At 34.8% G+C, this 68,787-nt stretch overlaps 3 protein-coding genes and 1 pseudogene across 4 annotated transcripts; 1 reads left to right on the top strand and 3 right to left on the bottom strand.

Annotated features, from left to right (window-relative positions):
* Positions 1–16,400: 16,400 nt before the first annotated feature.
* LOC131628414 (serine decarboxylase 1-like) lies at positions 16,401–20,791 on the bottom strand. Its single transcript, XM_058899249.1, has 5 exons — positions 20,575–20,791; positions 20,252–20,483; positions 19,948–20,141; positions 17,404–17,540; positions 16,401–17,070 (listed from the first exon to the last, which is right to left on the bottom strand). Exons 1-5 carry the CDS (start codon positions 20,789–20,791, stop codon positions 16,489–16,491), a joined length of 1,362 nt encoding a protein of 453 aa, XP_058755232.1. The 3' UTR covers positions 16,401–16,488.
* Positions 20,792–36,789: 15,998 nt separating this feature from the next.
* LOC131628400 (serine decarboxylase 1-like) lies at positions 36,790–39,212 on the bottom strand. Its single transcript, XM_058899227.1, has 5 exons — positions 38,901–39,212; positions 38,594–38,825; positions 38,290–38,483; positions 37,568–37,704; positions 36,790–37,468 (listed from the first exon to the last, which is right to left on the bottom strand). Exons 1-5 carry the CDS (start codon positions 39,136–39,138, stop codon positions 36,887–36,889), a joined length of 1,383 nt encoding a protein of 460 aa, XP_058755210.1. The 5' UTR covers positions 39,139–39,212; the 3' UTR covers positions 36,790–36,886.
* A 6,125-nt stretch (positions 39,213–45,337) lies between these two features.
* Positions 45,338–47,033, top strand: LOC131628413 (110 kDa U5 small nuclear ribonucleoprotein component CLO-like; annotated as a pseudogene).
* A 15,558-nt stretch (positions 47,034–62,591) lies between these two features.
* Positions 62,592–67,263, bottom strand: LOC131628399 (vacuolar-processing enzyme alpha-isozyme-like). 2 transcript variants are annotated; one of them, XM_058899226.1, is made up of 2 exons: positions 66,934–67,263; positions 62,592–62,753 (listed from the first exon to the last, which is right to left on the bottom strand). In XM_058899226.1, the coding sequence occupies exons 1-2, from the start codon at positions 67,048–67,050 to the stop codon at positions 62,631–62,633; spliced, it is 240 nt and encodes a 79-aa protein (XP_058755209.1). In that variant the 5' UTR covers positions 67,051–67,263; the 3' UTR covers positions 62,592–62,630. The 2 variants fall into 2 exon arrangements, 1 of the variants encoding a protein (XP_058755209.1); XR_009291781.1 differs by lacking the exon at positions 62,592–62,753 and adding an exon at positions 66,683–66,811.
* Between the last annotated feature and the right edge of the window lie 1,524 nt (positions 67,264–68,787).

The raw sequence follows: 68,787 nt of genomic DNA, 5'->3' as shown, positions 1-68,787 counted from the left end.
AATTAGAATAGTTTAAAGTTGCTACATGTTTCTAGAGTGTTCTAATAAATCTTAGATTAACTAATAGCCTAGAAAGTTCTATGTCAATGTAATGTAGAAAAGACAACAAAAGGCTAGATAGTTCTATTATAGAAACAAGCACCTATAAATAGGTAAGCATATGTGTAATTGTATTCAAGCCTTTAAGCCTTTAAGGTCCAATATCAATAACATTGGAGGCTTTATTCTACTATTACTCTCCTCCTACAACAAATTGATTACTTATGTGTTGTCATGCTCCGATACTAGCTCACATACTACTTGCTGCTATCTTTCAACTATCAACCAAAGCTCTTTACACTATCCAACTACATTCTAAACTATCACTACTACCTCAAAAATAAACAGTGGTATCAGAGCTACATTCAGTCATTCACAGGGCGTAGCAAACTATTTCTTCTTGTCACCAACAATTTTATTAAAACTAGAAAATGAGGTCTATGACTCAAACACAAAGGAGTACAGGTAGCAACACGACCCGACTCTGTTTGAGTTAAAACCATAAACGAAAAATGAGAGAGAGGAGTTTAGGTAGCTTAACAGTCTGGCCCTCTTAATTTCAAGTCCAACTAATGTCGTAAACCTATGACAAATAAGGCTTAAGTTTTGATTAAGCACAAGTCCAAGCGATAAAAAAAATTAAGACCTGTGACCTCTGAGGCTCAACTTGAGTATAAGTCTAGGGAGACAAATACATTTACTAGAGCAAGAAAGAGTCCCTCTCAAAATTCTTCTACAAGAATGACAACGAGACTCATAAACAACAAAGAAGCAAGAGAGATCTTTGTCAGAATTATTCAATATGAACGACAAGGAGATTCACATGCAACTAGACAATAAAAGTGGTCATTATTGGAAGTATTTAACAAGACAAACAAGGAATATCACAAGCGTAACTAAGGAGCGTGAACGATTCTTTTCAAAAGCCTTCAATAATGATGAGAAAGAGTTTAATAACAATCATTGTGACCAGTAGTGTGACAAAATTGAATTACGGTGAATGTAATGCTTTTCAAAATAGAATATATTACATAAGAGTATCAATGGAGGAGGAGATAGTTTCACAAATTTACATTTGAACAATTATGGACTACACTTGGAGTTACGGAAATATGAATCAAGGAGGAGTGTTGAAATTTATGCACATTTCTAGAATATTCTAGCATAAATATATGACAATGTTTAGAGAAAACTAGAATAGTCTAAAGTTGCTACATGTTTCTAGAGTGCCCCAATAAATCATAAATTAACTAATAGCCTAAAAAGCTCTATGTCAATGTAATGTAAAAAAGACAACAAAAGCCTAGATAGTTCTATTCTACATCCTCAAGCACCTATAAATAGGTAAGCATATGTGTAATTACATTCAAGCCTTTAAGGTCCAATATCAATAACACTGGAGGCTTCATTCTACTATTACTCCTCTCTACAACAAATTGATTACTTATGTGTTTCCATGCTCCGATACTAGCTCACACACTACTTGCTACTATCTTTCAACTATCAACCAAAGCTCTTTACACTATCCAACTACATTCTAAACTATCACTACTACCTAAAAAACCAAAAAAATTCTCCCTTTTTGTTTCAATTGTGATTTAATTCAACAAGAACGTAATCAAATTATGTGATGTTAACGCTTGGATCATGTAGGATTATATCTAATCGGGTTGTTGCTAAAAAAATCCAAGGAAAAGAAAAGAAATTATGAAAAAGAGTTGGAAAAAAGAGTCGAGTTGCTTCAGATTAAAGCTGATAATGTAATTGCAGAGCGTGTGAAGGCGATGGTAAAAATCTAGTATTAAATTAATTTTTTAAAGATCTATATATTAGATTGCTTGTGATTTAATCTAGGTAAAAATCTAGGTAAGATGGAAGGAAAATCTTTACTATGTTGTGAACATATATTCTTCTTGCGATCTTTCTAAGAAGAAACTCATGTGGGCCGTTTTGCTTGATATGAAGATGAAGTTTCGGGATGGAGAGTGGATTATGGGAGGAGATTTTAACACCATTAAAAACGTGAGGGAGAGGAAAGGAAGGTGGAGCACGGTTTATAAAAAAGAAGTCGAGCTTTTTGAGGAGTTCATTTTGATGAGTGATTTGGTGGATGTTCCGTGTAAAGGGAAAAAGTTTTCTTGGTTTAGCGGTGATGGCAAATTGAAGAGTAGGATTGACCGATTTCTTTTATCAAACACGGTGGTGAATAGATGGGATGTAATTGGTCAAATGATTGGTGATAGGGATATTTCGGATCATTGCCCGATTTGGATTATGTCGGATAATCAGAATTGGGGACCGAAACTGTTCAAATTCAACAACGAATGGTTTTCTTCGGAAGCTTTTATTCCTTTTGTGGAAAAAGAGTGGAAAAGTTTGAAAGTCCAAGGAAGAGGAGATTTTATCTTAAAAGAGAAGCTAAGACTTTTTAAAGATAAACTCAAGAGATGGAACAAGGAGGTGTTTGGGAGGGTCGACTTGGAAGTAGAGGGAGGTGTTCATGATATCAATGTCGCCGATGAAAGGTTAGATTTCACTTCTATTTCTTCTTCTTTTGATGACGATCTCGTCCTTAGAAAAGAAGCAACTTGTAGATTTTGGAGGAATCTAAGGACTAAAGAGAATATGCTTTTACAAAGATCTAGATTGTCGTGGCTTAGGGAGGGAGATTCGAATAGTGGTTTATTTCATAAAGTGATGAAACAAAGAAGAAGAAGCAATCATATTGGTCCTATTCTTTCCACAAGAGGTTTTGTGGAATCGGTGGAAGATGTTAGGGAGGAAGTTTTTTCTCATTTTGAGGGAAAGTTTACCGAATCGGAAGAAATTAGACCTTTGTTGGATGGCGTTACTTTTAAGGCCATAAGTGGGGTGGAGGCGGAGGAGTTGGAGAAACCTTTCCTTGAGATAGATATTAAGAAGGCGATGTGGTAGTGTGGAGGGGAGAAGAGTCCGGGCCTCGATGGTTACTCTTTTCTCTTTATTAAGAAGTGTTGGTATATCATTAAAGAAGACGTTATCAACTTTTTCAATTTTTTCTTTCATGGAAGTTTTATTTCAAAGGGGATTACTTCTTCTTTCTTAACTTTAATTCCAAAGTCTAAGAATCCGATTGGGTTGGATGATTATAGACCGATTTGCTTGGTTGGTTGTTTATATAAGGCGGTATCTAAACTTTTGGCGGGTAGATTAAAAGTTGTGCTTAATTCTATTATTTCTCCTTGTCAAAATGCCTTTGTTCCGGGTAGGCAATTATTAGACGGTGTAGTGGTGGAAAATGAGGTGGTGGATTTAGCTAGGAGGGAGGTGCGTAATTATGTTCTCTTTAAAGTTGATTTTGAAAAAGCTTATGACAATGTGGCGTGGAGTTTTTTAAGATACATGTTTGATAGAATGGGCTTCGGGGAAAAGTGGAAGAGATGGATGGAACTATTGGTTTTTTCTAGCAATATGTCGGTCCTAGTAAATGGAAGTCCAACCAAGGAATTCAAGGTTATCAAAGGTCTTAGGCAAGGTGATCCCCTCTCACCTTTCTTATTTGTCTTAGTGGTGGAAGGCTTAAGGGTCTTGTAAAAAATTCTATTCAATTGGGAGAATTCCGAAGCTTTTTTTTCAATGATTCTTGTAAGGTGGACATTCTCCAATTTGCGGACAACACTCTATTAGTGGGGGAAGGTAGTTGGAAACACGTGTGGGCGGTGCGCACGGTTCTCCGGGCTTTTGAAATTGTGTCGGGTCTTGAGATCAATTACCACAAAAGTAAGTTGATCGGAATTAACGCTAATCCATATTTCTTAGAGGCGGCATCTCACTTTCTTTCGTGTAGGTTGGAAGAGAACAACTTCTACTTCTTGGGCATTCCAATCGGGTTCAATCCAAGAAAATAAGCTACTTGGAATCCTCTATATCAAAAAATGAAGAATCTCTTGGAAGGGTGGACGAACCGTTTCTTGAATTTGGGAGGTAGAATCACTCTTCTCAAATTTGTTCTTAGTTCGTTGTGCATCTTCACTATGTCTGTTTACAAGATGCCGAAGAAAGTTGTTCAGAAATTTATTAGTTTGCAAAGTAAATTTTTATGGGGCGGGGTGGAAGATAGAAGATGCGTTCCTTGAATAAAGTGGAGTGATGTTACTTTACCTTTGAATAAAGGAGGATTAGGCATAAAAAATTTGGCTATGTTTAATTTGACTCTTCTCAATAAATGGAGGTGGCGGATTCTTCAAGGTCAAAATTCGTTGTGGTATGATGTGTTAAAATCGCGCTATGGTGACTTATCTTTAAAGGTTTTCGGCATGGATGGTAAGGTTAAAGTTCCTTCTTCTTGTTCAGTTTGGTGGAAGGACATTCTTAAGGTCAATTTCCCCTATACTCCTACTCTTTCTTTTAGTGATCCTATTGTTGGAAGTAGTAGATTTATTATTCGCAATGGTCATAATACTCCATTTTGGCATGCAATTTGGTTGGAGGATAAACCTTTATATGTGGATTTTCCGGAATTGTTTCATGTATCTTGTTTAGAGAATGTGTCGGTGGCGGACATGGGGGGATGGGTGGAGGAGGCGTGGAGGTGGGGTGACTTCGGGTTACCCGGTTTTGTGGAGGAGGACCCGGTTTTATCGGTTCAACTAAAGGAGCGTTTGGAGGACTTTAACGGGTAGGCGGTAGGAAAGGACACCGTGGTTTGGCATGGAAATTTGGAGAGAGAATTCTCGGTAGCTTCTTGTTTTGCTCTCTACGAGAAGGATAGCATTCCGTATGGCCCTCCCATTAAATACACGGAGGCGTTCGGTTTTTTGTGGAAAACGGAATGCCTTTCAAAATAAAGGCTTTTGGATGGAGACTCTTTCATAATAGGCTTCCTACGAAAGACCTATTGGTGACTCGAGGTATGTCTTTTCCGTTGGAAGATTTAAAGTGTATTTTTTGTGGTCATTGTGCGGAATCAAGGGATCACTTTTTTTTTACTTGTTTGGTGGTGAGAAATATTTGGAGAGAAATAGCGTTTTGGGTGGGTAAAGGTTTTTTTTTTTGAAGAATGGTGTTTATCAAATTATATGGATTGGCACTCTTTCTTCCATAGTCAAAAGGTTTTGGATAGAAAATTGGATATAGTTTGGTTAGCTTCTACTTGGTGCCTTTGGTTGGTTAGGAACAGAGCTTGCTTTCGGAAGGAGCCGTGGAATGTGAATAATATTGTTTGGAATATAAAGACTTTGGCTTGGAGATGGTCTTTTTGTGGTAAAATTACCCATCCAAATTACTCTTTTTACGAGTTTAGTACGGATCCGGTGTATTATCTCTCGTAATGTAATTGGTCGGTAATTTTCTTTTTGTGGGGGGCTCCCATTCTCTCTTGTAAATGAGTTGGAGAACTCTTAGTTCTCCCTTTAATGATATCTTGCTTTCTAAAAAAAAAGATTGCTTGTGATTTATGGCTATAGTAATAGTTTGATTTTACAAAATGTTACCAAAGAAAAAATGGGTTTTTTTATAAACAATGAGATTTATATAGATTAATACAGAGTACAAAGTATACTCATAACAATTATAGTGTTAGAACCAAACAAACACAACCACCATCCCTATACAATAACGAATATAAAATCTAAAGGTTTGTGGTTCCATTAATAGAAGTTACAATACACTCTATGTTTTTGTGCCTAGTGCTAACCACCACCAAGTGTACATCTTCACATTATGAACAATTTCATGGATATCACCTACAACATCCTTGAAGATAATATCGTTTTGTTGTTTCCAAATGCACCAGCATGTGGCCATCCATAAACCAACAACTCTCTTTAATGAACAACACTTCCTCAAAGTTTCCATCACCTGCAAAAAATGAGTGCAGCAGTCTATACCTGTTACAGCTTCCATGCTTATCCAAGCCATGATTTTTTCCCATAACACTCTTAGAATTTGAAAGTTCGGAAACAAATGCTTCGAATCTTCACTTTGTCCACAACCAAATACACATAGACTCATATTATTATTCTCTATAATGTGTCATTTAATCAACTGATCTTTCGTTGTCAATCTATCCTTCAACTAATTGATAAATATTTTTAGGGCTAATATTAATATCTGATGTGATGCAGAATGAAGTTATGCAATTAGATGCTGAGCTCAAGAGGATCAAAGACCTGATAGAATCTACTTTACAGCATCAACAAAAGCAAAGAGGTATTTCTTTCCTAAATTTACAAAATTAATTTCAGATTATTATCTTTCTGATTATAAATCATGTGCATAAATATTGTGATGGATATATTATAAACACTCTTGTGCTTGCAGCTGTGATTGAATTGATGAAGCAAGAAGCAAATATGCTTAAGAGGCAAATTCATGACATGAATACAGCAATGCCTGATTTATCTTTTGGTGAACCAGTCTCTCAATCCCAGCCTCAGGTTCCTCATCGGCCAGAACTCTACATACCGCCGCAGCCACCTCTAGTTCCTCCTCCACCATTAATCTTCGGCGAGCCTTTGCTTCCTCCTCCACCATTTTCCTTAGGCGAGCCTTTACTTCCTACTCCATCATCTACCTTTGGCGAGCCTTTAGTTCCTCCTCCGCCATCTCCCTTTGGCGAGCCTTTTATTGGCACCCGGCTTTTCAAACTACAATCCCTGGAACTAGTATATTTCGGGGTGGGGGTTATTATCACCAACTACATCTTTTTGTGTATTGGCATATACATGTATGGGTGAAGCTTGTGAATGACATCTTTTCTGATGCACTTTGTTGGTGGGAAGCATGAATAAGCTAAACATTAGAACTCCTAAGAGATTCTGATATTAAATCTTAAGTTCAAACTTTAAATTATTAATTGTATGAATTTTTTTATTTTATTTTAATATTTTTGATTGATTAGAGACTAATCTCAGAGTTGAATTCCAACACACTTAATGCATTTTTAGGTTACAATTTGTAGTAGTTGCTACACTTTTTAGGTTCTAGACCTATTTTACATGCCAAGTTCATGCTATCGGTTTAGTAGTTTTTATGACTTTGCCTACATTGAGAATTTCTTCTTTGAAAAGGATATTATTCCTCTTGATCCAAATGTCCTCAACAAGTGGCCAACCAGAACACATCAACTTGTGTTTTGGAACTCTTCCTTGTAATAGACTTGAGAATCACATGAAGTGTGCAACACCCTCCCTCGAATGGGTTGCTTCCACATCAATCCAAGCTAGAACCATCTCCCAAATGGAGAATGGATACGTATAGAACAAATGGAAAAAATTCTCCTCCACATGAAAACAAAACACATAGCCTTTATCTTGATCACAGTTTATTACTCCTTGTTTCGCTAGACGGTCCCTGGTTGGCATCTTATTCAAGAAACATCTCCATTCAAAGATGTTGATTTTTTATGAAAATTAGGTCTGCCATAGTCTCTATATGGCCTTCTTTAGTTCTTCATTCTCACTGACTGTGACACCTAGGATCAACATCTTCTTGTATCCAACACTGATAGAGTATATATCTTCCACATTGTTGATCCTTATGAATATCTCTTTGATATTCATTCACGGTTCATATTCATTCAAGATTGACTGCAATTCCTCAATTTGAAAATGTGCCTCTGCATGACTCCCTACCATATGAGATTTGCAAATTCCAACACTATTGCTTGTCCCTGTATGATCCCATTTCATTTACACACCCAATTGGTTTAAAAGTCAGATGAAACAATAATGGATAGGTTTCCATTAATGGTCCAGTGCCAAACAAGACGAGGCGTTAGACCTACTTGGGCAGGACTTCTATCGAGCTCCCAAACAAGACTTATGGTCAAGTCTATCAAGCTGGATATATTTTGCGCCTCTGAGGTGTGATTCTGGAGTCTTTTCCCGACCGAGGAGACATTAAGTCCCTCAGGCGATGAGCCATAAAGCTCAATCGTATTTCCCTATTGCTTCAAGGGGCGACAAGAAACTTCACCATGAAGTCCATCCCCTGAGTGGCGCCAAGGATCTTCACCATGAAGCCCATCATAAGGATTGTTGCACTGAGGTGCAACAAGGATTTTCACAATGAAGTCCATCATATAAAGTAGTCAGAAGAAAGCATCCATGTGGGAAATTCTTTGCTCAAGAATTGTTTATAGGTACATAGACATGATATTTATTAGAGAACTACAAATCATTTAACTGTGATAATATCTAAGGTGGAGATCATTACAGGTTCTGGGTAATAGTAGGCATTCTAGCTCTTGTAACTTGTATGCTCCACGAGGAAGTTTCTGAAATATGTGGTACAGTCACTCCCAACAGGGTTGTATTTTCCCCAGCTAGCTAAGTAGAACCACCTCTTTCAGACCAGGTCTCCCTATTGCATTTCTCTTGGCTTGACTCTGGAGTTGTACATTCTGATGACTCTGTCTTTGGTATCAAACTTTTGGACATGGGCGGCCTCCCTTAATTCGTCATCCAGGTCTGCTACACACTTCAATCCTTTCTCATTCGCCTCTTCACTAAATAGGGATATTCTCCATGAAGGCGTGTCAATCTCAACAGGCAGCATGGCGTTCACTTCGTAGACCATGGAAACCGTGGTTTCCTTGGAGGTGGAATGCGGAGTGGTGCGGTATGACCATAATATCTCGGGGAGTAGTTCCGCCCATAAGCCCTTGGCATCATGAAGCTTCTTTTTTAGTCCCTTCAAAATTACTTTGCTGGCTAACTCGGTTTAACCGTTGACTCGAGGGTGTTTAACATACTCGAATTTTGTTTGTACTCCTAAGTTTCATACGGTGAACTGACTTTTAAAGAAAATGTCGCGGTAAGCAAGAGTCGCCACCGATTTTTATTTTATCCAAATTAAATAAAGGCTAAAAGAACAGAAAAAAACCTTTAAAGAAATTTGAGTTCGGGGGGTAATTTATACAAAGGGAAGGTGTAAGGCACCCTTTGCATCCATGGTTTTCCATGGGCTCTTAATTGCTTAGCTCACTTTGAAAGGTTTGAAAAATGTTTAGAAATGAAATAAGTCTTTAGCTTGTAAGTAAGCGTAGCCTTTTTGAAGGTTTTTGAGAAGAGAGTAGAAAAAGATTTAAACCAGAGCTAGCAATTAGGAGGTAATTACCTTAACATTATTAAAGAGTTCTTTTAGCCTTTTAGGGCTATCCATACCATAAGAGGGTAGGAAGTCCTTTTATTTGGAGGTTGAAGGGTCGTCGTAGTTATCGTTTTCCATAAGAATGTCCCTGCCATGAAGAGGGCAAGTAGTCTAAGGGAAGGATAAGAATAGTCATTATTAGGCAACCAAGAGGACACCTCAGCAATCAAAATGGACTATCACATCATATTTGGAGGCAACCTCGAGGGACGAGATCATATAATCGAAGGCAGCATCGTAGGGACGTATGATCTTTAGTGATGAGAATAAACTGAGGGCAACATTTGCTGAGGCGTCCTCGTATCCGAGGGATTTGACTATTCTGCACTGAAAAGGCAACAAGGCAACAAGGCAACAGGCAACAGAAGGGGTTACCATAAAAGGTGTGTGGGTGCACAATCACGTGATTCAATTCAGATAATTATCTTGTAATTAATTATTCTATATTCAATTCGAGGTTTTCACGCCCTAAATTACTAACCACGCAGTTATAATATAATGCATAACAGTTTAAGTGCCTTCAAGGCCAAGCAATACAAACCAGGAGCAGTTACAAAATATATAGCCATGGGGAATGGGAAGAAGGGGAAGAAGCAATAAAATAACCCAATAAAGCAATAGGTTTAACACAAGTAATAATATCAGAGAAATTAAATAAGAACGAGTTTAGGGTTACCGAAGGTTTGAGCTTTGATCGGTTGGTTAACCCTGAAAATCAATGAAGGAAAAATAAAAGGGGTGAGTGTAGGAGTAATTCATTGACGGTTGAAGCAAACCCTAATTTAAGTCATAAGGCAAAAATAATAGTAAAATGATATTTAAATAAGAAAAGAATTAGAACTTAGCTTTTTGATCTTGTACGGCGCGTGGCTGAAGGATCTTGATTAACCCTGAAAAATTAGGCACAAAGAAGAGGAATTTTTAGTGTATGAGTGATCTAACGACAAACCTCGCAAACCCTGATTTAGGGCACAAGTTAACCATGGTTAATAAAATAAAAAAATTACATTAATTAATTATTGGTTTTCAACCTAATTAATTAAATCGGCAAAAATATGTTTTCGATTAAACCATCTAACCCTAATTATTAATTTAATCAATAAAAATATTAACCTAACTAAATATTTAAACAACTAAATTAATTTAATCATTTAATCAAATGAAAAATATTATTAATAACTAAATCAAATTAATTATTTAAAATAAATATTATCAAAATAAATGATTTTATGAAAAAAAAAATTTAAAAGAAGTTTTATTTAAAAGAATATTTAAAAGAAATTTTATTAAATAAAACAAATAAATAATATATAAAAAAATAGTTGTTGAATAAATAAAAATAAAAAAAATTGGAAAACTTAGCTTATGATCCTGTGTGGCATGGCAGTGAAGGTCTATGGTGTGCCTTCATCATGGCGTGCGTTGGATCTGAGGCTGAGATGATCCTGAGGCTTTGATGTGAGGGTCTAGAGCGAAGCTCCGTAATCCTTATGCACTGAATCAAGAACCTTGTGTTTCACAAAAAAAATAATGTAGGGATGCAGGCTCGAACCCGCGACCCCTGACTCAAACGTGCACCTTCACCAACTCAACCACACATTCCATTTGTAAAGTATACGCGTTGATTGAAACATATATGAATTAAGCTCCATGGACCGTGAAAACGCGCGCGTAATTCAAACGTCCCAATGAGGAATGGCCACGTCTTCATCGTCTCCACTATACCTGCAATTTAGGCCTCACTTTTGCTACCAATTAGCTACGAAAACATTCGCAGCTATTATACCTGTAACCTGGAAAATCCTTATACATGCATAAAAATTAAGAACGAAACCATGGTTAGGTTCGTCTGGATCATACGACCTCCATGGTAGCCCCAATTTGGTCTAATTCGGCCTGCATAAAAAGTTCCTAATTCGAAACCCTAACACTCAACAATGGTGGTTCACAATATACGACCGTAAGCATCAAATTAATCACTCAGAAACACTCAATGCAACATGCCTAACAAGATTATGTATTCAAATTATATTTATGCTTCATGAATCATTGATATCGAAGGATGGAAAAGGAAGGGCAAACTGTGACTTGTTGTGGCGGATTGGCAATGTGTCTGGGCTTGATGATGATCTGGAACCCTTTAGAGGAGTCTCAGGAATGTTTTGGGATCTTCAAAAGCCTTGAAAACCTTTTGCAAGCAAGAACCCGAATTCCTTTTGTTCTTGAGCTTTTCGAAACTTAGGGGTCACTCTTGGCTTCCAGCTCCTCTGTTCAGGGTTTGGTTATGTTATATATTTATAGGAGAAGAGTTTAGGTCAACAAAATTGGAATGAATCTTGATGAATCAGAGCTTAGTATTCTTGGAAAATTTGATTTGTGAAAGCTTCTAAAATTGGCCAATCTTGATCCAATCTCCTCTCATTCTTTCCAAAACCAATTGTCACGAAATTTGCACCTAATATTGGATATTTGGATGATTATATCTGATTAGAATCAAAATAAAATCAATCTTTTTCTATTTTCTTTCAAAATATTTGATTAATATTGATTTTTTAATGAATAAAAATTAATATAAAATCAATTAATCATCAAAAGTTCGTGACATAGAGATTGGAGCTTCTAAATGACTTGTATAGCAAGATTGGATCATAAAATATTGGGCCTCTTTGCAAAGAAATCCATTTTGAAGCCTTTTCCTTCACATTTTCCCCTTGAAATTGCCCAACTTTGACGAGGCATATCTCCCTCAATTTTTAAGATATGGAGGAATTCTATGACTTTTTGGAATCCTCAAGATGTCCTCTACCAGCCACTTTGGAATATTTTTTCCATTTGAGTATTTTATCTTGACGATATTGGCTTTGACAAAAAACTACTTTTGGTTTACTTTCAAAAAGGACCTATAATCTTTTGATCCACATATCTCAAATGAAGCATTTTTAGACTTGGCTTGTGAGAGACAAAATTGTAGAGAATTCAATTTCCTTCAAAATGAGCTTCAGATGGGAAATTTCTGATGTTCCATGTGGAAGTTATGGCTGGTCAAAGTTCAATTGACTTTCTTCTATGAAAACCCTAATTTAGAAACTTTTGGTTTTGTTGATTTCTGATCTTTTTTTGATGAATCATGATCAATCCTTGACCAAATGATGAATGATACTTCAAAATAAGGTTGTTGACAAAAAATCAGGAGTTTTAACTGTACTTTGACTATAGTTGACTTTTAGGTCAAACTAGTCGACTGTTGACTTTCTAAGCAATTGCATGGGCAATCATTGGAATTGAAGCTTGCATTTTGCCATAGAGATAGTTTGAAACATCATAGGCCATATGAAATCCATGGGAGATCTTGATTCATTCATTTTCTTCAGAGAATTCAAAACCCTAGTTCATTGAGCCATTGTTTAGGAGGATGTGTCTTTGAGCCCGAACCTTAGTATGAGTTTGAAAGGTGAAATGAGATGGGCAAATTTTGGGGTATGACACTAAGTCTTGGAAAAAGTCGGTGACCATAGTACTTGAGAACTGGGACCCTCTTTCAGAGACAATGGCTCTATGAAGTCTGCATCTGCACATTATTTTCTACCAATAGAAATGGCTTACTCTCTTCGGCGTGATTTTGGCAACAACCTTTTATCCATATGATGAAGTAATTGACTCCTTCTATGAAGAATTTTAGTTGGTCTGGCGCCAAGGGAAATGGGCCTAGAATGTCCATTCCCCATTGATAGAAACGCCGAGGAGAAGGCTTTGACTAGAGATATTCTATCGGGGTGTGGTAAAGGTCAGCATGTATCGCACCTCTTGACAAAGGTGATGTTATCATTCATTAAGGTATGCCAATGTGGCTGTTGTAGGCGCCCTTGTGTACCCCCGCAAGAACCAAGGTGGTTTCATGCTCACACCGACTTTGTAACATGAGGGATGCCCTCCCTATTTTGTATAGTTGTCCAAATAGTAGGGTATAGTTGGCATCATGTTTCCAGATCCTTCTTGATTATCCCTCGTCAAGTGGAAGTTCGTCAATTTGTATATAATGCAATATGGGACACATCAAACTAGATTCTAAGATAACTTCCAGGAATACACCCTCAATGACGGGGGAGGCGAGTGTCTCTTGAAGATTTTCTCATTGGAGACATTCTCTATTTCAAAATAGGAGAAGCGAGAGGATAAGTTTGTAACTTTTGCAGATATCTTATCAGTTGAGGCACATTTTCTTGGTAGTGCCCAAATACTTGGTTGACGACCAGCTGGGAATCAGTTTTGGCCTTAAATCTAGAGGCTCTCATGTGTAAGACAAGGATCATTTTGACGATGAGAGCCTTGTACTCCACCTAGTTGTTGATGGCGGTGATCTCGAATTTTAAGGCATGTTCGATGAGTATGTCTTTGATGTGGAACCTTATTTTGCAGGTAATAGATTTTTGTTTTGATGATGACAACTATGAAGAACATAATAGATATTCAGCATGATAAAGATGCAACATGATTATTACTGTAAAAGATCAAAAAAGAACGATAACATCAATATGATGACAACTATGAAGAAGAAAACATATATTCAATATGATAAAAATGCAACAACTAAGAAAGTTAACCAATGCACTTAAGCGTTTAAGATGCAAGTCATGAGTTTGATAAATGATTGACAATGTTTCAAACATAGATAAAGCTTAAAACATCAACAAAGTTCCAAACAAGGGAAAACAAATAGATTACATCAAAAGCCTCAAAAGAAATCTCAAAGCAAGTGTCAACACAAGAGAATCTATCAGACAAGGCAAAATAAATCTCAAAGCAAGTGTCAATACAAGAGAATATATCACACAAGGCTTAGTGGAGTTAATCTCCCAATTTAGTAAGTGAACGAAACTTTTGTAAAAGAAAAATTTCTTTCTTTATAGAAGTAGATGACTATAAGCGTGCATGCACACACTTAAAACATTTTTATAAAATGTTTTGAAAAGAGTAAACCTTAAGAAGTATATATAGAAATTGCATAGAAAGAGATAGGAGCATTCAAAAAGCCAGAAAATATTTTTTTAATGAATCTAATTGATCATGTCAATCGATTAGATTGGCACGCTTTTAAGAAATAAGGCAATTTGAATGCACCCAATCGATTAGCAACAACTATATATCACTTCTTACCTATTTTGGAACTCAAAACCGTTACATTTAAATGAGTTAAACGATTGGTCTAATCGATTAGTAACAGTCATTTTTTATTGGGTTAATACCTATTTTCCCCCTGCCATATAGGGTCTGTTTGAAAAATCCCCCTGCCAAAAAAAGTTGCAATAATTGCTTAACAAATTTTAAAAGTTTCATTTTGTACCTTTAGCAGACCACATCATCAAAAATGCTGATGCGGAAGATTTTTTTTAACTTTTTAATTATTTGTTATTCCATCTCATATAATCACCCAATATAATGACCTTAATACCCTTACTTTCAATATCCATTAAAATCCATAATTTTTTGTGCCCTAACACTTCAACATCATCCCATTCATCAACCGCAAATCTGCAAGTTGTTCCAATATCGGCATCAGATCCGTATTCATCACCATCGTAGCTTCAATTCACAGATCCAACTACTTCCTATTTCTTATGATTTCGCACACGAATTTAACAACAACATTTCAGCAGCACGGTAAATCGAATCTCAGCAGGTTTTTCGAAGCAATACAACTCGCATCACAACAACACGAATCGTAACAACATCAACAATTCATCGGCATCATCGCAACTCATTAATCGTCTTGGATCTGCAACAACACATCCAATCAGTAGTTTCCAGTAGAAGGGAGCACAATAAGCTTTATTATCTCCTCTCTGGTTTTCTTATTTCACCTTCGGAGTCGAAACTATCGGACTTGCTCCGATCTTGTAGTCTCCATACTATTTCTCAAAAACCCGTTGCTATGTTTGTTGTGCGATGCTGTATGTTTGTTGTTGTGATATTTCATTTAAAATGCTATGATGATGCTGTGAATATTTTGTTTGTTTGTTGTTGTTGTTTGAGAACTGTTGTTGTTGTGTTTGAAGGCAGGGAGAGAACCGATAGCGAGTGAAAGAGATAAGATGCGTGAGTTCATGGCTATTGTCGTTTGAGTCTGAAACAGAGGAAGTTATGTGATAAAGAGGATTTGAGAGATTTTCCATGCTTGACTTTTGTTGGAGAAGGTGACAACTGATGGAAGAAATTGAAAAGGAGATAGGAAGCAGAGTATTCACGTGTGAGAGAGGGAGTTTCAATCGTGAAAGAAGGAGGCAAAACAAATAATTAATGGATATTGGAAGTAAGGGTATTAAAGTCATTATATTGGGTAATTATATGAGGTGGAATAACAAATAATTAAAAATTTAAAAAAATCTGCCACATCAGCATTTTTGGTGATGTGGCCTGCTAAAGGTACAAACTGAAACTTTTAAAATTTGTTATGGCAATTATTGCAACTTTTTTTTGGCAGGAGGATTTTTCAAACCGATCATATATGGCAGGGGAAAAATAGGTATTAACCATTTTTTATTTAATATTGTTTCCTCTTTTGGAGGATTTCAAGCCTATAAATATAGGTCTTATTCCTTTCTTCATTTCATCCAAAAATCGAATTGTATATTGACACACACACACACACACTCTCTCTCTCTCTCTCTAAGCTTTCATTTTCACTTTCTCTTACTAGTTCTTATAGCCAAATGCTTTTGTGAAGAAAGATCTTTTGCGAGTGAGATGTTCTTGTAATTCTGGATGAGTCGCATTGTATGAGTTCTCCAAGAATGTTATTTATGCATCTTGTATGAACACAGTCCATTTAGGGATAAAAATATGAGGTTACAAGCTAAACCTGTTAAAAGCTTTGGTTGGGGATTGTGTGATCAATTCCTGATATTTATTTAGGTTAAAGATCATTAATATTGATGAACTTCCCTTAAGGCTCTTATAAAACCTTGTTTATTTGAAGTATCATGTACATTGCAACATGGATCCTATTTGTAGGATATTAGTGTACAAATATATTACTAAATACTAATAATAACATTTAACACATGATTTAAGGAATACATAAAGAGTAGAAAAATAAACATCCACCTCCATATTGAATATTATTTATAAAAATATAGCCAATATTAAGAACCACTAACATATTTAATGTATTTGACTTTTGCATCTATAATACAATTAAATCTCAAATGGTAAATAGAGCTGACTTATATTATTTAAAATTAAATGTTGAACAAAGAAATGGATGTGACTACTGATCCAATAATTGAGATCATTATTTAATTAATATAACATGCAATTTAGCTAATAATTTTTTGATAATTTGTGTATCGAACAAGCACAATTTATAGAACCAACATCGTGTGAAATGCATAGAGGCTGAAGTTGTCCATCCTTATACCAAATGGATCGTTTTTGGACAAATTCACAAACAAATGTGTCAAGCATTTCAATAGTCACATGCTTCAATGCTACCACGTGTGAAATGTTTTTATTGCATGCCAAATTCCATCGACGAGTAAAGTTATCATCTAAGGGTCTCTCAAAGACAACTATGTTGCTATACTCGTTTAACATTACACTAATTCCAGCATCACGTAGTTGATTTAGTAAGTAACGAGCTTTGAATATGCAATCATGCACTTCATTCTCAAGTCCTATGAAACCCCTTTTTTTAAGAGCATACCAAAGGAAGATAGGAGCATGTCCACAACGACTACCTGTGATTGTGGCATCTCTTGAAGCAATAATGTCAACATCTCTTGAAAATGAGTTGATGTATTTCAAACGAGTTATCAAAACACCACAAGGAGATGGACATCCCAAAAACTTATGACCTGAAATAGTTATACTTCCAATAGGTTTCTTGAAGCTAATCCTTAGAGCCTAACCAATCACCAAAATGATATTTTATAAGAAATCATAATTAGGCGGAAATTATTCATCACTATAAGACTTTAACAAAAGCTACACTTTAAGACTTTAACAATATTATACTGTTAAAGTTTAAAAAAAAGTATTTATAGACTACCATTAACATTGATTTGCAAAATAACTTGAATATTTTTATGATACTAAAACATAATCTTGATGAAGATCTTGCAAAAAACAAATAGATTTAAATCCATAACATTCCAATCTCTAAACACCCAAATCTTTGCAGCTTATGATAGATGAATTTATTAAAATAATATGTTTATGTAAAGTGATGTTACTCACTTGTTTAATAAAAGGTAGCATGATTCCATATAGAGCTCCATCACAGTGAATATAGAACTGATCATTAGTAAATCCACATTTATAAAGTATTTTTATTACTAGATCAAGATCATCAATACCTCCTTTCAAAGTTGTCCCTACAAAAAAAATAATCATTTAGGTTTTTTCATACATTTTGTAAAATCACTCATTCTTGTGTTATAAATTATGGAATAAAGTTTTTTCGCAAACCTTTGACGGTTAATCACTAGATCTCTTTGATTATCAATATGCCATGGAAGTGAATTAATGTCCATGCTCCAGGTTTTGTCGTTTGTGTATTAGACTAGAAGTGAAACCCACCCAAGTGGTTAAGTATTTAGGAGTGTATTGGATGGCCAGCTGCCCTCCTTTTGTTTTTGCAAGAGGTTAAGTTTTCATCCTTCCAAGATGCGGTCTCTCCCTGAAGGTATGTTACGCTTGTTGCTTTGGTATAAATTGGACTATTGATTGGTTTACTTGTTTTTTATTTTGTAGTATGTTCTAGTGTTTGTTTGGCTTGTTATTTCTCTTTAGTTTATTTTATTTTTTCATGTTTTTATCTTGGCTTGTTGTTCTTGCACAGTTGGTAATCATCGTTTTTGTTTACACCTTTTTATTACTTTTTTAGTTTTGTTATATGATTCTTTAGTTTTCTATTCTTTTAATAGCAAAGCTGGAACTATATATTATAATAAAAAAAAGTATATAGATACAATTAAAAGGAAAATAGCACCAAGGGTGTATTAGAAAAAAAACACTCTAAATAGAGATGTCCTATGTTAAAAAGAAAACGACATAAAGAAGGCAACCCAACAACCAGAAAACAAGAAGGGGAAATAACAAACCAAAAAAAAATAACCACCCACAAAACCACAAGCACAAGGGGAGAAAACTAACCACTCATCGATTCAATCTAAACATTAGTCACAAGCAGAAGACACCTTCAGAGGGAACAAGCTAAAGGAAGAAAAATTTGAACACCTAAAAAAATAAAGAGGGCAGCTGGAAATCCAGCGTGCTCCTAAAAACCAATCCACTTGAGCAGGTCCCGCTCCTAATCAAACAAAGAAGTAGTAAAACCTAGAGTATGAGCTTGAACCCATTACCCCGTAAAAGATATAATCAAAGGCATTCAATGATTAACTGTCAAACAAGCCTCCTTAAATATAACTTTACTTATCATATTCTGAATAGCCAAACCATAGAATTCCAAATCGAGACCAGGCCTACAAATGACACATTCCCCTCCCTAAACCCAAAAACAACTCAAACACCCCTAAGACCGACCTCAGTAAAGGCCTTGGCTGCCCCACCCAATTAAGCACCTTGTACCAAAGGGCTGATGCAACCTCATACCCCACAAAAAGATGCTCAGTTGACTCTACATGCCCGTTACACATGGCACACTCCACATCACCACCACTCGACATAATCTGACGCCTAAGAAGATTATACCTAGTCGGTAACCTATTAGGGAGCATCTTCCAGGAGAATACTACCATTTTAGAAAGCACCCAACTCTTCCAAATCCTGGTCAACTTCTAAAGCACTCCTTAGAATTACTATATGGCGGGCCGACAAGAGAGGCAAGGAAATCATAAGTGACTTTTAACGAGAAGCCACCCACCAGGTCAGGTGTCCAAACCCAAATATCCTCTCGATCAAGCCTCATAAGCCCATCTAGAAGACCAATTAAAGACTCTAGAAGCTTTTCTTCCCAAACCAGGAGAGGACGCCTTTAAGAAAACCTCCAAACCCAAACACCCCATCCCAGACTCCAAAAGAACTCACCACCTGGTTCTTAATTTGGCTAAGAGACAAGGAATACGCATAAAAAACACACAATAGGGGTAGAACCGACCCAGACATCATGCCAAAAATTGGTCAACCGACTATCCCCGAGCCTCTTGATACAAGAAACGACGAACCAATAAGTCGCAACATCAAGAGGAGACCCCATGAGAGAAATTCCTTTCCTCCACTGAAACACCCTCGAAAGGCCCCTAACCCTACCCCCTAATGGCCAACCAAAACTCTGTGAACCGTACCTTGTTAAGCAAATATATCTCCTCAATGAAGGCACATTCAAAATAGTCCTTCATCTCCATTACTTAACAACATAAGATTAATAAGCGTAAAATCTTTGACTCCTAAACCACCACCCAGACAACCTTATCATCGCCTTTAGACCCCCAGAAGAAACCGCCTCTGTGAATCAACGAACTTCTGCTAGACTGAAACCGACATTTTCATAAAAGACAAAAGGAACACAGGAATAGAGTTCAACACCGAATTCAGTAGAATCACCCTCCCAGAGGAATCACAAATATATTCCTCCAAAAAACTTACCCCTTTGTGACAATTTGAACCAGAGGATCTCACGCTCTTTTCTTTCTCGGGTTCACACCCACAAAATGCCTAAATACTTAAAGGGGAGGATACCCACTTTAAGTGTAAATAATTTTCAGCCCTAACCAATTAAAAATAATAATACAACTTAGTAATTAGACAAGAGGAGAATACCTATATTTAGATTGATGATGGCTGGTTTGTCCTTGTTGGCAAGTAGAGAAACCTCTAGTTTATCACAATCAATTTCACCAGATATCAAAGAGCCAACCTTCACACATTTCATTCTATACATTCTTGCTATTTTGTATATCGAATAATGTGAATCTTCTGATGTATATAGAATTCCATCCGGAAGTTGCTCTCTCCTGTATTAATTATGTCATTAAGAGTTAAAAACATCTCATTTAGTGACTAATATTATTTTTCAATATTATTTTCCACTTTTTTTTAGCAAGTTGTAGGTAGAAAAACTGACCCTACTAAAATTCCATGAAGATTGCCTTCGGTTCCACCAGTAGTGACATATCCCCAGTATTCATTCTTCTCAATTTCCCATAGTTTAGCAAACCAATCAAGCACACTAACTTCAAATTTCATTGAGTTTAGAGAGAAACTGCTTCCAAGAAATGGATCTCCAGCATTGTTCAAATGAAATTGAATCAACGGTGCCAATGTCTCATAGTTGAAGTCTTGATTTGTAGGGTACCCTTCAATACAATATTGTTACGTACAAGTTAGATATAAACTATATTTTTTGTTGTAATATTAAATTGGTAAATAGAAAAATGAAGCACTTACCTAAGTTACGCAAGTTGCAGTTGGTTAGAGTGTGTGCATAGCGGGAAATGAGTGCATCCAAATGAGTATCTGTTTCCCCAATGCACTGAGTGATAGCAAGTCTGTCACTATTGTTTTCATCAAGTTTATCATGTCTCTCTTCTTCTTTTGAGAGGCTATTAGCATCATGAATAAAAGCCACTGTCAATGCCATGTTGTTTTCTTCTTCACTCTCCATTATGTATTTCCTAACATGTGTGACACCAATGTGTATTAATATATATAGTATGTTTACACTTTGAATTCTTCTACACTCATGTAACACGTTCTCTCACACTTTCAAAGTGTAAGTGTAAACACATAGTCGTAACATCTGCCCCAGCATAAACACAACACAACATTTATAACGTGTATTTTTATGGAGTAAATATTTGGAAATATTTTTCAATTTAATTGGTATCAATAACCCTATTCAATTAAATAATTTTATTCAATATTACAATTTTTTAAATTATTTTATTTTAAAATAAGTAAAAATTTTAAATTAATTTTCACAAAAGTAATTGGTATTTAATAAATGATATTTTACAAAATATCATTTCCTTATAACCTTATTATCAGGATTATAATTTTTAGAAATAATATTTCTAGCAAGTGTGTTAGATCAAAAATTAGAATTCTCAAAAATATTTATGATATTTTAGTTAAGAGTTAAATATGTTTTTTATCTCTACAAAATTATTAAATTTTAATTTTAATCCTTATAAAAAAATTATATTTTAGTTCCTACAAAATTATTTATGAATATAGTTTTAGTCCTTGTAAAAGGACTAAAACGTCGTACAAAAATAATTTTATAAAAACTAAAACATAACATATTATTATAGGGTCTAAAAGTCAAATTTAAGATATTTATAGGAACCAAAAATAAATATTAATAGCATTTGGAAGCATAGTTACTTAAATTTTTTTGATATATTTTTTTTAAATAAGCAATTTGTACCTAGCGGGATTCGAACCTGGGACATTGAGAGGAGCACACTCTCAAGACCCAAGCGTTTCACCCTTGGACCACACACATAAAAAAATGTTAGATATTCACATTTTAAGTATCGGACAAAAATTATCTATATATATATATATATATATATATATATATATATATATATATATATATATATATATATATATATATATATATATATATATATATATATATATATATATATATATATATATTTTTGAAATAAAAAATATTTTGAAATCATTTTTAAAAACTTAAAATATACTTAGAATTATTACATTTCCAATATCACATTTTGAAAATATAATTTTAATGCTTGAAATAATACCTATGAGTTTTGTAACACTCGGTATTTAGTTAATTATTTAATTAAATACTTTCAAATTATTTCGAATTTAATTGTTGAATTTGTGGAGTGTTGATAATTGTTGACATGAGTTTTATGATTAATTAGTCGATTAATTAATTAATTAAGTTGTAGAAATAGTATTGAAGAAATACTAGATTTATGATATGGACTTAATTAAGTGATGGTGGTAGTAAAACGTGGGGTGTGAATGTTAGGCCCAATAGGTTTAATGAAATTAGGTTAAGATAAGGATTAGGCTAATTAGAAGAGAAAAAGTCCTGGGGAATTGGTCATGGGAAGTTGTAGAAGAGAGAAAATAGGAGAGAAATTCATTCCCGTTTTTCTTGCAGCAGTCTCACTAAATCGAAGATCCCCGATTCGTTAACCGTTGGATCGTCACCAAATTTTGTGGGTAGGTTCACAACACCTATATCTAACCTTTGACCGTTGGGATCTTCAAAATAAGGTCTGAGTTGTGAGATATCATCATCGCACTGTAGCTGCAAATTAAGGAAAATTTTCAGCTTTTTATTCGGATGAAAAGAGGCAATGTTTGGGAGCTAAGGCTAGATGGCTTCGATCGGTAGAATTGTAGAACGGACTCCGAATACAAGGTAAGGGGTGGGGTTCTAACTCTATAACCGGACTCATGATGAATGATATGTGGGGGTTAAATTTGTAGGAAATTATTCCTGATTATTTGTTGTGATTCTGTCATGTTGATTCGATGAAATTAGTTATTGTTGTGGTGATAATTGTTGTTGTTTTATGCGATGTTGAAGGATGTTTCAGTGACGATGTATACCTCTATTTATTAGTATAGCGACGATATAAGCTTATGCCTTGTGACGATGATGTTGTTTGTTGTGTGTGTTTGTTGCATTCATATACATATGCATTTTTGGCGACGGCCTGGATTGGCAAATTAGTGACGAAGGCTTATGCCTTGATGCCTCTGTTTAACTGGCAATTGGCGATGGGGGCTGAAGCCCTGGGTACCACATGCATGTGCAGTTGTAGAGTCTCATTGTATGTGGCATGAGTGTGATTTAATTGTGATGTGATGTGACTTGAGTTGTTGTTAAATTGTGATAATATGGAGTTGTAATTATAAATTGTTATACTAATGACGTGTTGTGACAAGTATTGTCTGGAAGATGAGAAATAGTTGTTATAACTATTAATATGTTGTCGTTATTGATTTTTGTTAATTATAACTGTTCAGGTTAATTGTTATTATAAATGTAGTCTGAAAGCTGTAACGTGATAATTTCGTATGATTAAATTCTAATATATTGTTTATCATGCGTTTGTTTATATTGGTAGATATCTCACCCTTTCTGAATGATGTTTCCCTACCATGGGAAATTGACAGGTACTCAAGATAGCGATGGAAATTTGAAGTGATTTTATGAAGTCTTTAATTGCTGTTAATCGAGTTGGTGTCTTGCTCTGATACGTAGCACTCGGGGGGATAAAGCGATTGTTTTATTTATTAATTTGTTTGCTGAATTTTTAAGTGAATTATGTTTTAAATTGTAACTTAAAGTTACTGTGCAATGATGCTACGATTTGATTAGAATATTTATGAAGTTTGATGATTCCGCTGCGAGTTAACTATTTAATTTGAAACAAAGTGATTTTTTAATAATGATTTAATTGTCCGTTTTAAGTTACGTGCTATGTATCTATATGAAGGCAATTAAGCCATAATTGTTTTTGAATGACGAATATGTGATACCTCAAATGAATGTTGTTTGCAATTTATACTCTGATTTTTATTATAATTACCGGGTTGATTTGGGGTGTTACAAGTTTTGGTTGAGTAGTATTTTAGTAAAAGTTGATTTATAATTATAATTTATATTTAAATAAAAAGTGGTTGATATTAAATAATATTTTTTTATAGGATGAGTATATTGTTATTTTTCTTCTTTGGTTGAATTGTATTCCACGTTTACTAGTTTCAAACGGTGAGTCTCATGGTTTTAAGTTGTGGGGTTGTGAACTTGTGATCGCAATTATTGTGACCGTTGCAAATGTACAATAGAGTGATGTTATATGGCAAAGGTTAGCCCACGAATATAGCCCATGAATATCACGATTGTTTCTTTCTTCCTTGAGTTAATAATTAAAAAATAGAGAAAATAGTCACTTTTATACTTATAAAAAAGTTTCAATATTTTTTTTCTTTATAAATATTTCAATGTAAATAGAGTGATGCTATATGGCAAAGACATTAAGCCCACGAATATCACGTTTTTTTTTTCTTCCTTAAGTTAATAATTAAAAAATAGAGAAAAGAGTCACTTTTATACTTATAAAAAAGTTTCAACATTTTTTTCCTTATAAATATTTCAATGTAAATAGAGTGATGTTATATGGCAAAGACAATTAGTCCACGAATATCACGATTGTTTCTTTCTTCCTTAAGTTAATAGTTAAAAAATAGAGAAAATAGTCACTTTTATACTTATAAAAAAATTTCAATATTTTTTTTCTTTATAAATATTTCAATGTAAATAGAGTGATGTTATATGGCAAAGACATTAGCCCACGAATATCACGATTGTTTCTTTCTTCCTTAAGTTAATAATTAAAAAATAGAGAAAATAGTCACTTTTATACTTATAAAAAAGTTTCAATTTTTTTTTCTTATAAATATTTCTATGTAAATAGAGTGATGCTATATGACAAAGACATTAGCCCACGAATATCACGATTGTTTTTTCTTCCTTAACTTAATAATTAAAAAATAGAGAAAAGGGTCACTTTTATACTTATAAAAAAGTTTCAATATTTTTTTTCCTTATAAATATTTCGATGTAAATAGAGTGATGTTATATGACAAAGACATTAGCACACGAATATCACTATTGTTTCTTTCTTCCTTAAGTTAATAATTAAAAAATAGAGAAAATAGTCACTTTTATACTTATAAAAAAGTTTCAATATTTTTTTCCTTATAAATATTTCTATGTAAATAGAGTGATGCTATATAGCAAAGACATTAGCCCACGAATATCACGATTGTTTTTTTCTTCCTTAAATTAATAATTAAAAAATAGAGAAAAGAGTCACTTTTATACTTTTAAAAAGTTTCAATGTTTATTTTTTTATAAATATTTCAAATTTTATTTTTAATTTTTATTAAAAAATATATTTTAATCCCTACAAATTTTTTTTATGTATGTAGTTTTAATCTTTGTTTTTTTTTTTTAATTTTAAAAATTATTTTATTATCTTTAAATAATTTTTTTCATACATGTTTAGAATACTATAAATATTTATTTACTAAAATTTGGAATTTTTTAAAATGAAAAAAATTAAATATTAATTTTTAAAATTGACAAAAATAATGAAATTTCAACTTATAAATTTTTCAAGGAATTTTTTATAACATTCTGTATACAAAATAATTATTCATAAATACACATTAATTTAACAACATGACAGTCATGACTAAAACTATGTACTTAATAATTTTGTAAGGATCAAAATATATATATTTTTTATAAGAATCAAAAACAAAATTTAATAGTTTATAGAACCAAAAAAATATTTAACGCTACCCTTATTATTCAACGGGTCAAACAAAATAAAAACATTAATCCACTGAAAAAACATCATACCAAAAGCAACTTCAAAACCACCATTGTTACAAAACTGCATTCTCCGATCTAAATGAATAAGAAACTTCTCTCATAATAAATAAATCGAAGAAACCTTTAACATTCTAAATCTCAATTCAAAGTCTTCATTGAAGTATTGAGCTCAACTCTATTAGACTCAAAGATGTCACTAGATGGATCCATATTCACATGTGGGAGACGAGTTTTATTTTGTCGGTGAAAGTTACTATCATGAAATTAACACTAGAAGGCAAATAATATTGGGAGGGATTGAATCCTTTCATTTGAAAAGGAAAAAGAGAATTTCTGACCCCTACCTTCTTGATCACCCGCGGCGAAAAACCCTAAAATGCTATTAAACTTCGGAAATGCAATTCCAAAGTTACCTTTTTATGAGAAAAAAATATTGTTTCGAAAATGCATTTTCGAAAAGAAATTTTTTTTTTTTGAAAAAAACTGATTTCGGAAATGTACATCCGAAATAAAGTTATTTTTCAGAAAATAGGTGAATTCGGAAGTGCATCTCCGAATTCACCCCCCTTGGAAGAATTCCGAAATGTACTTCTGAAATAATGTCTGATACAGAAAAAAATAACAAACAACAACGATTCGATTTATTTAAAGCATGAAGATTACAAACACCACATTACATAAAATCAAAATTACATATTGTTAAACACGGGTAATTGACGATGAGTCAACATTTTGATAACGTCGGATCCCGATCTTTGAAGTTTCGCATCTAACTCGATCAGACCCTTCGAAGAAAATCGGTCGAAAGTTGTCCACAAAACCGCTAAATCTTCGTCGTTCTTGACTTCAAATGGGGTAAACTGAACGTCTCCCTCATCGTTAAGCGATGGTGAGCGGTACTCAAGCTTGACAACCTTCCGATTTTCCGGATATTGCAATAGAGTGTTGAGCGACGTTATCGATTCCGCGAACGGCGTGTCGCGCGAGAAGCGGAATTGGAACGACATCGGGTAGCCACTGGTGAAGTAGACAAATGCTAGGTGGGGGTAGGTTTGTGTCATTGGTGTTTTGTGGTGTGATGATGATGAAAAAGATTGTGTTGTTTTTCGAGCATTTGGTTCACGGTGTCTCATCCCCGACATAAATCCCCCTTGCTATCACCCAACCATCTCTTCAACGCCGCATGTGCGGATTCAACTCGGTTAGTTGTAGTGCAACCTAGATGTCTTACTCGATTCGTCCAAGCATAAACAACTTTTTCCTTTACTTTGTCAAGGATAGTGTATTCGACATAATGACAAAAAGTCTTAATAGAAACACACAAAGACCTAAAGTGTACCAATTTCTTGGTATACGACTCTTCGGAGCGTGCATCTAAAATCTCCCTCCATGCGGCCATAATCTTATCCACGACAACACCGGCTTTGATGACTTTACCGTTTTCATCCGGTCTATCTTTCGTGCCAACCGCGGGTTTGAGCTTACTTCTCACGTTGCACGTTATGTGATACCGGCAAAGTAATACGGTCGATGTCGGGAAGACGGTATCGACCGCATTCATCAAAGCATTGTCTCGGTCGGTAACAATGACACTTGGCATATTCTTTTGCTCAACCAACAAAGACTTGCATATTCCCAAAGCCCGTGTAAAGTTATCTTCTTTTTAACATTCCAAAAAAGCAAATCCAACCGAAAATGTCTTGTCCGTCGAGGTCACACCGACAATTTCTAGAAGCGGAAGCCTATACTTGTTTGTCTTGTACGTCGAATCCATCACAATAACGGTTGGTAATGTGTTGAACAATTTGATACTTTCAGGATGAGACCAAAAAATGTCACGCACCGTAACTTTGTCCCCACACGTTCGGAAGCTTGAAACGTATTGGTTATCGCCTAATAGTTTCAAAAGTTGTTGCATTTCCGACCTCGGACCCATTTTCAAGACTTTAAGGTTGTGTCGTTCATTGTATACTTGCTTGATATTTGAAACACTATCCGATTTATTTCGCTTCAAATCGGCAAGTATGTTTCTTGGCGCCACTTTGATTATCGATAAATCCGAAATAACATTCTTCTCTTCGCGGGACAACCGACACGCCATTGGATGCCCATGTATCTTGGCTTCCAAGGCATAATTATGAATTCCACAAATGACACTAAAATGCCACAGATCATCAATCCTCCGAGTCACACGCAACTTAAACGGACACCCACACTTTCTCGATCCCGTGTCTTCGTGTTTTAACACCCGGTTTGTTGGTACATACCTCCCACCTCTCTCGTAATTCAAAACAACAAAAGCTTTCCGTCTACTATTTCCATTGTCGGACCTTAATATAACAATGCCAAATCCAAGTTTACTAGCTTCACTACGAACCCAATCAAGCAATTGTTCACGACAAGCGAAGCTCCTATCTGTCATACCCCAAAATTTGCCCATCTCATTTCATCTTCAAGGGTTCAAGGTTCAAGGGTTTATTCAAGCAACATTCTCCTAATCGAGGGCCTCCTAAATTAGGGTTTGCATTTTTATCAAAGGAGTTTGAACCTCTAAGGCCTCAAATGGACCTCAAAGTATCTCATATGTCTCAAAGCATCTCCATGTCAAAAATCAAGCTTCAATTCCAAGGATTGCTCACTCAAAGGCTCACATGACCCACAGTCGACTAGTTTGACCTAAAAGTCAACTATAGTCAAAATACCGTCAAGCTTCGAGACTTTTGGTCAACATCAAGTATTTGAGGTTATATCCATCATTTGATCAAAGGTTGATCATGATTCATTAATAAAAACTCAGAAATGAACAAAGTCAAAAGGTTCAAATTAGGGTTTTTTAAAGTAAAAAGTGAACTAAACTTTGACTGGTCATAACTCTCACATGGAGTATCAAAAGTTTCCCAACCAAAGCCTATTTTGAAGGAAATTCAATTCTCTACAACTTTGCCTCTCACAAGGAATTGGCTCATGCAAAAATGAGGGATAGAAAAAAAACAAAGGCGAAATACAAAGGATAATCTTGTGACTGCTAAATCATCGAAGCTTCCCGTCAATGCTTGGATCTCTACAACATTTTTCATTGGTGCTTGGATCTCTACTAAGGCTTCTGCTCAACATCAGAACTGAAGCGATTCTCTTACATACAAAGCACATTCATTGGATTAGGCGAATTTTTAGGATTTGGAGAACATCAACGAGAAAGGGGTGGGTTAAATAAATTTTGAGCCTTATATCCATTGTTTCTTAAAACCATGAACCAGGCCAAGTTACAACATTCAAAAGTCCTAATTGAGGCAAGGTTAACTACGAAAGCTTATTAAGCAGGATTTTGTTATTACTGACTCCTAAGGTTGTTAAAATTGTTCCTAACCATTACGCTTCTTCAAACATTCATTTCTAATCATCCAGTCCTAATTCATAACGGACTTCGATTTCAAAACTTGCATACGCATCACATTGGAGTTACTTCTCAAAGGGTACAACATCACCTACAAATATACGCTTAGCATCAAAGAGATCTCGAAATGGGTTAATCAAAGGCGATCTTTTCTAACAAAACACTCTTGAATGGGGGAACCACGTCCAGAGGATTCTCCTAAACAGGGGCAAAATTTCAAGGATTATAGGGGCATACAATCAAGGATCCTATTAACTAGGGGCATTCATCCTAAGGTTCAATCGACTAGGGTCACATCTCGAAGCAATAACAATCAGGGGCATGTCAAACATGGGAGAAATTCAAATGGATAGATCACTATGGATAGCCCTTCATATCCCGGAGACAAGAGCATACCCTTCAATGCAAACGCTGAAGCATATGAATCACATTTGTATGACAAGGTTATTTCTTGGAGCACTTCCTTCATGGCTTGGAGATCAGAGGCATCTTTTTCCACAAAAATATTGGGATAGTGGATATCAAATCCATAGGGCGTCAATTCAAAGTATTAAAGGTGGGGAGAACCTCGAAAGGCTAAAGGCGTGGAGAACCTCTAAGGGTTAAAGGTGTGGAGAACCTCAAAAAGTTAAAGGTATGGAGAACCTCGAAAAGGCAAAGGTGTGAAGAATTCCAAAAGGCTGAAGGTGTGGAGAGTTTCAAGAGGTTAAAGGTGCAAATTGCCAAAGGTTAAAGGTGTGGAGAATTTCAAGGGGTTAAAGGTGCGAATTGCAAAAGGTTAAAGGCGTGGAGTAATCCAAAGGGTCCAACCGGGGCAAGACGCACAGCAAAGGGAAAAGGCGTTCTCACACCTTACAACATAGAGCAAATCTTTCTCCTAACTACGGTCTTCAAAGTTCAAAAGCAGGTATTGGGAAGTCACGCTAGCATCCAACAACCTTACAACATTAACAAGCTATATATGCTTTGGTTATCAACAACCTATCATTTGGGGCGTTCGCATACTACATATCACAATCATTTTTTGCAAACACAAATACATTATCAACGATCATTCAAATACAATCCGAACTAGGAGTTATTCTAACAAACATCCCATACATCAAAACATCCAAGTCATCACTCTAGTGCTAAACCATACTGTCCGCATGCTTCCCGGTAACCTTACTGTTGTCAGTAATCTCACTGATTGTTCATTCCCTAAACTGTACAATTTGGAGTTTTCCGGTAACCTTACCGTCTTCAGCAACCTTATTGTTTGTTTATTTCCAATCGCCTGATTGACGTATCCCGATAACCTTACCGATGACAGTAACCTTACTGTTTATTTATTTCCAATCGCCTGATTGACGTATCCCGGTAACCTTACCGATGATAGCAACCTTACGGAGATATTCACCCCAATCACCTGGCTGATGTATCCCGGTAACCTTACCGATGATAGCACCCTTGCTGTTCATTTCACTCATAAACAAACTACGCATACGCATAAGCATTACCCACATTACCAAGCCAGCATAAGCATAGTCGTGGTATAGGTGCAAACATGGTTTAAACAGAGTTCAATGGGTTTAAGGAGATAAAATATGGGGATTGCATCAGCATACATGCATAAGCATTAACATCAGCATACATACATTTGCATCAGTATTAGCATATATACATATGCATCAGCACAAGCATTCAAGTCAACATCATAAGACATCTACATGGTACAAACGCCCGAATCATAGGCATGTACACGCTACGCATTACACACTACGCTTCGCGCACCCCGCTTCGCACACTACGCATTACACACTACGCTTTACACACCATGCTTCGCACGCTAACTTGGTACGGACAGCATATACAACGCCAGGTCTCTGGCTCTCATATTTCTAAATCCTGCGGATATGTCAAAGAAATTTATGCAGGTACGCTTGTCAGAACCATGGCAGGTAATTCCTTGGGTGTAGGTAAGCTTTTCAGAACCATGACAAGTGATCCATTTGGTGCAGGTAAGTTTGCTAGAACTATAGCAAATGATTCCTTTTATACATGTAAACTTGTCCGAACCAGGGCAAGTGACTCATATTGGTGCAGGTAAACTTGTTCGGACCAGGGCAAGTGACTCCTTTTGGTGCAGGTAAACTTGTCCGAACCAGGGCAAGTGACTCCTATTGGTGCAGGTAAACTTGTCAGAACCATGGCAGGTGATTCCTATTGGTGCAGGTGAACTTGCTAGAACTATAGCATGTGATCCTCTTGGGGTTACACAAACTACGATAGTAAGTGGGTTAGACCAACTGCGAAGACTTACTAGAACTATAGTAAGTGGGTCATACCAACCATGAAGACTTACTAAAACTACGATAGTAAGTGGGTTAGACCAACTGCGAAGATTTACTAGAACTATAGTAAGTGGGTCATACCAACCACAAAGACTTACTAAAACTACGATAGTAAGTGGGTTAGACCAACTGCGAAGACTTACTAGAACTATAGTAAGTGGGTCATACCAACCACGAAGACTTACTAAAACCACGATAGTAAGTGGGTTAGACAAACTGCGAAGACTTGCTAGAACTATAGTAAGTGGTTCATACCAACTATGAAGACTTACTAAAACTACGATAGTAAGTGGGTTAGACCAATTGCGAAGACTTACTAGAACTATAGTAAGTGGGTCATACCAACTACGAAGACTTACTAAAACTACGATAGTGAGTGGGTTATACCAACTGTGAAGACTTACTAGAGCTATAGTAAGTGGGTTACCTACAAACTACGAAAGCTTGCTAGCGCTATAGCAAGCTGATTATCTTCTACACCACAAACTGCGAGTCGTCGCTATTGATAGCTACATTTATTCATCACGTTAGTCCCTCGGCAGTGATCTTCTTCAAAACTACAAAGGGTTTTACAAAGGAATTTTACAAAGGGTTTTACAACAGGGTTTTTCAAGGGTTCCTCAATTGGGTTTATTCATCACGTTAATCCCTCAGCAGTGATCTTTTTCAAAACTTCACCAATAACAAGCAAAGGTTTTATCTTTCTTTTCCAAAGTTACTAACATACTTCAACTAACATAACTAACAGTCATGCATCATTCAATTACATACCTCATTCATACATAATGCATATACATACATTGCTCTCATTTATTTTGAGAAGCTCACTGCATCATACATCACGTGCATCATGACATTGCATAAGATTAAGGTTGCCTTTTCAGGCCATGCTACAATCAAAACACGTGGTTCCTTCCAAAAAGCATTTGCTTCACATTCAAAAAAAGAGGGGTATTTACCTTGGATGGCATCTTTAAGCCCATCTCCCGCGGAACTTTTTCCCAACAAATGCAAATTTCAAGGCATTTCAGTGTTCAATCATCTTTTACCTTTAGATCACGATAGGCAGACGTGCCTATCTGACTCTTCAGGTTTAAAAAGATTGAACAGGGGCAGCTGGCATACCCCAAAATTTGCCCATCTCATTTCATCTTCAAGGGTTCAAGGTTCAAGGGTTTATTCAAGCAACATTCTCCTAATCGAGGGCCTCCTAAATTAGGGTTTGCATTTTTATCAAAGGAGTTTGAATCTCTAAGTCCTCAAATGGACCTCAAGGTATCTCATATGTCTCAAAGCATCTCCATGTCAAAAGTCAAGCTTCAATTCCAAGGATTGCTCACTCAAAGGCTCAGATGACCCACAGTCGACTAGTTTGACCTAAAAGTCAACTATAGTCAAAATACAGTTAAGCTTCGAGACTTTTGGTCAACATCAAGTATTTGAGGTTATATCCATCATTTGATAAAAGGTTGATCATGATTCATTAATAAAAACTTAGAAATGAACAAAGTCAAAAGGTTCAAATTAGGGTTTTTTAAAGTAAAAAGTCAACTGAACTTTGACTGGTCATAACTCTCACATGGAGTATCAAAAGTTTCCCAACCAAAGCCTATTTTGAAGGAAATTGAATTCTCTACAACTTTTCCTATCACAAGCCAAGGCCAGAAATGTTTCATTTGAGAGATATGGTACAAAAGATTATAGGTCCTTTTCAAAAGTCAACCAAAAGCAGTTTTCTGTCAAAGACCATATCATCAAGATAAAATCTCCAAATGAAAAATATGTTACAAAGTGGCTTATAGAGGACATCTTGAGGTTTCCAAAAAATTCTAGAACTCTCTCATATCTTAAAAATTGAGGGAGATATGCCTTGTCAAAGTTGGTGAATTTTGGTTGAAATATGTGAAGAAAAGAAGGTTCAAAATGGATATTTTTACAAATGGGTCTAACTTATTATGATCCGAACTTGTTTATCAAGTATTCAAGAAGCTCCAAAACCAATCCCATGATTTAGTTGATTTTATTATAATTTTTGTGAATTTTTATTCATTTAAAACATAATTTAAATCAAATAAATCAAGGAAAAATTAGAGATATGATTTAAATTCATACTCCGATCATATTCAATCAATATTTAAGTCATATTGTGTATCCAAATTCGTGCACATGGTAATTGGAAAGATTGAATGGAATTTGAACCAATTTAGAAAGGTTTTATAACTAATTTCAATCTAATTTCAATCAAATCTTATTCATGGGAAATACTTGATTCGGTCCAAATATTTTGACCTAAATCAATCCCATATAAGGATACAACAATTGCAGATGCGAGGAGAGAGGATTTTTGGCCTCCAAGACCTTCATGAGAGCTTCAAAAAAAGTCAAAAAAGGGGGATCCGGGTTCAAGGATTCAAGCCGATTTAAGACGAGTTAAAGACTGGAATCGATTCTGTGGTGTCTCCTGAAGCTACCTGCAGCACCCTCAAGGATTCACGCATCCTGAATCACGCCCCATCGGTCACGGTTTTGAACCAAGTTTGCAAATTTTGTTCGTTGTTATATACGCATTATTAATTGAATTTGGTTATATATTTGTGTTCAGGATGATGTTTGTGAGATTTCTGTGCCATTTAATTGTTGTTTGAGTACAGGAATTGCTTGACACCATTGCTAGGTTTGGAAGCTCCAAGTTTGGGGTCTTTCCGTATAGGTGAAATTGGTCCAAACCAAAGGCATCCACGCGTTCAGAAGGAGATTACGAGTTGAACCGTGACTTGACTTGGTATTTATTTGGTGTTTTTACGAGTTTTGTGTCTGCAGGTATTTTTGCTACCTTTAATTTCGCAGCAGAAACGGGGCTAATTCGTAGCTAATTCGCGTATTTAGTTGACAGCATAGAAACGTGGTGCATCTGGCAAGAGACTCTTACTGGTGAAGGAGTGAACTGGGGTTCGAACCCCATACGCGACATGTTATTTTTTGATAACTTGTATGTTTTAATCTGCTCACAGATCCCACGCAACGAGCCTACACGCTCCTTCCATGCACCCTCGTGTCACGATCGTTGGATCTCCAGCAAACAGGATCCAACGCTCCATAGCGTAAAGCTCCACCATGGACACTCAGGAGCCACCACACAGGATAACACGCCCAGGTTTTATCTTTCTTTAATTATTTTTATATTATTTGTATAACCATATAATTACTCTCAATTATTTTATATGCATATAATTTAATTTTAAAATTAAGTTAATAGGATAATAAAATTAGGATTAGGTTAATGACTAGGTTTAGGATTTTTCCCGATTATCTCGATTATTCGATTTAACTTATTTAATCAACTTTAATTATAAAAATCTCAAAAACCCTAGAAAGTTATCAAAGTATTAGGGTTTACCCAATCCCACTGGCCACTTGGCCAAAATATTAGGATTTAATTTATTATTCGTTTCGACTAAATCTATTGATCGCGATGGGTAATAATCGATTATTTAATTATTTAATCAATTAAAATAAAAATACATTTTATTTTGCTAAAAGGTGTTAACCATCTTATTGGTTACGATGATTAGCATATTTCCCTTTAAAAATTTGTTATTATTTTTAATCAAAGCTATTGATTATGAGGGATAACGATAAAATTAAATAATTAAAATACATCTATTTGCTATTAGTGATAATCGAACCAATCGATTAGAATTGTTAGTAATCCTTTACTAATCTATTAATTATAGTGATCAAACCTATTGATCATTGCGATTAATAGTGCAAATTAAAAACAGGGTTGTACGCCATTTAAAACACATCAAACCACAAACTACGGATTTTCATCACTTCGATAACGTAATTCAAAATACCTTGCAAACCATAAATTTCAAAACTACGATAAGGTAACTCAAAATACCTTCAAACAATTGCATGTCAAATCTAAGGCGTACAACCCTGCCTCGAACTACGTAGACTCTGATCTTCCATAAGGAGGTACGTAGGCACTTGGCAACAAGGCGAGTCCTCTTCCCCAAAACCTCAATTCATCCAAATCTCACTTTTCGCCCTTTTCATTTCTTTAGCTATTAACCTTAATAATTTTAGCCATAAAACCTTTGCTTTAACTCAAAACCTTAGGAAAAGGTTAAGGGTGTCTAACACCTTCCCTTGACCTGAATATAATATCTTACCCAGAATCTCTTAACTGTGTAGAGTTTCCTATTCGCCCTGGTAGAATAGGTGGTGACTCTAAAATCTTAATTTTTAGGGCAGGTTACTACACTATCATTTGTAAATTGTTGTCGTACATCCACCGCATCGATCATGGCTTTAACATCATTAACTGGCTCGTTATTAACGTTGACATCTTCCGGAACTACTACGTCATCGGCAACAATGTTGTCCGGATGCACCATACCTAACATATGCAAAAATATGCTAAAATAGTCAAAACTGTTTTTTTAATTCTGCCAGACATTATTTCGGAAGTACATTTCCGAAATTTGTTAGGTGACTTATTTTGGAAATGAACTTCCGAACTGACGGAGTTTTCATCTCTTGAATCAGCAACAATGAAGTGAAATAGGGGATAAAATGAGTGATGTTTACCTCAAATTGTAGCTTTCTATGCTCCCTTTAACGTGACCAACCGTTTGAAACTTGATTTTGAGACGAAAAATGGATTGATATTGATGAAAGTTTTGGAGATGGTTTGGGTTTGTTTTTGATAAAAATGATGAAATAGTGAAGGAGGGAAAATGGTATATGAACAGATTATTTCAGAAATGTACTTCCGAAATAATACCTGACTGTTAAAACCAACGTATATTTTGAATTTTCATGCATTTCGGAGATGCATCTCCAAAAACACCAAAAAATTGGTGTTTTCAGATATGCATTTCCGAAGTCTGAAAAAATCTATAAAAAAATTACTTCGGAGATACATCTCCGAAGTAGGGGCAAGTTTGGAATTTCACTGGGGGTCACTCCATAGGGGGGGTCAGGAAAGAAATTATCAAGGAAAAATTAAATTAAATTCCAGGTACAAATTACATAGTCTTGCGCCACTTTAGTTTGTTCGTGAATTTTCATGATAGTTAATATTCGTGATATAAAGAACTTTCCATCACATTAAGGTCTTTTAATGATAATATTTTTTAGGATAAAAAATTGATGTGTGGAATTTTAGATCGAACTCTAGCAATAATTTTTTGTTTGGCAGAGTTTAAGTATTTTGTCGAAGTTTGTTCACATGCGATGTTCAAGTCCTGCATGCTATAGTCGAAGAGTGTTCTAGTATGCAATATTTGATAATGCTAGGTTTGTTAGCATGTCGAATTGGGTATGTTTTTTAGCCTAATTGTTTATGTTAGCTTGTAGTCTAAGTTAGTTTAGTAGTCCATAAATAGACTAGTTCTCTCATGTTGTAGAAAGAGGTTGATTGTTGTTATTTACGTGTAATCTGTAAAGCCTAATAGAGAAAGTGAATAGAAAAATTGTCACAACTAGGGCTGGCAATGTTCCGAGCGTTAAAGAGTTGACACATATGTTATTTAAAATTAAACGTTGAATAAGTAAATGGATGTGACTACTGATCCAATAATTGAGATCATTAATTAATTAATATTACAAACAATTTAGCTAATAATTACTTGATATTTTGTGTATCGCACAAGCACAATTTTTAGAACCAACATCGTTTGCAATGCATAAAGGCTGAAGTTGTCCGTCTTTATACCAAATGGATCGTTTTTGGACAAATTCACGAACAAATGTGTCCAACATTTCAATAGTAACATGCTTCAACACTACCACATGTGAAATATTTTTATTGCTAGCCAAATTCCATCTACGAGTAAAATTATCATCTAAGGGTCTCTCAAAGACAACTATGTTGCTATACTCATTTAACATTGCACCAATTCCAACATCACGTAGTTGATTTAGCAAGTAACGTGCTTTGAATATGCAATCATGCACTTCATTCTCAAGTCTTGTTAAACCCATTTTTTTGAGAGCATACCAAAGGAAGATTGGAGCATGTCCACAACGACTACCTGTAATTGTGGCATCTCTTGAAGCAATGATGTCAACATCACTTGAAAGTGCATTAATGTATTTCAAACGAGTTATCAAAACACCACAAGGAGATGGACATCCCAAAAACTTGTGACCTGAAATAGTTACACTGCCAATAGGTTTCTTGAAGCTAATCCTTAGAGCCTAACCAATCACCAAAACAATATTTTAGAAAAAATCTTTGGTGCTCATGATAGATGAATTTATTAAAAGAATATGTTTATGTAAGGTGATTTTACTCACTTGTTTAATGAAGGGTAACATGATTCCATATAGAGCTCCATCACAGTGGATGTAGAATTGATCATTTGTAAATCCACATTTATCAAGTGTTTGTATTACAAGATCAAGATCATCAATACCTCCTTTCAAAGTTGTCCCTACAACAAAAGTAATCATTTAAGTTTTTTTCATACATTTTGTAAAACCATTCTAGAAATTGTGGAATAAATATTTTCAGAAACGTTGATGGTTAATAACTATATGCCTTCTATTTTTAATGTGAGGTGAAAGTGGATTCATGCTCATGCTCTAGATTTAGCAATTTCACTGTTACACTCGGAGCAGGACCCGCTCAAGTGGTTAGGTATTTAAGGTTATTTTAGATGATCAGCTGCGCTTCTTTAATTTTTACAGGTGGTTAGATTTTCCTCCCTCTAGCATGCTCTCTTCGTTGGCTTGTTACTCTTGTGGCTTTAGTATATATCGATTTGTTGGTTTGTTGACTTGTTTTTTTCTTTTGCAGTTTGGTCTGGTGTGGTGTTGGTTTGCTTGTTGTTTTTTGCTCTTTAATTTATTTTATTCTTATGTGCTTTTGTCTTGACTTGTAGTTCTTGCACACTGCCGGTAATTTTTGTTTTTGTTTTTATTTATACATTTTTATTATATTTTTAATTTTTATATATGATTATTTCCTTTGCTATTAAAAAATAATAATACAACATAATTAGACAAGAGGAGAATACCTATGTTTAGATTGATGATGGCTGGTTTGTCCTTATTGGCAAGTAGAGAAGCCTCTAGTTTAGCACAATCAATTTCACCAGAGATCAAAGAGCCAACCTTCAAACATTTCATTCTATACATTTTTGCTATTTTGTATATCGAATAATGTGAATCTTCTGATGTATATAGAATTCCATCCGGAAGTTGCTCTCTCCTGTATTAATTATGTCGTTAAGAGTTAAAAACATCTCATTTAGTGACTAATATTATTTTTCAATATTATTTTCCACTTTTTTTTAGCAAGTTGTAGGTAGAAAAACTGACCCTACTAAAATTCCATGAAGATTGCCTTCGGTTCCACCAGTAGTGACGTATCCCCAGTATTCATTCTTCTCAATTTCCCATAGTTTAGCAAACCAATCAAGCACACTAACTTCAAATTTCATTGAGTTTAGAGAGAAACTGCTTCCAAGAAATGGATCTCCAGCATTATTCAAGTGAAATTGAAGCAACGGTGCCAATGCCTCATAGTTGAAGTCTTGATTTGTAGGGTACCCTTCAATACAATATTATTACGTAGAAGTTAGATATAGAAACAGTATATTGCTAAATAGAAAAATGAAGCAGTTACCTAAGTTACGCAAGTTGTAGTTGGTTAGAGTCTGAGCATAGCGAGAAATGAGTGCATCCAAATGAGTATCTGTTTCACCAATGCAATGAGTGATAGCAAGTCTGTCACTATTGTTTTCATCAACATTTTCATGTCTCTCTTCTTCTCTTGTTAGCTTAGCATCATGATTGAAAGTCAATGTCACTGCCATGTTGTTTCCTTCTACACTCTCCATTATAGATATTTTCCTGTAATACATGTGTTACCAATATTAACATATAGAGTAATGATATATCATATCAACAACTTTTCATATCTTTTTATCGCTCAAACTTTAAAGATGGTGGATACACAAATGAGGTGTATACTTAATATATTTGTAAAGTGATAGAAATGATAAGATGAAGTGTTAAATGTATATCATTACTCATGCCAGAACATTTTCCCCCAACAAACACAAAACATTTATAACAGGTAGTTTCTTGTTATGGGGTTTTGTCCCAATTATGGGTCTGGTCCCTTGTTATTTTGTTGGCTCTATATAGTTATTTTTCTTCTTTTTGATTTAGGAGTTACTCCCTCCTTCTCATAATAAATATTTTATTTGAGTTTTGCGCAAATTTTAAAAAAATAATTAGATATATTTATTTTAATAATTAAATTAATATTATTTATTAAAATACTTTTATTTATTATAGGTAGTGAAAAGAATAATAAATGTTATATTGATATTTTAAAAAAATATTTATTTTAAAAAAAGTACAAATGAAATAATTATTATTAAGAAAAAGATTGAGTACTTTTTGAAATCTCAATAATTTATTTGTTTTGTTGGCCAGCTTTACTTTTCCCTTTGGTTAAATTGGAATTTATTGCGGCTGTTACATATCCAAAATGATAAGATTTTTCATTCCATTAAAGAATAATATATTAGAGTTATGAAATTTTATTTTTTGACGAGAAAAATTCAGTAAAATTGGTCAAAATCACAAGATTTATTTTCTTTTGAATACATTTTTACACTATAGTAAATGTGTGTTGTTCACTATAGTGGTTATACGATGAATAATACTTTTTAAATGAACATTATTATTTAAATAAATACTTAGGAATATTTTTGTAACATAAATTAAAATTATACTATTAACAATTTTATTAATAAAAATGTATGTTATAATAATTTATTTTACATAATTTTTTAACTATTTAAAATATTTCTTTGACCACAAAAATACAAAATATTTATTTTATTTACATAAATCATGAACTCCCATTTAATAACTATGTAAAATAAATGGTTAAAATTTCAAAAATAAAAATAAAATTGATTGTCATTTTTTTTTTGTCAGAATTGATGGTCATATTTAAACAGAAAACATTACATCCGAGCAAACGGTTAATTATTTTATTTATAGATTGTCATTTTAAAAAGATGAATACTCACTAAAAAAAAATGTTATACAGCGACGTGGAAGCCACGCCGCAATGTTAAAAATCACGTCACAATCAAACAATAGCGACGTCACGACGTGGGCTGCTATGTCGCAAGAGCACGTATGGCAAAGCAGTAGCGACGTGGAAAACACGTCAGAAGGTTGTGACGACGTGATTCCCACGTCGCAATAAATTTATATGGGGAACATGTCCCTGCACGCAGAGCAGGTGTGGCAGGTGTGGGGGACTGTAAAATTGACTTTATTAGCGACGTTGGTCCTACTTTAAATGTTTTTTTTTTTTAAAAATTAAATAACGCATGTATAATTGTATTTTTTTTATAATAATAATTACACACTCTGCCACATCTGTAAAAGTGGCAGAGTTACTTTCCCAGTAAAATGTTGCGACGTGGGAGTAACGTCACAACCCAAATTCAAAAAATTTCAAACTTCCCTCCAACTACAATGTTAAAGTTTTTATTTTTTTTGTTTTTTACTTTTAAGTAGCGACGTGATAGCCACGTCGCAAATGTTTTTTAAAAAAACAACCCCTGACATCTCTGATAATAACGTTGGATTGATTTTTTTAATATAAAAGTTCGTTGTGACGTGGTAATCACGTCGCAACTACTGACGTGATAGCCACGTCGCTAATTTGTGTCGCAGGGGACCAACTTTCTTGTATTGATTTTAGCAATTTATGGTTATTGAGCTAAATTAAAATATAGGAGAATGAACGTGCATCTGTTTGGTAAAAATAGCAGTTGACTGATAAGCTAGCTGATAGCTTATAGCTTATGACTGATGGCCGATGACTGATAACTTATAGCTTATAGCGGATGGTTGAGACTGATAGTTTATAAGTTCATTGAAGTATTTGGTAAAATTAGCGGTTCAATTAACTTATAAATGTAAAATGACATAAAAGATATTTAATATATAATTATTTTATTTTAAATTAAAATAAATTATAAGAGTTAAAAATAAATTTTAATTGAAATAATAAGGATAAAAAAGGAAGAAAAAGTAATAAGCTATAAGACATAAGCTAAAACGCTATTTGAAATAGCGTCTGAAAAATAAGTTATAAGCTAGTAAAATAAGTTATAAGCTCGTGATGAAAAGACCGTTATCAAACGAGTCTAAATTATCATATGAGCTTATAAGACATAAGCTATAAACTCGAAAATATATCTTACCAAACAGAGCTGTTTTTAAAAGTAGCTTATTAGATATAGATGAAATAGTTCAATTAAAATATGTTTATTGAGCTAAATGAATGTAAATTAGTAATTTATGGTTCAATTTCTATTAGCAACATTTATTAATTTTAAAAAGTTGTTAATTAATAAAGGAGAGTGAACGTGCTTGTAAAGTGATGAAAATAAATGAAGGGGAAAAAAGCTTACTTGTGATTACAAAAAGGAGCAGCAGATTTAAAAACGTTTTCTTTCTTTGTTTAATTGATCTTTCCTTCTAACGGTGTGTTTAGTTGGTGCTAAATCTCTCCTTTATATAATAAAAAATATACATAGCATTGAATATGAAAATACACTTATGATGGTGACCCTCATTTAAAAGTCATTAGCGGCAACAACTTGATTTGCATGTCTTAAAATTGCAATTTTCTGGTTCGATCCCCCGCAACTGCGATCGGGAGGGGGATGGAACCACTTGATGCCAGAACTCGCCCCCGAACCGGACTAAACCGGTGGTATAAAGCCAAAAAAAATTGCAATTTTCTTTCAAATTGAGTAGACAATTTTAATTCAACTTAACAGCATATTGGCTGCTATACTGTTACAATAGTGCTTTCTACTATATAAATTATATTAATATATAACTTTTAAATATTAATATCTAATTTATATATCAATTTGTATTTATTGATTTAACTATTATTTATATTTATTATACTTAAAAAATACCCAATAGTTTGCAGTTGTTTTGATTTGTATAAAGGTCTAAAATCAACTTTTAAAATGAAACTAAAAATCAATTTTTGTGAATGATAGGAGTTGAAGAAGACAAAAATAATATGAAGTTGTTAATGCTACCAACTAAACTAAGAGAACATACATAATAAGTATGTTTTTCTAATATTAGATTTTTATATTTCAGTTGGTGAAACTCATCATCGATGGTTATTAGAAAAAATATTGTTATACACAAGTTAGGTATGTGTAACTTTAAAAATATCTAATTTTTATGATTTTTTTTAAGGCCACGCTCTCCTCGTTGTATCTCTTCTTTTGCTTTTTAATATATAAAATTTATATAATAATAATAATAATAATAATAATAATAATAATAATAATAATAATATATTTGTCTTTTTAAATATTTACAATTAAATTGAAATTTTAATTATATATGTCCTTTTTAAGGTCACGCTCCCCCTCTATTTTATATAAAATTTTAAGAGTGAAAGTGCTAGTATGAGACGCTTGTGCCGGCCTTACCCCCGTATAATAAATTTTTATTTTTATTTCTATACAAAATTACATGTTGCTTTTCTATTTGTTGTTAATTGCCATTTTTTTCATAATTTATTATATTTTTTAGTTATTGTTCACTAGTTCAAAATGTGTGCATCCTATAGATTTAAAGTATAGCAGAACATGATAATGACAACAATACCGAGTTCGATTATTTTTAATATTTGGATTTTGCATTAACCAACTTCATTAATGCATTAATCAAATTTTTATACTGCATTAACCAAATTTGAGTAATGCTATTCTTACACCTATGAACAGTACTTTACAGTAGTCATCAAATTCGGTTAATGCAATGTAAAAACTTGGTCAATGCAGTAATGAAGTTGGTTAATGCAATATCCAGGTATTAAAAATAATTTTTAGCAGTCATCAAACTTGGTTAATGCAGTGTAAAAATTTGGTTAATGCAGTAATGAAGTTGGTTAATGCACGTCCGTACATGAACAGTGTCGTTCTTAATTTTAAAAATAAAAATAAATATTATTACTTTATTTTAAAAAACACTGTTCACCGTATAAATACGGTAAACAGTGTTTAGCGTAAGTGTTCGGTGTAAGAATAGCATTATACATATAACTATTATAAAAGAGTAGGTGAGATAGGTCAATTAAAAGTGTTATTAATTAAATCACAATGATGTCAGTTGTTGATCCGATGATCAATTTGTGACAACAACATTTCTTTAAATTTTCTCATAATATGCTAATGTGGTGCAATGTAAACCTTATAAAATCTATGGATTGCATTCCTAAGTTTATTAGTAGAAGACTTGTGCGTCCGCACGGGTAAATCAAATTTTAAGATGAATAATGTATTATAAACGAAAAAAAAAATTTTAAAATTCGAATGAGAAATGTAAATTTAAGATTAATAAAACATAATATAGATGAAACGAATCTATTTATAATAGCTATGTAAGAAAAAATATGGAAATGCAATAGTCATTCGTATCAAATTACCAACAGATAAATTTAATATGTCTAATAAATATAAATATTTATAAATATGACAAATAACTATAAACATTTACAAATATCACTGATGATTATAAATATTTATAATATTTTGTTGTTTAAATAAAAAAGATATTGTAGTGATAGTGTCCCGTGAAAATTGTGAGTTTATGCTAATTATAAATATTTATAATATTTTGTTGATTAAATTAAAAAAAGATATTGTGGTGATATTGTTCCGTGAAAACTTCTTAGATGAATAATTTTCAATATTAATTGCTATATAATTTATTTAAATAAGTCCCTCTCATAAAAATGGTTAAGGAAAGTGGACCAAGATTGAGGCAATCCTTATTCATACTGTTATAGGACCTCTGGTCCAACATATGTATAATTTGAACAATGAAATATAGTAATGGGAATGACTATCTAGCATAATTGAAAAGAAATGTTTGACAATTGACATTGTATTTTTCTGATAACAGTTTTGTTCAAAAATCTACCTGAGGAGCAAATGACTAACCAAGTGCGGAGTGCCGAGTCTAAAAAAGGGATTTATAGAACTTGGAGAATAATAGCTACCTGAGGAGCAACCGTAGTCTTTAGATACTTAACCATCATGCTAATATACTTGTCCATCATGCTAATAAATCCTTGTCATAAAGTAAGTGTTGAAAACTCACAAAAGCTGTGTGACATTACAAAAGAGGTTCAAACAATGAATCTTGTATTGTTCAAATAATGTGATAGGATTATGGAGATAATTTTAGTCAATTTAAATGTTTAAGTTAGAATATTAATTTAGTAAGTATTTTATTTTAAGTGTTATTTAGCTCCTTTTGTAATTGGACCTTTAGGTTTATTATTCATTGTCACTATTATATATGTAGTCTCTATGAGACATTGAAAGAATCAATCAAAGAAATCAAAGTTTATCTTTATCTTTTATTTTAACTCTCTTAGCCTTTAGTGTTCTTCCTCTTTAGTGTAGAAAACTCTAATTTCATAGTTTTGGTAGGATAGCTTCCTATCAATTGGTATTTTCATCCATGTACTCAAATTCTCCTATGGATTACCCTTATCATACACCTTCCTATCATCCATGGAGTATTCCTCCTATCTATCCTACAAACCCCTCTTTCACAACTCCTACCACAACCTCATTTCCATTTTTTCCATGGGAACTTTTTACACCTTATTACACTCATGTTGGATCCTCATCACCAAATTTGTATCCAAACCATGGGTATTCACCACATCCACCTAATCCTAACCCATACTCATCTTATTCATCATCTCCTTATTCATATTATTACAATAATTATCACCAACAACCCCAACCAACAAAAACCTCTGTCTCAATTAATCATAAATATCAAAAGCAATTGCAAGTTTCTCGTCTTTGTTTTAAGAAAAGATTAAAAAAAAGAAAACCTCTCAAAAAAAACCTTCTCGCTCAAAACCTCTTCTCCGGTGCTACTCACACTCCATCTCTCTCAATCCATTCCCACTATTCACCATAGATGACAGCTTATACGACGAGTTCAGTAACTACATCGGCCCCGAAGACTCTAACGGAGCCGCCGAATTCGACGACGAAGGTCCCTCAAACGGATGGCTGACAACCGACGCCTCCGCCGATGTAGACATGCTCGAAAATCAAGTAGTTTTAGCCGAGGACAAAAAGTACTACCCAACCGTTGAAGAAGTTTATGGCGAGGACGTTGAAACCCTGGTTATGGACGAAGATAAACAGCCACTAGAACAATCTATTATTAAGCCAGTGAAGAATAAGAAATTCGAAGTGGGTGTTAAGGATTCTTCAACTTACATTTCGTCGCAGTTTGTGCTAGGGTTGATGTCAAATCCTTCGTTGGCGAGGAGTGTGGCGTTGGTGGGGCATTTGCAGCATGGGAAGACGGTTTTTATGGATATGCTTGTGGAGCATACTCATCATATGTCAACTTTTGATTCTCAAAGTGAGAAGCATGTGAGGTATACTGATACTAGGGTTGATGAACAAGAGAGGAAGATTTCTATTGAAGTTGTTCCTATGTCGCTGGTGTTGGAAGATAGTAATTTTAAGTCTTATTAGTGTAATACTATGGATGCGCCGGGTCATGTTAATTTTTTGGATGAAATGACTGCTTCTTTGAGGCTTGCTGATGGTGTTGTTTTGGTTGTTAATGTTGGCGAAGATGTTATGGTAAACATAGAGAGGGCAATACGTCATGCAATTCAGGAGCGATTGCCTATTGTTATTGTAATGAATAAGGTTGACATGCTCATAACTGAACTTAAACTGCCTCCAAAAGATGCTTACCATAAATTGAGGCATACTTTGGAAGTCATTAATAACCATATATTTGCTGCCTCCTCAGTGTCGGGGATGTCCAAGTTATAGATCCCGTTGTAGGAAATGTTTGTTTCGCAAGTGGCACTGCTGGATGGTCATTTACGTTACAATCATTTGCTAAACTGTATGGGAAGCTACATGGAGCTCCCTTGGAAGCTAATAAATTTGCTTCCCACCTTTGGGGTGACTACTATTATAATTCCGATACCAGAGCATTCAAAAAGAAACCTCTTTTGGGTGGTGAAGAACAATCTTTCGTTGAGTTTGTGTTGGAGCCACTTTACAAAATATATAGCCAAGTGATTGGGGAGCATAAAAAGAGTGTGGAGACAACGCTTGCGGAACTTGGTGTTACCCTAAGTAACACTTCCTATAGACTGAATGTCAGACCTTTGCTAAGGTTGGCTTGCAGCTCTGTTTTTGGTTCAGTTTCAGGTTTCACTGATATGCTTGTTCATCACATACCTTCACCAAGAGATGCTGCAGTTAGGAAAGTTGATCATATATATATATATATATATACTGGACCCAAATCTCTACTCACAACCACAACCATGATTTCCGCAAGGTATTCGGCTTTAATAATATTTGTAAATATCATTTTCATCAAGTCCAATTTAATGCACCTCATGGGGTTTGAGCTCAAGAAGCTTATTCTGATTTTTACAAATCTGCTACTAACCGTCATTCTGGTTTTTGACCCTGGACTGAACCTTCTGCAACATTGTCGTGTTGGTGATAGCGGAAAATTGACTGAACACACTTTGCATATTATCAATTCAATCGATAAGATCATTGAAGATTTTCTTTTGTTCTGTTTGGTTGATGCTAACTCTAAATTATCCAAAGCTTTACTCTACAATGTCGTTAAAGGTTTCTCAACATTTGTGAAGACGATACAATCATGAACATCCAATTCTGATCATATTATTGTTCATTAAATATAGAAGGAGAAAAACCTTTCTCTATTATTCAGCTATAAGCCATATTTTGCATTGTTGTGCTTGGAATATTCACTGTTGAATCTAGCAAACATAACACGAATCCGTGGGCAAAGATGTCTAGTGGGTTGTTCCTTGAGGTGTACTTTGACTCTTAGCAGCATCATTCCCATTATTAGCTGGGCACTATTTTCAACAACATTCACTAGTTATCAATTGGTATTATCTAAAGTGTATGAAGCTATACTATTTTCTAATGACCTCATATTCATTGCTTTGCGAAGCACTAAGATAATCCATGGTGTAGGAAATAATCCAAGAGATAGACAAGTTTGGTTCCATGATGATCACATAATACATCAATTTCCACCAACTGTTGTTGGAATTAATCTTGTTGTTATGTGGGTTGATTATTATTCTACACATCCATCTTGTTGCCCGTCAATATAGAAATTGTATGTAGTGGCTCCAAGTTCATCACTTAGGGTTGTTTGGATCCCAAACTCAACTGAGATGTATGAGAAAGTTATGAGAAAATGATTAGTTCCTTCAACAATGGCCTGTATTGATATTGATGGTATTTATGTTGGTTTCCATATCTCAATTATATGTCTACAACATTGAGGACAATGTTGATTTTCAAGGGGTAGGTAATGATAGGATTATGGAGATAATTTTAGTCAATTTAAATGTTTAAGTTAGAATATTAATTTAGTAAGTATTTTATTTTAAGTGTTATTGGGCTCCTTTGAAGGATAGAAAAACACTTAGAAAGGGGGGGATTGAATAAGTGTGACTTTAAATCTTGGACGATAAAAATAAATTGCACAATTATTTTTATCCTGGTTCGCTGTTAACGAAGCTACTCCAGTCCACCCCCGCAGAGATGATTTACCTCAACTGAGGATTTAATCCACTAATCGCACGGATTACAATGGTTTTCCACTTAGTCCGCAACTAAGTCTTCCAGAGTCTTCTGATCACACATTGATCACTCCAGGAACAACTGCTTAGTTCACTCCTAAGACTTTTTCTAGAGTCTACTGATCAACACGATCACTCTAGGCTTAGTTCACTCCTAAGACTTCCTCTAAAGTATTCTGATCAACCTGATCACTCTAGTTACAAACTGCTCAGCCAACTGCCAAGACTTCCTAGAGTATACTGATCACACGATCACTCTAGTTCCTTACAAATTAATGTAATTCTAAGAGTTTACAAATGCTTCTTAAAAGCGATAACCACAACTGTGATATTTCTCTTAACGTTTAAGCTTAATCTCACTAAAATATTACAACAGCAATGTAGTGAGCTTTGATGAAGATGAAGATTCTGAGTTTTGATTTGAACAGCGTTTCAGCAAGTTAATTTGAATTGTCTTTGTTCAGGATCGTTAACCTTGCTTCTCATCAGAACTTCATATTTATAGGCGTTGAGTAGATGACCGTTGAATGCATTTAATGCTTTGCGTGTTCCGTACAGCATTGCATTTAATGTTATACGCTTTTGTCAACTACCTCGAGCCTTGTTCACGCTGTGTCTACTGTCGTAGCCTTTAGTAGCTTTAACGTTCCTTTTGTCAGTCAGCGTAGTCTGCCACGTGTACTTCCTTCTGATCTGATGTTTGTGAATACGACGTTTGAATATCATCAGAGTCAAACAGCTTGGTGCATAGCATCTTCTGATCTTCTGACCTTGAAGTGCTTCTGAGCGTGATACCATCTTCTGATCTTCAGTGCTTCTGATCTCATGTTCTTCTGATGCTTCCATAGACCCATGTTCTGATTCTGCTTCGACCATCTTCTGATGTCTTGCCAGACCATGTTCTGATGTTGCATGCTGAACCATTTGAGACACAACTTCTGAGCGCTGAATTATGCGTACTCTTTATATATTTCCTGAAAGGGAAATTGCATTGGATTAGAGTACCATATTATCTTAAGCAAAATTCATATTATTGTTATCATCAAAACTAAGATAATTGATAAGAACAAATCTTGTTCTAACAATCTCCCCCTTTTTGATGATGACAAAAACATATATAAATGATATGAATTTGCGATCAGAAAGAGTAGACAGCAAAAGACAAATTACACAGCTATAGCATAAGCATATGAATATGTCTCCCCCTGAGATTAACAATCTCCCCCTGAGATAAATAATCTCCCCCTGAAATAAATACTCGAAGAACTTTAATAAAAGACTTCCCTGATTATTTCGGTAGAGACGATCATATAAGCTTCTGTCTTCAGAGAATTCATAGCTTCTGACTTCTGCTTCCATTGGACAGCTTCAGAACTTGAATTTCTTTAGATCCTTAGAACACTCACAGCTTCTGACTTCTGCTTCCATTCAGGACAGCTTCAGAACTTGAATTTCTTTGATCTTCAGAACATTCACAACTTCTGATTTCTGCTTTCATTCAGGACAGCTTCAGAACTTTGAATGTCTAACAACATCACTTCATGCTAGATTTGTATCAGAACATTGTTGAATGTACCAGAGCATCATCAGAGCATCTCTACATCCTGAAATGTTACAGAACAAAAACTAAACGACAAAAGTCAGCATGAACGAGTTAGAACATAAAATGTATGTTTGAACACATTATATGTATCAGAGCCATATAGGCTGATATAATGTATCAGAGCAAATAATGTATCAGAGCCATAACATTATATGTATCAGAGCAAATAGAATTTTGTCAGAACAGGATAGACAATGATATTCAAATTCTATTATCAGTGCTTCTGATTCATTCTTCTTTCTTGCTTCTGATCTCTGAAGCTTGACAGCACTCAGCTTGCTTCAGTTTCCAAGAGCTTATTCCTTTTACAGAATAACGCTTCTTATGGTTTTGCTTCTAGTGTTTGCTTCTGAAGATTCACTTCACTTCTCTGTACCTGCAAAACACTTAAACCATATAGAACTTGCAGTTCTTGTTAGTGAATGTGTGGGAGCCTTTACCCAGCAACTGATAGATTTAATCAAATCATTTATCATTTATCTTCTCCCCCTTTTTGTCATAACATCAAAAAGAATATTTAAAAAGATTCAGATGTATAAAACGACAAAAGAAAACATTTACAGGAATGTAAAACACAAGGAAACTTTTCATTGATAATCAAAAGATATTACAAAAGGTTCCTATGTTTAACAAGATGAGAAACATTCCTAGCAAATACAAAGTAGAATTTCCAAAGAGGAAATGACTACAAAAATTAAAAAATACAACATTCGGTCAAGAAACTCAACATAGAAGTTGAGCATATCTTCCCACAACTCAAGAAGGTCTTCTGTCTTTGGATGAAAGTTGATAACAACATCAAAGAAGAGTCTGACTTGAGCGGTATTAGAAGAGCCATCCCGAGATGCACAGAGATCTGTCGCCTTTGAGTCATGGAGCTACAACACTCTTAGGGTGAACGCTAGGTTTTGAGAGAAGAGAAGAAAAACGAGAGAGAGAGAGAAAGAAAACTTTAAGAGGAAAACAGAGAGATAGGAAACCAAAAACCATTTTGAAGAGTATTTAAAAGGAAATAAAATGAAACGACTGATGAAAAGCATTTAATGTTACGTGACGTGAGGAGAGATAATAAAGACAAATGAGGTGACTAGCACAGTTACCTATGGTCGGCGTCCCTTCAACTGCACGCGCGCTTATCCATGAATAGTAACGACAGGTTTACCATCCCGAGATAAAACGTAACAGCTGTTTTGCTTTAAAAGAGGTTCTGAATCAACTTAGACAATGAAACGTTAGTAATAACCGAATCATAATTTCTAAAAGAATTCAATCAGAACTTCTGATTAAAAAAAATGTTCCACATTCATTTCAGAAGATGCTCATACATGAGAACTTCTCATCTTCTCATTCTGGGCATAAATCCATACTGATGTTCTTCAGAATGAACTTAAACCTATCTTCAGCCAGGGGTTTTGTAAAGATATCAGCCCATTGATGGTCTGTATCAACAAAGTTTAAAGATATAACACCCTTCTGAACATAGTCCCTTATGAAATGATGTTTTATCTCAATATGTTTAGCTTTTGAATGAAGAATAGGATTCTTAGATAAACATATAGCAGAAGTATTATCACAGAATATAGGAATGTTACTCTCAAATATCTGATAATCTTCTAACTGACTCTTCATCCAGAGCATTTGTGTACTACAACCAGCAGCTGCGACATATTCTGCTTCTGTTGTTGATAGAGCAATGGTTGCTTGCTTCTTGCTGTACCAGGAGATTAAGTGACTTCCAAGAAATTGGCAACTTCCTGAAGTACTTTTTCTTTCAATTCTGTCTCCAGCATAATCAGCATCGCAGAATCCTACTAAGTTGTATTCTTTAGATTTTCTGTAAACTAAGCCAACATTAGTAGTACCTTTCAGATACCTTAGAATTCTCTTAACAGCAGTTAAATGAGATTCTCTAGGATCTGATTGGAATCTAGCACACAAACAAACACTGAACAGAATGTCAGGTCTAGAAGCAGTCAAATATAGAAGAGATCCAATCATACCTCTGTATAACTTCTGATCTACCTTCTTACTTACCTCATCCTTACCTAGGATGCATGTTGGATGCATAGGAGTTTTGGCTTCTTTGCAGTCCAGAAGATTAAACTTCTTCAGAAGTTCCTTCACATACTTGGTTTGGTGAACATATGTTCCTTCTGATGTTTGATTTATTTGTATTCCAAGGAAATACTTGAGTTCTCCCATCATGCTCATTTCAAACTCAGCCTGCATAGACTTAGCAAACTCCTTTCCAAGTGTAGCATTAGATGTTCCAAAAATAATATCATCCACATATATTTGACAAATTAAAATATCCTTTTCAAAGGTTTTACAAAAGAGAGTAGTGTCCACTTTTCCTCTAGTGAAACCATTATCCAGAAGGAAAGAACTTAAGCGTTCATACCAAGCTCTGGGAGCCTGTTTCAATCCATACAATGATTTCTTAAGTTTAAAAACATGATTAGGAGACATAGAGTCTTCAAAACCAGGAGGTTGATGGACATAAACTTCTTCATCTATATAACCATTTAAGAAGGCACTCTTAACATCCATTTGATAGAGAGTGATGTTATGTTGAGTGGCAAAAGAAATTAATAGACGAATAGATTCTAACCTGGCCACTGGTGCAAAGGTTTCTGTATAGTCAATCCCTTCTTGCTGACTATAACCCTGAGCCACCAATCTGGCTTTGTTCCTTACCACTTCACCTTTCTCACTAAGCTTGTTTCTGAAGACCCATTTTGTACCAATTATATTGAATCCATCTGGTCTAGGAACAAGATCCCAAACATCATTCCTTGTAAACTGATTTAGTTCTTCTTGCATAGCAATTATCCAGTCTGGATCTTCTAGAGCATGATCAACAGAAGTTGGCTCGATCAAAGATACAAGACCTAATTGACAGTCTGCATTGTTCTTAAGGAATGCTCTTGTTCTGATTGGATCATCCTTCTTTCCAAGAATGACATCTTCTGAATGACCAGAGATGACTCTGGATGATCTTCTGACAGATGGTTCTTCAGATATGCTTAGATCCTCCAGAGAAGCTGATACTTGATCTTCAGATTCCTTGCTTCTGAGAAGCTCTGCTTCTGATGCGTTGCTTCTTGGCTCAACAACTTCTGATATGTCAATATCATAACCTGCAAAATTATCAACCTGCTTTGGTTTTTCAGAACCAAGCTTATCATCAAACCTGATATTGATTGATTCTTCCACAACCAATGTTTCAGTATTGTATACTCTGTAGCCTTTTGAGCGTTCAGAATATCCAAGAAGGAAACATTTTTGTGCTTTGGAATCAAACTTACCAAGATGATCTTTAGTGTTCAGAATAAAGCATACACATCCAAAAGGATGGAAATATGAAATGTTGGGCTTTCTATTCTTCCACAATTCATAGGGAGTCTTATTTAGAATAGGTCTGATAGAGATTCTATTCTGAATATAACATGCAGTGTTTATTGCTTCTGCCCAGAAATGCTTAGCCATATTGGTTTCATTGATCATGGTTCTGGCCATTTCTTGCAGAGTCCTATTCTTTCGTTCTACAACCCCATTTTGCTGTGGAGTTCTAGGACAAGAGAAATCATGGGCAATACCATTTTCTTTGAAGAACTCTTCAAAGGATCTGTTCTCAAATTCACCACCATGATCACTTCTGACCTTTATGATTTTACACTCTTTTTCAGATTGAATCTGAATGCAGAAATCAAAGAACACTGAATGAGTCTCATCCTTGTGTTTCAAGAATTTTACCCAAGTCCAGCGACTATAATCATCTACGATGACTAATCCATATTTCTTTCCTCTGACAGATGCTGTTTTGACTGGTCCAAACAGATCAATGTGCAAGAGTTCTAAAGGCCTTGAGGTAGAAACAACATTCTTAGACTTGAATGCAGGTTTGGAGAACTTGCCCTTCTGACATGCTTCACAAAGAGCATCTGATTGGAATTCCAGATTAGGGAGTCCTCTGACCAGATTCAGTTTGTTAATCTGAGAAATCTTTCTCAAACTAGCATGACCTAATCTTCTGTGCCAGACCCACTGCTCTTCAGAAACAGTCATAAGACAAGTCACCTTCTGACTCATAAGATCTTGCAGATCTGTCTTATAAATGTTGTTCTTCCTTTTGCCTGTAAATAGGATTGAGCCATCCTTCTGATTTACAGCCTTGCAGGACTCTTGATTGAAGATTATATCATAACCATTGTCACTTAATTGACTGATAGATAAGAGGTTATGTGTTAATCCTTCTACAAGAAGTACATTAGAAATGGAAGGAGAGTTACCAGACTTTATAGTTCCAGAGCCAATTATCTTGCCCTTCTGATCTCCTCCAAACTTGACTTCTCCTCCAGACTTAAGCACCAGGTCTTGGAACATAGACCTTCTTCCTGTCATGTGTCGCGAGCATCCAGAGTCCAGGTACCATGACATGTTGTGCTTTGTCCTTCTTGCAGCCAAGGATATCTGCAATAGGAATAATCTTATCCTTAGGTACCCACATTTTCTTGGGTCCTTTCTTGTTAGATTTTCTCAAGTTCTGATTGAACTTGGGTTTTACATTATAAGCAATAGGAGGAACAGCATGATAATTCTTAATGTGAGTTTCATGATATTTCCTAGGTTGTGTCACATGCTTCTTAGTGTGTGTAATGTGAAAACTTTGAGCATGTGAAGTGTGCCTAATATCATGTGAGTGGCCATACTTGAACTGATCATACAATGGCTTGTATGTAATTTTCATTTCATCAACAGGTTCAAGTTTGTATGGGGTTTCACCCTTAAAACCAATGCCTACTCTTTTGTTTCCAGACACAGCATATATCATAGAAGCTAGCTGACTTCTGCCAATACTTCTAGATAAGAACTTCCTGAAACTTAAATCATATTCTTTCAGAATATGGTTTAGACTAGGAGTGGATTTTTCTGAATCAGAAGGAGATCCAACATCATTGGATAATTTTAAAAGTTTTTCTTTTAATTCAGAATTCTCCAACTCAAGCTTCTTTGTTTCAAATTCAAATTGCTTTTTCAGCTTTTTATATTTGAGACTAATTTGAGACTTGAGTTCCAGAAGTTCAGTTAGACCGGAAACTAACTCATCTCTAGTAAGTTCAGAAAATACCTCTTCAGAATCTGATTCTGATGTAGATTCTGATCCATCATCTTCTGTCGCCATCAGCGCACAGTTAGCCTGCTCATCTTCTGAATCATCTTCTGACTCATCCCAGGTTGCCATAAGACCTTTCTTCTTATGAAACTTTTTCTTGGGACTTTCCTTCTGAAGATTTGGACATTCATTCTTGTAGTGTCCAGGCACATTGCATTCATAGCACATGACCTTCTTCTTGTCAAATCTTCTTTCATCAGAAGATTCTCCACGTTCAAATTTCCTTGAACTTCTGAAGCCTCTGAACTTCCTTTGCTTGGTCTTCCAGAGTTGATTTAGCCTTCTGGAGATCAGGGACAGTTCATCTTCTTCTTCAGATTCTGATTCTTCAGGATCTTCTTCTCTAGCCTGAAAAGCGTTAGTGCATTTCTTGATATTGGATTTTAATGCAATAGACTTACCTTTCTTTTGAGGCTCATTTGCGTCCAGCTCAATTTCATGGCTTCTCAAGGCACTTATCAGCTCTTCCAGAGAAACTTCATTCAGATTCTTTGCAATCTTGAATGCAGTCACCATAGGACCCCATCTTCTGGGTAAGCTTCTGATGATCTTCTTCACATGATCAGCCTTGGTGTATCCTTTGTCAAGAACTCTCAATCCAGCTGTCAGAGTTTGAAATCTCGAAAACATCTTTTCAATGTCTTCATCATCCTCCATCTTGAAGGCTTCATACTTCTGGATTAAGGCAAGAGCTTTTGTCTCCTTGACTTGAGCATTTCCTTCATGAGTCATTTTCAAGGACTCATATATGTCATAGGCCGTTTCCCTGTTAGATATCTTCTCATACTCAGCATGAGAGATAGCATTCAGCAAAACAGTTCTACATTTATGATGATTCCTGAAAAGCTTCTTTTGATCATCATTCATTTCTTGCCTTGACAGCTTCACGCCTCTGGCATTTACTGGATGTTTGTAACCATCCATCAGAAGATCCCATAGATCACCATCTAGACCCAGAAAGTAACTTTCCAGTTTATCTTTCCAGTATTCAAAGTTTTCACCATCAAATACCGGCGGTCTAGTATAACCATTGTTACCGTTGTATTGCTCAGCAGAGCCAGATGTAGATGTAGTCTTTTCACTTTCATCAACCATCTTTTAAATGAAGCGTTTTTCTCTTCCTGAATCTTTTCTAAACACGGTTAAGTGCTTGCACCTTAGAACCGGCGCTCTGATGCCAATTGAAGGATAGAAAAACACTTAGAAAGGGGGGGATTGAATAAGTGTGACTTTAAATCTTGGACGATAAAAATAAATTGCACAATTATTTTTATCCTGGTTCGCTGTTAACGAAGCTACTCCAGTCCACCCCCGCAGAGATGATTTACCTCAACTGAGGATTTAATCCACTAATCGCACGGATTACAATGGTTTTCCACTTAGTCCGCAACTAAGTCTTCCAGAGTCTTCTGATCACACACTGATCACTCCAGGAACAACTGCTTAGTTCACTCCTAAGACTTTTTCTAGAGTCTACTGATCAACACGATCACTCTAGGCTTAGTTCACTCCTAAGACTTCCTCTAGAGTATTCTGATCAACCTGATCACTCTAGTTACAAACTGCTCAGCCAACTGCCAAGACTTCCTAGAGTATACTGATCACACGATCACTCTAGTTCCTTACAACTTAATGTAATTCTAAGAGTTTACAAATGCTTCTTAAAAGCGATAACCACAACTGTGATATTTCTCTTAACGTTTAAGCTTAATCTCACTAAAATATTACAACAGCAATGTAGTGAGCTTTGATGAAGATGAAGATTCTGAGTTTTGATTTGAACAGCGTTTCAGCAAGTTAATTTGAATTGTCTTTGTTCAGGATCGTTAACCCTGCTTCTCATCAGAACTTCATATTTATAGGCGTTGAGAAGATGACCGTTGAATGCATTTAATGCTTTGCGTGTTCCGTACAGCATTGCATTTAATGTTATACGCTTTTGTCAACTACCTCGAGCCTTGTTCACGCTGTGTCTACTGTCGTAGCCTTTAGTAGCTTTAACGTTCCTTTTGTCAGTCAGCGTAGTCTGCCACGTGTACTTCCTTCTGATCTGATGTTTGTGAATACGACGTTTGAATATCATCAGAGTCAAACAGCTTGGTGCATAGCATCTTCTGATCTTCTGACCTTGAAGTGCTTCTGAGCGTGATACCATCTTCTGATCTTCAGTGCTTCTGATCTCATGTTCTTCTGATGCTTCCATAGACCCATGTTCTGATTCTGCTTCGACCATCTTCTGATGTCTTGCCAGACCATGTTCTGATGTTGCATGCTGAACCATTTGAGACACAACTTCTGAGCGCTGAATTATGCGTACTCTTTATATATTTCCTGAAAGGGAAATTGCATTGGATTAGAGTACCATATTATCTTAAGCAAAATTCATATTATTGTTATCATCAAAACTAAGATAATTGATAAGAACAAATCTTGTTCTAACATCCTTTTGTAATTGGGCTTTTAGGTTTATTATCCATTGTCACTATTATATATGTAGTCTCTATGAGATATTGAAGGAATCAATCAAAGAAATCAAAGTTTATCTTTATCTTTTATTTTAATTCTCTTAGCCTTTAGTGTTATTCCCTTTTAGTGTAGAAAACCCTAATTTCATAGTTTTGGTAGGATAACTTCCTATCACAATGAATCAAAATTGTAGCATCTCGCAGTATCATAGCTACATCTCAATCCTCACAAATTTGTAGAATGTCAAGGGCACACAAGTGGAGTTGATTCATTAAAAAAATCATAAAAAGGTGTTTGGTCTTTATGAGAATAAGTATTTAGAGGTTTTTAAGTTTGGATGTATTTCTCATAAAATGGATTATGTGTAAATGTTGCATAAGTTGGTCACATAACTTATAAATCATCAGATAGAAGTCGGATAATAAAAAAAACATCAGATAGAAGTCGGATAAATTCATTATAATTAATATAGCAAGTATTCCAAATTAATTGTATCTTCATTACAAAATAAGATGACATGTTGTAGAGTTGTTTCTTAATGCCATCTTCAAAAGAGAATGATACGTGGAATAATCTTCAAACAAGTAGGTGATATGCCAAAAAATGAAGTTGCATATCATTAGTTTCCTAAAGGCCATGTGTAATACGGTGAACTGACTTTATTGAAATGTTGCGGTAAGCAAGAGTCGCCACCGACTTTTATTTTATCCAATTAGGAAAGGCTAAAAGAACAGGAAAGACCCTTTGAAAAGATTTTGAGTTCGGGGGGTAAGTTATACAAAGGGAAGGTGTAAGGCACCCTTTGTATCCATGGTTATCCATGGGCTCTTAATTGCTTAGCTCACTTTGTTTGAAATGTTTGAAAAGGAGGTGTGAAAAGTAAAAACTTTGAAGAAGAACTTTAGCTTGTAAATAAGCGTAGTCTTTTTGAATTTGATTTTGAAAAGAGTGGGAAAAGAGTTTTGAATTTAGAGCAAGCAATTAATAGCAACTACCCTAAGTTAGAAAGGTTGTTCTTTTAGTCTTTCGGGCGAAAGGATCTATCCATACCATGAGAGGGCAGGAAGCCTTTCAATTGGATGTGAAGGGTCATCGAGAATAATCATTCACCATAAGACTGTCCCATGCCATAAAGAGGGCAGGTAGTCTAAGGGGAGGATATAATAGTCATTTAATATCTTTAGGCATCATGCGAGGATACCTTAGCAATAGGGACAAATCCTTTACCGAGGCAACATCGAGGGAGTTTCAATAACTTTGAAGGCAACATTGCTTCAGGTATCCTCGGAATCGAGGGACTTGACTACTCAGTACACTTAGAGGCAACAGGCAACAATTTAAGGCAACAATATAAGGCAACAAAAGGGATTACCCTAGAGGTGTGTGTGGCACAATCAAGTGGTTAATTCAGATATTTATCTTATAATTAGTTATCCTAATTCTGTTAAAGGCTTGCACTCCCTAAGATTACTAACCACGCAGTTTAAAATTGCAGAAATTAAAGGCAGGAAAAGAAAAATCCTACGCTATTACAATAAACACCTGCGGGGACGGGGAAATTAAAATGCAAAAGAAAATATGGCATAATAATTAATATAAAATTCTTGAATGCCTTGATCGTCCTCGAACCCTTGATTGACTCTGATTATCTGAGAATTAAATGGACAATAATAAGAGGAACAGTGAGTGTAGGAGGAATTCATTAACAGATAAAGTAAAACCTAATTGAACCTACAAGGCAAAGATTAAAAATAAAATGATATTTAAATAAAAAGGGAATCAAAACTTAGCTTTTTGATTGATATGGCGCGTAGTCGGAGGATACTGGGGTAACCCTGAAAAAAAAATTGCACAAAAGAGAAAGAAAAAAAAATTTTAGTGTATGAATGATCTACAAACCCTAAAAAGATTTACAAACCCTACCCCTAAACCTAACAAGTTTATTTAAGAAAACTTATTGTGACCTAGAGGTTTATAAGGCTACTTTAATGGATAACAGCTACCCATAGCAGTAGTGAGCAGTAGTGATCATGATGGAAAGAAATAATTAAAATAAAAATCAGGGTTTTAAACATTAAATTATTACCCTAAAACAATCATTAAAAAAACAAAAAAAAATGATTATTTTTAATGTAATAAGAAAAATCGGATTTTCGATTAAATAATCAATAGTTATAATTCTATTATAAAAAACAATTTACTGAAATAAAAGATAAAAAATAAAAAAGAGTCATAATAAAAAACAGAAAAGAAACATAAATAAATTGTTTATGTAATTAAAATTTAAAAAAAAAGGAATTAAAAAAAACTTAGCTATGATTATGTGTGATGAGATCTGGAGAGTATATGGTGCTCCTGCGCCTCCCCATGCGTTGGATTTGAAGATGAGATGATTTGATGGTGGTGATTGAAGGTGCAGCGTAGGCTTTATGTGAGTGCGCTGCATCTAATCTGGCAGCAAATTCTTGTTAAAAATAATTCGCCTGGGTGGGATTCGAACCCAGGTTCTGCATGAAGAAAGCTTTCCCAGCTGGCCGTTTGTGCTACATATTTATTCAATCAATATATCCATCCATAATTAATAAATATAAAACAAATAATGAAACCAGAATTTCAAAGATAAGTCAACAGTAGGCCCCCTGCATCGCGCGTATGACCAACCAAATTGGAGAGAGAGGATTTGAATTTTTGACTAGCCAATGCGGAAATTTTCCAGCGCCACGCGTACAAGTGAATGGGCCCTGGGAACTGTTCATCATCTCTTTCCTCTTGACCTGCGGATTTTCTTGCAGCCATAGCTATGGATTTACCTGCGGATTTTCCGTAGGTTTTTAACTAGTCCATGCAACAGTTTGGTTCCTGCAAAACAAAGATCAAACAAGACAACAAGTAACCCAGATCTCACTAAAAACACATTACGAGTTCCATGGTGGCATTTATTTGGACTGAAACCCAGTGCTTCCATGAAAATGAGAGCTTTCTTCTCTCATGCCCTAACCATGGCAATCTGCGTTTTAGACGTCAAAGCTTCGCAAAGTAAACTCTATCCTTCTCTAAATGACGTCAGGATATCAAATAAATGATTAGATTGCATGAAATCATGATGAAATATGAGTTATAAGAATTCGAAGATATGCATGAATATGTCAAGTTTGGGATGAGTGATTCAAACGTTACCAAGCCTGGTCTTTGACCCAACCTTACTTTTTTTCACCTTAGGAATATAATGGAATGAATTGGAAGCGATGAAACTGGCTGCAATACAAGAATTCGAGAGTACAAGTTTATGTGCAATTTTTGAACACAAAACCCTAGTCTCCCTGGCTGTTTTTTTCGTGTCCATGCATATGAATGATTCAAGTATATATAGAGGAGCCTATTAGGGTTTTTAGTTTGAGAAAGAATCAAAGATTTGATTGGAAGAAAATATGTTATGATTTTGTACCCATTCTTTCTATTTTAGGTTCACTTCTATTTCATGCACATTTTGCTTTTGATCATGGCCATTGGATGAGATATGATCTGATTAAATCAAGAAAAAAGTTTGATCTATCTCTCATATAATTATTTTATGATCATATTTGATTTTATTTGGATTTTAATGAATAAAATCTCATATAAAATAAAATAATAACACAAAAATAATAATATTTGGCCAATGGACTCCTTATGGGCTCTAAATCACGTGGATAAGTCAAACATGGAGGCCCATTTGAAAAATAATCAAGATTACTCAATATTGGCTTCATGCACTTTTCTCCGAAATTGGTCAACTTCAACGAGTCATAACTCTCTCAATTTTTATCGTATGAAGGAGTTATCATACTGTTTAGAAAGCTCAAAGAGTCCTTTAAACACTCCTTTTGGTTTCATCTTCATTTAAGTTTCCATGTTCATGTACGCTTCTTTGCAAAAAGGTGACTTTTTGCGATTCTTCTAGAAGGACCTGTAATGTTTTGGCTTGTATCTTCCAAATGAAGCATTTTTGGACTTGGCATGTGAGAGACAAAGTTATAGAGAATTCAGTTTCCCTCAAAATGAGCTTTGGATGGGAAATTTCTGATGTTCCATGTGAAAGTTATGGCTGGTCAAAGTTAGGTTGACTTTCTCCTTAAAAACCCTAATTTAGGAACTTAGGTTTTTGATGATTTTGGAGTTTTCTTTGATGCATCGTGATCAATCCTTGATGAATGATACTTCATAATGAGGATGTTGACCAAAAATCAGAAGTTTTGACTGTGGTTTGACCATAGTTTGACTTTTAGGTCAACCAGTCGATTATTGATCTTTTGAACTGTAGGCTGAGCAATCTTGTGAATCAGAGCTTGAAACTTGGCATGAGGGTACTTTGAATCATATGAGAGACCATGGAATCCACTTGAGGTATTAGAAGTTCAAAGATGGACTGGAATATGAATAAATATGTTGGGCAAATTTTGGGGTATGACACCATGCATCATAGAAAATCAAAAAAATACTAAAATAATGCTACTAAATTAATACAAAGTTACTGACATTAAACAATACTCTTCAAGCAATCAAACCAGGGCAGGAGTAGGAGTCATGTGCTTGTATTCAACCTGAAAAACAGGAGTAGAACACAAAGGCAAACAGGAGTAAAACACAAAGGCAATCAATCAGCCCCTCAAAGCTTCAACTGATGCCACAACTTTTAGTCAGAAAGATCAAGCGCTTACCAAATAACAAATCACAATTGTTGTACTCCTTCCACACCCAGCTTTACAGTGAACATAAGTTGTTTTTACCACAAGTCGCATTATCTATAATTAAATACAAAAAGGGTCATAAAAAAAAATAAACATAGCAAAGACCTCACAGTATCCTTAAAAGCAAAAAGTATCCTTAAAAGCAATTCATATCTACAATAGCAGACTCATCAGCCCCTCATTTGATAACCTCTTTGCTTGCTCTTATGAATCTCGAAACAGCTCCTGTCACATAATCATGGGATTCCTTCACATTCATATTCTTACATATTTCATTCGGGAAACTGCTCAAGAAGTGGTCTCCATTTAGAACAACTGCCAACTGAACAACCTCACTCTGAATCTCAGAGAGACTTCCATTTTCTTTCGCTTCAGTGCTCCTTAAAGGCGTCACGTCCGGCAAAGTCACTGAAATACACACATAAAGCCAGCTTAGTAGAGAAGTAGCATAGTCCAAGACGATAACTGATATTCACCCTTGATCTTTGTTTTTCATGTTGTAATTCATGTTCAGTATATATGATTATTGAAGAATTCATATCTGGACAATCTGTTCTGGGTAAAGTTAACTCACCAACGACATCCTCGAACATTCCAACCCATGCATCTCTATGAGTCAAAAAGTTAGACGAAAGGTTGAACATCTTCTTTATGGTGGCGAAAATTGATTAGTGCTTGAACTCAGAGTTCGCAGCTAGTCCTTTGGGCACAGTGGTCACATAAACATTTATTTCCTTCGGCATTATACCCTCGAAAACGCTACCACTTTCGCAAGCTTCAACATATATAACCTATAAAAAAGAATACCTCCATAATTTAACATAAATCAACATTAAAACATCCTATAACTGCCTGAAGAAGTGTAAACCTATATCAACAGCTTGTGCAAGTAAGTCACATCCAGATTTTGAAATGTTTGTGATGACTAACTGAAGCCATCAATCCAGTAACTTTGGATACTTCCAAGGTAGATACAAGGAAAATATAGAGAAATATGGCATTGATGGATAACACTTTGATGTTGGAAATGTATTGACTATTTACTGTTTTTACACATTCATAGCTAAGAAAAAGAAACAGACTGATATAAACTTATTTTTTTTAAGGAATGACAGTAATCAAATGTACATGTGAACCCAAATGTTCTCCAGATGAAGGTTGTTAGTGTAATACGGTGAACTGACTTTATCGAAATGTCGCGGTAAGCGAGAGTCGCCACCGACTTTTATTTATCCAAATTAACAAAAAGGCTAAAAGAACAGGAAAAACCTTTTAAATAAAAAAACTGAGTTCGGGGGGTAATTTATACAAAGGGAAGGTGTAAGGAACCCTTTGCATCCATGGTTTTTCATGGGCTCTTAATTGCTTTGCTCTTTGAAACCAAAAGTTCATAAATGTAGAAGAAGAAGAAATAAGGACTTTAGCTCGTAAATGAGCGTAGCCTTGTGAGTTTTTAGAAAAGAGTAGAAAAAGAATTTTAAACAAGAGCAAAGCAATTAGGGGCAAATTACCTGGTTAGATGAAAAATGTTCTTTTAGCCTTTCAGGTCTATCCATACCATAGGAGGGTAGAAAAGTCCTTTTATTTGGAGGTTGAAGGGTCGTCGAATCATCGTTCGCCATAAGACTGTCCCTGCCATAGAGGGGCAGGTAGTCTGAGGGAAGGATCAGAATAGCCATTTACTTTTAGGCAACCGGAGGATACCTCAGCACTTCGTATGCAACTTCGAGGGACGAGATCATATTAGCGAATCGAAGGCAGCATCATTAGGGACTTATGATCTGATTGAACTGAGGGCAACATTGCTGAGGTATCCTCGTATTCGAGGGACTTGGCTATTCTGCATTAAAACACAAGGCAACAGGCAACAGGCAACAAGAGGGGTACCATAAAAGGTGTGTGGGTGCAACAATCACGTGATCAAATTCAGAATAAATTATCTTGTAAAATTAACAATTCTAATTCAATTCGAGGTTACCACTCCCTAGGATTACTAACCACGCAGTAATATAATGCAGTTTTAAGTGCCTTCAAGGCCAAACAATACAACCTCGAAGCAGTTACATGATAAAACATGGGGAAGGGGAAAAGGCAATAATAAAAACCCCACCAGAGCAAGGAGGTTTGACATAAGTAATAATTTAAAACAAGAAAGAAGAATGAATTAGGTTTTAGGGTTACCGACTAATCGAGCTTTGACGGTTGGCTAACCCTGGAAATTGGAAAAAGAAAAATAAACACAAAGGGGTGAGTGTATGGCCAGTACATTGACAGTTAATTAAGAGTAAAACCATAATTTTTAAATCAGAAAGGCAAAAATAAATAATTAAATTAAAAGGAAAAAATAAATGAATAAAAATAGAATCAGGGGCTTAGCTTTGATCTGATATGGTTCGTAGTCGGAGGAAATCCTAGTGCTAACCCTGAAAAATTGTACAAAGAAAAGGAAATTTTTTCAATGTAGGCACGATCTTCGTAAACCCTAATTAGGGCACGAATTAATTATGATTAATAGAACAAATAAAATCAATTTAATTAATTATTGGTATTCTACCTAATTAATTAAATCGGTGAAATAAGGTTTTGATTAAATATTCTAACCCTAATATTTAATTTTTAATCAATTAAATAAAAACGTTAACCCAATTAAAACAATTAAACGGCTAAATTTAATCATTTAATCAAAATAACAATATTATTAATCGAACTTTCGATAAAATTAATTATGATTTTATTATAATTAATAAGTTATTATTATAATAAAATAAAAATAAAAAAAACTATGAACAAAAGAAAAATAGAAAAATAAGCAAGTAGAAACATTTTATGTAATTAAAATTAAAAAAATATATTATAAAATCCTTAGCTTATTATCTGGTGTAGTTGGCTTTTGAAGGACCATGGGAGTCCTGCATCCTGAGGCGCGTTGGATGAATCTGGAAACTGATCTGACCACCAGATGCTGAGTGTGCATGATACGTGCATAGTCTAGCGTGTACCGGATCTACCTGCAAGTCATAACACACAAATAACCAAAATATAGCGTGGAGGGTAAGGTTCGAACCCAGGCCCTCACGCTGAACACCATAATCACTTTGCCAGTGGAGCTGCTCGCTTTCGTTGTTAAACGAATGCATAAGAAACCTAATATAATAATATAACATATAAGAACAATTTGAAAACAGACTTCGCGCCTGGGAGGTCTTCTTCTTCCTCGCGATTCACAGAGATATGGCAATGATTTTTCTGTGTGGCCGTATACATCCCATCTCAAAACCGTGTGGTAATGAGGGGGATTCTGAATGTATCTGGCCTTGATAAAGATCCAGGTAGCTCTTATGAACACCAAAGAATGTGATTCAATCCTCAAAACGCCTTGAATCTGGCTGTAACCATGAAGATGATTTTGATTTTTCTTGCACTTGATAAACTCGTTGTAGGCTTCTTTTTGTATGCAATTCTTATAAAAAAATCCGTCCCCTAGCATCTGGGAATAATGTCTATATATATTGGATGGAACTAGGTTAACAATATTGGCTTCAATCTTCTTGAATCAAGGATTATGGATTTGATTGAAATTGGTTTGTAAATCTTCCTTAATATGTCAAATTATAATCTAATCTTATCAATTGCTACTAGCACTAATTTTTGACATATTATGTGGTGTAATTGATTATTGAAATTGACCAATATAATATCTTTAATTAAATCTTTGATTTTCCTTCGATTTATATGTATTATATGACTTTTAAATGAATGAAAAATCCATATAAAATCAAATAAAACTCAATAATTCGTGGGAGTTAGGTTGGATGTCTTGGGTATCATAAGGAACAAGATTGGGCCAAAAAAGTTTGGGTCCCTTTGCAAGAAAATTCAATTTGAAGCCTTTTGTTTCACATTTTTTCTCTTAAAATCGACCAACTTTGACAAGGCATATCTCCCTAAATTTTTAAGATATGGAGGAGTTATAGGACTTTTTGGAAACCTCAAGATGTCCTCTATAAGACACTTTAGAAGCTTTTTTCCATTTGAAGATTTTATCTTGATGATATGGGCTTTGACAAAAAACTGCTTTCGGTTGACTTTCAGAAGGGACCTATAATGTTTTAAGTCATATCTCTCAAATGAAGCAATTTTGGACTTGGCATGTGAGAGACAAAATTGTAGAGAATTCAATTTCTTTCAAAATTAGCTTTGGATGGAAAATTTCTGATGTTCCATGTGGGAGTTATGACTGGTCAAAGTTCAGTTGACTTTCTCCTATGAAAACCCTAATTTAGAAACTTTTGGAATTGTTGATTTCTGATCTTTCCTTGATGAACCATGATCAATTCTTGATCAAATGGTGAATGATACTTCAATATAAGGATGTTGACAAAAAATCAGGATTTTTGACTGTACTTTGACCATAGTTGACTTTTAGGTCAAATCAGTCGACTGTTGACTTTCTGAGCAATTGAGTGGTCAATCCTTGGAATTGAAACTTGGATTTTGTCATGGAGATAGTTTGAAACATCATAAGCCAAATGAGGTGCCTTGGAGCTTTTGATCCATTGATTTTCTTCAGAACAACAAAAGCCCTAGTTTCTTGAACCATTGTTTAGGAGGGATGTCTCTGAGCTATTGTACCTTGATCTGAGTTTGAACAAGAGGAATGAGATGGGAAAATTTTGGGGTATGACAGTTATTCTATCGTTACAAAAAAGAAAATACACTAATTTGAGGTCAATTAAAATTGAAGCATATTAACAAATAAACATAGGCAACCACCAAATTCAAAGCTTATCAGTCGACAGCCCTGTAACTCCTTGTAGCCCTGCACTAGCATCCTTTAGACTTTGCAGCTCTACCAACATTAATAAAGAAACAAACTAATATTCAAATCTAGCAAATCAAATACAGAATGCAGAAAGCACCATGAATTCCAAGATTACCAAATAACCTAAATAATTAAAAATATTAAATTACCTTCGCATCCAAAAGACCGTGTATGAAGTTGATAAGCACTTCATCTTCAAACCCAAAAAGCTCAGTCCCTTTTATGGAGATACAATGCCTCATTTCTTTAATATTCACATTCGTCATACGATTTAGCTTTCATTTTGTCCAAAAGCTTATACGAATAAGTGAGAAAAAATGGTGAGATTAGCCAAAAGGGAATATATAAAAAAGAACCTAACAATTTTGAAGATGACACTGAATGATGCATCTCTCTGTTACATCATCACCACCATTGCTTGGATGTATTTGTCCCAACAAATCTCTCTCTGTCCTCAGCAATTTCTCTTCCTTTCTACTCCATTTCGTATGATCTCGGGTTTCAATTTCACAATCTGTCTTCGTCACTCTCATTTACTCTTTGTATCCCCTTTTAGCCCTAGATTTGCAAGATTCAAAGAAAAGTTAATGAGAGGGATAGAAGTGAAAAGTTAATGGAAAAGTAATATACACAGTCAATTGGTTTACCGGGTAAAGATATTTAACAGTCTATAGATACCAGCAGTATCTAACAGTATAAACATTCTAAAGGACTCTTAGATGTTGTGGGGTTTAGAGAGAGAAGAGGGAAAACCGAAGAGAGATAGTGAGAGAGTGTTGAAAATGACAAAAGTGTGGAAAAAGGGTATATAGAGGACAATGAGAGGGAAAAGGGAATTTGAAAAAATTTAATGCCACTTGTACAAGATGACTCTTTTCATTGGTTGGAATTAATTCAATTAGTAAATTACGATAAGGGGCAATTCTTAGTGTTAATTAAAATGCAAGGAAGGGTAATTTAGACGGTTTGGTGGAATCTTTCAATATTAGTTAGGTAGTTGTTTATGATATAGAAAAATATGATTGGACACAAACATATCCTTCATTCCAAGATTTCAAAAGTGAGAAAAACAAAAGAAATTGTAATTTGAATTGGATTGACGGTTAATTTTTTTTTGTTTCAAATGAAACTACAAGTTAAATACATATGTTAAAGTTAAAGTGAAAGGTAACAGCGATTGACACAATAAATATACTCTAGTCCACCTCACAACTTAAGTTATGTCTAATTCCGTCTGACTTGATAAACTTTCACTATAATCCAATTGATTTACGATGTAACAAAGATATATCTCCTAGACTAACAAACTCATATATCTTAAAATTTTCAAACACGGGGAAATTGTCTCAATTGTATCCCCTTGAGGTTCTAAAATTTGCTAACACTTGTGCCTTTAAGTAAATACAATCAAATAATTGATTTTCTATTTACAAATATCACTCTAGCGAGTGTATGAACAAATATAAGTACAAATACAAGTGTTTGAATCTTTCAACAAATAGTGTGTATAACGAAATTATTTGCTTGCTTATTTTTTTCTTTCAATTTCTTTAAATATTATTTCTTTAAAAGTTCTTTTCTTTTCTCAAGTCAAATCTCAAAAGTTTATTCAAACGCGTTCTTCAATTAAATGTTGACTTGTAAATAAAACAAAGAGCATATAAGTTTTTATATAGCTTCTTTTTTATGATTGTTATTTAACCTCGACCCTTAACAAATGAGTCATTATAATCTTTGTATTATTGCACTTGATTATTTTGTATGAAGGTACTCATAATAGGTCTTGTTGTGCACGACATTGTACCTTTTGTCATGCAAGTCTCTCAAAATTTAAATATTAACATATAAGTTATTCTCAAAAGAATAAACTTCATTGATGGTCAACATAGGAACAAACATATGAGTTTTACCCTTGATCTTATAACAGATGATCAAACTATTTAGTTTAAGCTTTGTACTGGTAAAAAATTATAAGTGTGTAGGGTTACACCTGCAAGGGCGGG

This window comes from Vicia villosa, unplaced genomic scaffold (genome assembly GCF_029867415.1).
Source record: "Vicia villosa cultivar HV-30 ecotype Madison, WI unplaced genomic scaffold, Vvil1.0 ctg.000451F_1_1_3, whole genome shotgun sequence".
NCBI lineage: Eukaryota > Viridiplantae > Streptophyta > Magnoliopsida > Fabales > Fabaceae > Vicia > Vicia villosa.
This window is presented reverse-complemented; position numbering and strand designations above follow the sequence as displayed.

What these genes read in the sequence shown, in the direction of transcription:
- LOC131628414 (XM_058899249.1), bottom strand. Translation starts at nt 20,791, where the DNA reads ATGGAGAGTGAAGAAGAAAACAACATGGCATTGACAGTGGCTTTTATT. An exon ending in CTGCAACTTGCGTAACTTAG is followed by an intron (nt 20,484 to 20,574) that starts GTAAGTGCTTCA and finishes ATTGTATTGAAG; the next exon opens with GGTACCCTACAAATCAAGAC. An exon ending in CTTCATGGAATTTTAGTAGG is followed by an intron (nt 20,142 to 20,251) that starts GTCAGTTTTTCT and finishes TAATTAATACAG; the next exon opens with GAGAGAGCAACTTCCGGATG.
- LOC131628400 (XM_058899227.1), bottom strand. Translation starts at nt 39,138, where the DNA reads ATGTATTACAGGAAAATATCTATAATGGAGAGTGTAGAAGGAAACAAC. An exon ending in CTACAACTTGCGTAACTTAG is followed by an intron (nt 38,826 to 38,900) that starts GTAACTGCTTCA and finishes ATTGTATTGAAG; the next exon opens with GGTACCCTACAAATCAAGAC. An exon ending in CTTCATGGAATTTTAGTAGG is followed by an intron (nt 38,484 to 38,593) that starts GTCAGTTTTTCT and finishes TAATTAATACAG; the next exon opens with GAGAGAGCAACTTCCGGATG.
- LOC131628399 (XM_058899226.1), bottom strand. Translation starts at nt 67,050, where the DNA reads ATGACGAATGTGAATATTAAAGAAATGAGGCATTGTATCTCCATAAAA. An exon ending in ACGGTCTTTTGGATGCGAAG is followed by an intron (nt 62,754 to 66,933) that starts GTAATTTAATAT and finishes TCTTTTTTATAG; the next exon opens with GTTATATATGTTGAAGCTTG.